This window comes from Eleutherodactylus coqui, chromosome 10, assembly GCF_035609145.1.
Source record: "Eleutherodactylus coqui strain aEleCoq1 chromosome 10, aEleCoq1.hap1, whole genome shotgun sequence".
Taxonomy (NCBI): domain Eukaryota; kingdom Metazoa; phylum Chordata; class Amphibia; order Anura; family Eleutherodactylidae; genus Eleutherodactylus; species Eleutherodactylus coqui.
The window spans coordinates 137,582,644-137,653,605 of record NC_089846.1 but is presented as its reverse complement, the minus strand read 5'-3'; the positions used below and the strand labels follow the sequence as shown (position 1 = coordinate 137,653,605).

At 48.0% G+C, this 70,962-nt stretch overlaps 3 protein-coding genes across 3 annotated transcripts; all 3 read left to right on the top strand.

Moving 5' to 3' along the window:
- The first annotated feature begins 35,166 nt into the window (after positions 1 to 35,166).
- On the top strand, positions 35,167 to 36,953 carry LOC136579846 (interferon lambda-3-like). Its single transcript, XM_066579901.1, has 6 exons — positions 35,167 to 35,268; positions 35,377 to 35,566; positions 35,922 to 35,999; positions 36,128 to 36,271; positions 36,382 to 36,462; positions 36,773 to 36,953. The coding sequence occupies exons 2-6, from the start codon at positions 35,426 to 35,428 to the stop codon at positions 36,860 to 36,862; spliced, it is 534 nt and encodes a 177-aa protein (XP_066435998.1). The 5' UTR covers positions 35,167 to 35,268; positions 35,377 to 35,425; the 3' UTR covers positions 36,863 to 36,953.
- A 1,559-nt stretch (positions 36,954 to 38,512) lies between these two features.
- Positions 38,513 to 42,570, top strand: LOC136581144 (interferon lambda-3-like). The gene is made up of 6 exons (XM_066582126.1): positions 38,513 to 38,775; positions 41,404 to 41,593; positions 41,875 to 41,952; positions 42,080 to 42,223; positions 42,311 to 42,391; positions 42,481 to 42,570. The coding sequence occupies exons 1-6, from the start codon at positions 38,513 to 38,515 to the stop codon at positions 42,568 to 42,570; spliced, it is 846 nt and encodes a 281-aa protein (XP_066438223.1).
- Positions 42,571 to 46,522: 3,952 nt separating this feature from the next.
- TIMM50 (translocase of inner mitochondrial membrane 50) lies at positions 46,523 to 67,063 on the top strand. The gene is made up of 11 exons (XM_066581907.1): positions 46,523 to 46,694; positions 52,959 to 53,103; positions 53,179 to 53,210; positions 60,023 to 60,044; positions 61,171 to 61,229; positions 61,322 to 61,441; positions 61,969 to 62,073; positions 62,497 to 62,595; positions 63,920 to 64,076; positions 65,090 to 65,196; positions 66,816 to 67,063. Exons 1-11 carry the CDS (start codon positions 46,542 to 46,544, stop codon positions 66,918 to 66,920), a joined length of 1,104 nt encoding a protein of 367 aa, XP_066438004.1. The 5' UTR covers positions 46,523 to 46,541; the 3' UTR covers positions 66,921 to 67,063.
- The last annotated feature ends 3,899 nt before the right edge of the window (positions 67,064 to 70,962 follow it).

Here is a 70,962-nt window from a genome sequence, read left to right as displayed (position 1 = left end):
CCCCCGCTGCAATAAACGCTGATTAATTTCAATGCGCGATCGCTTCGCTCATACTGATCCCCCATAACCGCTCTCAGTAGGGTCACTCATACATGTCTATGTATGATGTGCAGATTCTTCACGTGTGTAAAATACGCGGTACTGAGCAAATCCGTGCGGTAAATCCCCGTAGCTTGTATTGGTGCATATTACACCCCAAACAGGATATGAGGCGGTTTCTCTTTCACTCCCGTATTATATAGATGTGAGTGGTCCAATAGAGATCAGTGGGCCTTCAGCACGGCATATTAGGCACCACGCATACACCCATGTGAGCGAGCCCAATGGCTACAAGATATAACCTGATAATCCTGAACGTGAGATATTCGCCTGGGGCAGTACTCTGCCCTGCCTGTAGGGGCAACATTTTAGTACATGTATTGTCCATCTCCATACAAATCCTTTAGAGTCGGGTCACATGGGGCGTAAATGCTACGGACTGTCCAGGCAGAATCTTAATTCCAGGGTATAATGCAACAAAACCTTTGAAAGGCATTATATATATATATATTAGTGTATGAATATTTGTATATGTGTGACTAAGGGCTCCTTCACACGGCCATGTTTGCACAGACAATACGCAGAGAATAGATTGATTTCCATCGGTTCCTTCTTATTACACCTTTTTGGATACACATTGCGCCAAAAAGGTGGCATGCTCTATTTTTGTGCATAATTGCGCACCAAAGGCCCCATAGAAGTCTATGGGAGCTGCGCAAATTTGCAATATGCTGCGCAATCCCACCGAAAAAAGAACACATCTGGACCTAAACTAAATGACCAGGTTTAGTATTTTTGACTCATCTAATTGATTTGGTTCTCCTTATCTACATCTCAGACTTGTGTGATTTTGGTCAAATCTAAGCAGAACTATGGAAAGCTTTGAGGGGATTCACAAACTTTCAAGCCCCGCTGTGTGTGTAGTAGTAGCGGTATCTGTGTATGTACATGCTGTGTATTGTATAGCTCAGCCCCTGTATTACATATATATATATTTCTTCCTTTACTGTAAAACCATGATCAGAACTAGAATTGGCGCACACATCCTGCTGCCGCCTCCCATGTGACACACGTCACACCTGATGTCCCTGATATGCGTGAGCTACAAGTTAATTACTGGCTGTAGGATCGTTAGAGGCGCTGCATTACACGGTGAGGCGCATACTGTCACGCCTCATTACAGGACATGTAGACAGCTCGGAGGTCCGGCGGTCACAGCCTCCTCTGTAGTTGTCTACTTCTTCATCATTATTATAAAGGGTCACATCTAAAATGCCCAATTACTGTCAATTTAGCATTGCGGACAGATTTTATCAGATGTGCGCAATATATTCACACATACGTGATTTTGTCTTCATACACTTACTGCACTATTTAATGTTATCCTGGTAATGCGTTGTACCACGAGTGCCGACCCTGTGGCCCATGTTAGACGTTTCTTGGCCCGCTCCGTATTATCAGTGTAAGGGGATTGGCGAGGACAGGCGGCGGTACTACGAATGTGTCGGTGAATCCAGAGCATTACTGCAATATCCGCTCTTTTCCTCCCACTGACCACCAGACCGCCATCAGACTGCTTACGTTCTACCCATCAAAGACCCCCTTCAAGACATTTTTTTAATTAAGACTGTTAGGGTGCAGGATTATTCTGCATGAATGTTGCAGGTTTTGCCGCTGCAGCACTTTATACTATAATCATCAAATGCACATTTTGATACAAAATTGCTGGCCGAATTTTGCAATTTTCATCCCGTATCGATATCTGCTCGTTAGCAGCGTGGATTCTGGAGCTGAATATTTCACACAAATGCAAATTCCACATCATTCTAGTGGAATAATTGCTGACGGAGGTCCTGGGACTAGGGCTGTTGCTTGGACTCTGTGGCTGGCATTGTACATGAGGATCCTCTTCCTGTCACTGTGCAGCATCCCGTATGGTGACTCCGGACACAGGGCATACGCTCAGGAGCTGGGAGGGCAAGATGCTGGCTTGTCACGGCGGCACTTACCAGGCTCCCTCCTGGAGGGATGCACACAGCCAAGGCCAAGGCAGCGCTGGGCCTCTTGCAGACACCCCTAGGATAAGTATGCCCAATAGATGGTAGAACAGGGAAAGAGTTTGTCACAGGTGACGCCACTGTTCCGGTACACACCAGAATGAACTCCAGTGGAGAATAAAATGAGCCGCAGACTGAAGATATGAAGTATCTCAGGTGCCTGGGAACGGTCAGGGCCTGGAATAAACTTTACTTGGCAAACTTCAAGAATACAAGACACAATTTAGAGAATTTACAGTGCAGGAAATTAACAGACTAGAATAGTAGTACCTCCACCTGGTGATCCAGACTTCAGATCACTCGTGCGTGAATGACAGACTTAGGAGTACCTCCAACCGGTGATCCAAACTTCCGTCCAGCCGGGTGTGAAAGACAAAATTGGTGTTCCTCTACGCGGTGATCCAATAGATGCGGATGGCCGTGTAGGGAATTATCAGGTAGAGAGTACCTCTGCACTGGGCCTTGACAAGCACTCATGCACAATTGCTCTTGCTCTGCTTAGGTGGGGCTCACTCCTTCCTCCTCACATGCACATCCAAGCTGGGAAAACCTCTCCTCCTCTTCCATGCCTTACTATGTGAGGGCTAAAGGTACCCCTATGTAGCTGGACCTCTTGACTACAACTCCAGAAGACATGGACTCTCTTCCCGCTTTCAAACACTCATTTTATAACCTCTCTCATACCACGTGACAGGACATAAATTGATACATTTACAGACAGTCTCCACAGGCCTTGCAAACACTTAGCCTCTGACTTCCTGCAGCTGTGCAATACACATAGCAGAATGGCAAGACAGTTTTGCACAAAGCACCTACATAAAATATTACATGTATGACATTATGGAGGGGGCCAGGAAAGCATGTACTGGGCCACTACAACTGTTATAGTGGTCCTGTAGCTGCAGCATCCAAGGAGCAGCCCATGGCTGAGGAGATGGTGTGGTAGATAAAGACGGTATTAGCGTATCTTGACACCACCGGAACTGTGGGTGGTGACAAGATAAAGGCTGCTTGACAGCCTGGGCACGCCCCATGTTTCTCACTGGCTGGAGGCCTGCCTCCCCCTGCTCGGGCTCTCAGGTCCTGCCAGTGACTAAGAGTGGCTTCTTTGTTGTATCCAGCGGCTGTGAGAGCAGCTTCACAGTGCAGTAAGAGTGGCCCATGCAGCGCCGCTCCTCCCTCACTGTCCGCCGCCGCTCTGTGGTGCCACGTGTGCTGGCAGTGCAGGGAGGCAGGCATGGAAGCTGCTGTCGGCGCTGGATAAGAAGCCGCTGTTCGGCCGTGGAAACCGTGGTGGACTCTGGGGCTGCGTCTGCGGGGCGGCAGTATCCACGCTGGCTGTACAGTCGCACATCCTTGTCCGTTGTCACCCGTGCTGCTCATGATTGTGTGGGAGAGAAGTCACCGGACACAGCCGATGTCCGGCACATGTGAGCGCTGCTGATCTTCGGTCATGCGCCTGATGCAGTGATGGAGAAGCAACCGGCCAGACCCGCTGATCCATGCAAGTGCTGCTAACCCCGCTGTGGAGAGCCGCTACAGCTGGCAAGGGAGCCCATACAGTGTAGGGGAACATTCACTCACTGCCGTAGCCGCAGGGGGACAGTCAGTGACAGCCGGCGGCAGCTACTATATGCTTACTCCTAGGATCTTCCAGGACCTTCATCTTGCACTTATCAGAAGCTAGGGGAGTGACAGGGGTGTTCCTCCATGGAAGCCCTGTCAAACCCCTAACTTCCGGTGGCGTCAAGATACACTAATACCAATAAAGACTTTGTCACAGTGGCGCTACCATCTCCTCCCCTGGGGGTAGCACGGGACCCGTCCACGTCACTGCTGTGGAAGGTCACAGGGCAAGCCAATTGATAATTACCTTGAGTCTCTTTTGTCACTCGTGACGCCACCATGCCGTCCTCTGCAGTGAAGCTGGATGATGTAATAAAAGAGTCCAGACACAGAGTAACGTTTCATGGACAAACCTGCAACGGTCAGTAATGTCCATTTACTTCAACTTCAGAACAGTTCCAACAAACACTAGCGTACCGACACAGATTACCCTTCTAGAAGCTGGTGTGACAGGGAGGACTTCTCGGGGTGATCCGGACAATCCACGGGCTAGTTATCTGTGTGATCCCGCTCCCGGCGACTCTTTCTCTCTCTCCAACTCTCTACCAGTCTGCACTCCCTCTCCTCACTTGGTACTTAGCGGTAGCACCGGTTTATCCCAGGTTGAGTATTCCAGGGTCGCGCAACAGGGAATCGCTCGGCCTCTTCAATGCTTCCACACGCAGACTGATGAGACAGTGTCTGTCTGCCGGCTGACTCTCCTCCAAACACACAGAGTGCACCCACTCCCTTGCATCCACCATGCAAACACACGGTCACATGACATACAACATGATACATTTCTCAGACATAACCTAGACATTAACGCATTCAGTACTGCAAAAGTGCAATACACATCAAATGCATACACATAGAAGACACTGACCATACGATTGCACAAGACAATCACAGTCAACACTATGGAGGGGCCCCGCTAACTCTGGGCCATTACATAGCTTTCACTCTTTGGTTGCGCTCACATGTCGCTGATTTGCTGCAGATTTTGTCGCTGATTTGCTGCAGATTTCACTTTCACATTCAAATTTTAAAAAAGGTGAAATCTGCTGCAGATTTGCAACAAATCAGCGACGAGTTACCGCCATACTGGGGTGAGTTCACACACCGCGGTGCTGCTGCAGAATTTGTGCTGCGCATTGCACAGGGAAATGCCGCAGCAATCTACAGCACAATGTAAGTGAATGGGATTTAACCAGCCCAATTGGCTCGGGGCTCCGTCGCTTTGGCGTTTATCCTCCGTTCACATTTTCTGTTCATTTTTTTGGAGCAGGAAGATGGAATTAAAACAAATAAACGAATCCGTTTTTACCACCATCAATTTCAAACAGAAGACGGCGGGCGCGGAGCTTTCAGTTCGCTTTTGTTCTGTTGGGTTTCTGCTGCAGACGGCGCCATCTGCTCTATTAAACAAAACAAAAACCCAACGAAATGGAGCAAAACTCAAAGACTTCAGCTTGTTTTCCACTTTTTAAAAACCCCATTAAAATCAATGGTGAAAAACGGTTCCGTTTTTTTCCGTTTTAATCCCCTCTCCGCTCCAACAGTAGAACAGAGACAGAAAGCCTGAAAGGAGGGCAGCTTCAGGCTGATTTCACACGGGCGACTATGATATCCGGCCGTGAAGCACGCCCCGATATCGCACTCACCATCATGTGATTACCCCCACGGATGCGAGGCGTTTTTGTGTCAGAAGCGTCTCACATCGCTTAAAGGAAATAGCGACCCACCGGCTCGGCTGACAGCCACGACCTGCAGAGGATTGCGGAGTGTTTCCCATTGTTTTCAATGGGAGACGTCACATTGTGCGCACCTAGCACGCGGTGTGATGCTGTGCCGACCCAGTTGAAAACAATGGGCCAAGTGATGCGAGGACACGCCCAAAGATAGGACATGGCGCAATTTTTTTCCCACATTGCGATGCAATTCGATGCAGGAAAGACAATCGCTCTTATGTATGACCCATATTCAACAGAATGGGGATCATATTTGTGCGTCTCGCAACACGCTAATCTCTGGCGAGAATCTTGGCCATGTGAATGAGCCCCTACAGCGGGAAAAAAACTGTTTCAAAATAGAGTCATGCGGCAGATGATGAAATCCGCAGCGCGCTCCGTGTTTTGTTGTGACGCTGCGGGTCTTCATTGTGGAATTCATTTATTAATATGCAGGGAGTAAAATCCATCTGGGTGCGGATTTTGGGGCGGATTTTCCGCGGATCGCGTTCCGGATTTGCTCCGTGATGATTCTGCTTTCACAGGTGACAAAACTTACCAAAATCTGCATTTCTTAAATGACTTGCTTGGGGTTTGCCAAGATCTGCAGCACTTCAATGAGAACTGTGACCCAGAATCCTGTTTCTGTAAAGTCGGCCCTATAATGGGGTCCTCTGGCAGGTCCTGTAATTGGGGACCTGTTGCTCTCACTGTTAAGGGTTCCTGTAGCCGATGCTTTTAGATACCGGTGGTTCAACTGAACCGGACTTAGATCATCATAGAAACCAATGGTAAATCAAGTCCGGTTTAGTAGAATCCCAGGCTAAGCTGCCTGTCCACGGGCGTTGCGGTATCCCGCGGCAGAGATCCGCCGTGGGATACCGCCGCCCAGCAGCAGGAGCCGGCAGGCAGATCTCCGCCGCCAGCCTATCTGACAGATAGGCTGACCACGGAGGATCACGGTAAATTCGCAGCATGCTGCAAATTGCCGCCCGCGAGTGGAGAATCGCAGAGATTCTCCGTTCGTGGACAGGGAGCAAGCGCTCTCCATGGCAACGCTATGGAGAGCTTTCACCGCGTTCCCTACGGCCGGATTATCACCCCAGGGAACACAATGCACACCCGCCCGTGGACAGGCAGCCAAATACAGAAGCTAAAATGCGCCTGTGCTGCGGCTACGTGAAAGTTATTTTAGGGTGAGACTAAATGGGGACAGAAAATCATTGAAAAGTCCTGGAATTTCTGCAGTTTTGTGACGTACAGCAGTTTATTTCCCTTTCCCGTCGCTGTGCTGCGCTGTGCAGGGCCGGCCCGTCAGGACTTTGGCACTTGAGAGAATTTCCTAGAGACATTATTACACATTTTGGCTACTTCTGTCCTGTTCTCCTCTGCATAGATAATCCTTAAGGCCGCCTGCACACGGGTGGATTTGCATTGCGGGGTCTGCAGTGGGCGTCCGCCTCCGGACTCCGCAGCAAATATCGCCCCATATCATGCTATGGCAAATCGCAATTTCATCTCCCCAATGGAAATCGATTCTGTGCGGGCTAGTCAATGGAAGCCGTTCGTTCTGCAACACTTCCGCAATGAGCACTGCAGAAGTATCGCGGGATCTGTGTCATCGCCTAGCGCTGGCGGCTACTGCGCATGTGCCACGGAGTGCCGGCCAGCAAATCCACAGCACACAAAGAAGCAGCTGGACTGGTACGCAGGGGTCACCAGCTGGGCACTGGGTCAAACTCCGCTGCAGAAATCCCACATGCGGGATCCGGCCTGCCCGTGTGCAGGAGGCCTAAGCTTTTTGGGGAACAGTAGCTAATTTGGGGTGTAGCAGTACAGAGGACTGCACCATCTGTGAGCCTAGCTGGCACCCACATCATCCTCCCTGTGCCCACAGATATTGGAGGAGCCGCTCAAAGCTGGCAGATTGGCATTACTTGCAGGGGCATTGATTTTTGCAAGTATAAACCAGACTGTTAACCTGGCAGCGCAGTGAGCGGTTCCTGATGTGAAGCCGCCTCCAGCTTGATGGGAAACAACTTGGAACTGGGGGCGTTTATTGGGAAATCTTGTAAAGCACTTGTGACTTCTTAAAGTGACCACACAAGGTGGCTGACATATTGGGAGGCCATTCACTATACAGGTGCGGCTGAGCTGTAAAAAGGGCCAAACTTCATAAAGAAGTGATCACATTTTGCACAAATACTTGTGTATCAGACATAAGAGACGTGTCGACACGCCATCCAAGGTGCGCAGATCTATCATGTCACGTGTCCATCTGTCCTTGTATTCACTCAGTATGGGAAGGATGGATGGGAATTCTACAAGAATCTCCTATACTCATTGCATGGTGATTTTGCTACATGTTACCTGATATTGAGGGCCTCTGACTGTAACGTGCCTGATGTCTCCACCTTCCTTGCTCGGAGCGCATCCTCCTTGGGGCAGTTTTATACAGAACGATTATCCTTCAAAAAAATAATTGAAACCAGCGAAAGTGAACGATAATCATTCGGTCTAAACTGGAGCCAGCGACTGAATGATGAATGAGAATCGTTCACTTTTCATTCGTTGTTCATTTCTGCAGGCATAAAACCATTGTTGGCTCATTCATTTATCATTCGGTTTAAACAGCGCTCATTCAGTCCTTCTCATTCACTTATCATTCGGTTTAAACAGCGCTCATTCAGTCCTTCTCATTCACTTACACAGGGACTGACCGATTCTTGTTTGAACGAGTCGCGATGTGTCCGCCTGCACAGTGTGAATGAGTTAGCGGTGACGTCACTCGCTCGTCTATAAGGACCGTCAGTATTAGTCTGTGGATGGGAACCGTGATAAGCAGCTACTGGGATGTTCTCCGGACTATAGGGCGATACTCTGCAAAGGCAATGAGGAGCAGCTGGCTGTCAGCAGCTACAAAGGAATGCTCTGCGGAGGGTATGGGGGGCAGCGGCTGCCTGTCACTTGCTGTGCAGTAATGTAGAGGGGGCAGCTGGCTGTCATTAGAAATGTGATGGCTGGGTTGGGGAGGTCACAGGGGTCTTAACCTCTCCATACCGCTAGTCTGCAGCCAGATGCCAACAACCTATGTGACCCCCTATATACTCTCTAAGCTAAGTCACCAATGGGGGGCAGTTAATATCCAGTTCCTCAGAGCTGTCTGCACAATATCTGCACAATCCCATATGATACGTCTGAAAGAGCTGTTCAAATTCAGTTTCTTAAATCTATCTGTCTCTGGGAACTTTGGGTGACGGCCAGCATGGACGACATTCATGAATTTCCTATATGGATCCCATATGTGATCCAGAAGGGGACAAAATACAAGATGATGTGGATGTGGGCCAAGTAAGGGATGGCGGTTGTTGGGTAGGTTCCAACTATCAAGTATTCGCCATGAACTACGTACCAATCCTCCAATGCAGAATGGTGGAGGCTCACAGCGTATTGGGGTCAGACTCCCTTCGACCTTCTACATCGATGGCAATGACAAGTAAACTCATAGGGGCACCCCCATGGACGACACAATGGAAGGCACTCTCCGCTTTATTGTTCTCCACTTATATGAGGATCTCACATCTTTTCTTTCTGTTTGGATCGTGAAAAGAGATTTGTTTTTATTGTTTGTTTAAAGCCATGTGAACTTGTGAAATATGGCGCCATATCCGGGGGCTGCACTGAGAAGGACGTCAATGAGACTTGGCCAATGAGGTGGGCTTAAAAGTCACATGTGGAAACAGAGGGAGGTAATAGGGACAGCAGTCAAGGGCAACGCTATCTGGGAACTAAGCAGGTATATGAACACTAGAGGGCGACATTATGTGGGCTGTGCATGGCAGTATTGTCTTGGCACTATATGGTGGCATTATGTAGGCTGTGCATGGCAGTATTGTCTTGGCACTATATGGTGGCATTATGTAGGCTGTGCATGGCAGTATTGTCTTGGCACTATATGGTGGCATTATGTAGGCTGTGCATGGTAGTATTGTCTTGGCACTATATGGTGGCATTATGTAGGCTGTGCATGGCAGTATTATTTTCACACTGTATGGTGGTCTTATGGTTGCTGGAAAGGACAAACAAGAAAAACCGTCCCGGGCTCCATTTTCTATATAAGCAGCTCCTAATTCTGTTCATTAATATTCCTTAGTGTTGATACTTAGTTGGGGCTTATTCACACGGATGATTTTAACTTCTGAGTTCTGTCCGAGTTTGAAATTGACAGAATTCGGACCCGTTAATGCAATGTGTGTATTCATGTGTGCGATTTAGATTTTTTTACAGACTGATGGCCTATTTAGAAAAATTGCAGCATTTCCTATTCAAAATCACCCATTCAAGTCAATGAATGTATTAAAAAAACATGGAATGCACTTATGTACCCAGCGAGTGCATTCTGAGTTTTTTTTACACACCCATCAACTTTAGTGGGAATTTTAAATTACTTCAGTAGGGCCACCTTTTTTCCCACACGGTTGGCGCCCGCTCACGTTAAAAACGGAAAAGCTGACCAAAAACTGATGTAAAATGCATTGATATTTGCAGTGAAATCGGTCACTTATGGAAACCGCACTCACCTGTGAATAGAGCCTTAATATGATTGTTCGTCCCCCTAGAGAGGCCGTACAGCTCCGCATTCACATGGGGTATACAGCTCTCCAGCAAGCAGTTTTATACTTGCTGAAAGGAAACGTTCCACTCTCTGTCAGCTGATCGTTGTCCCTTTTGAACGTCCGTGCCCAATAAGTGGCCGTGTAAGAGGGCTTTAATGGGGGACAAATGATCATCTGCTCCTTACCGGGCAATGAGCATACAAACCACTATGGTCCATGTACACGGGGCGAGCTGTCGGGTAAAGGATGCCCGACACTTGTCCTAGTGATACTCGCTCCTGTGATGTTACATAGGAGTGAGTATCGTTGGCATCGCTCACAGCGCTGCTGGAATGGAGGTGGAGCGGCTGGGGAGAGTCCTTCGCCACCCGCCTCCATTCACAATTCTCATTCAGTCGCTCTTACACAGATCTGAATGATTCCGAATAATATTCATCCTGTGTCAAAGGGCCGTTATTAGCTGATTATTCTGCTGCTCTCCGCCCTGCAGAACTAATGGGCAGAATGGGAAATGAGTGGGATAGTACTATGACAGCGGCTGGAAGATGGCGGGAGGAGGTGAAGGAATGGGGATGGCGGTGGTCTCAAGGACCCCATCTGCTGCTCTCACATTCCTGAGATTAAGGCTGTTAGGAGAGATGGAGATTATCGCCTTGTAGAAGCGGAGAATCAATGGCACATCCAGAGACCAATATCTGTCTTACTTATCTATCTTTATACAGGGGAGGGGGTTGAATCTGATGCCGTGTTCCAAACCCCCTCAGCAAATGTGTGAACTGACCGGTATTACCAAGTCCTAGTGACCATACCGAAGAGTCTTATGTTGTCACGTTAGCACCGCTATATCCCTGTTGCCATGTTATACTGGGGCTGTTATGTGTTAGCCAGAGTTATTTGCAGGTACTTTGGAAACTAAACAGTTAAGAATGTACAAGGGTGTGCTGAAGGACCTTTGAGATAGGGTCACATGACCTTATCTAACTTTCCTCAAGCAGGAGCATCCGCTCAGCAGAGAAGGTCCTCCTGTCCCAATAAGAAGCAAGTGACGGCAGCACCGTGTACCTGTCAACAATGGCAGATTATAATGTGGGCAATTTGAGTGGCCACTCAGGGTCCAACACTCATGGGGGCGCATGGCTGCCCAAACTGCAATGGCTTTAGTTAGATTGCATGCAGATGACATGGAGACACGTGTTCTCTTCATTGATGTGCTCCTCACTCCAGGCAGCAGCACAAATACTGGCCAGCATCAGGATGTCATGTGCGGTGGTGCCCAGAATGCATTGGCACTGGTGGTCATCAAGCATGCGTGTGTATGGGGTTAAGAGGAATGGCTGTTGGCTGGGAAAATCCATCAAAGAGTATGTTTATAACAGGGTGGGAATGCTGCAGAATGTCCACAGCGGAAACGTCCGAGCATTCCCACATCCAAAACAGAGTCAAAATACTCGCCATTGGTGCGGATTTTGACTCAAAGTCAGCTCTGTACCCGCAGCTGATTTCAGAAGGTACAGCACTCACTTCCGAAGTCTTTGGCCGTCAGCGCCTCCTTCACCCGGTACCCGGCGCTCTGTATTGAGCGCAGCGCCTCTGGTAATCTGATGCGGCAGTGCCATCACCTGACCAGCAGCGCTGCGCTCACCAGAGGCCGCCGTGCCCGGTGAAGGAGTTGCTGTTGGGGTTGGTCAACTTTTTTCTTCAAAATCAAGTTCTTCAACATAGAATGTAACAAGCAGGTTTAGATTTTTCTCTCCCGGCTTCTCTGGCGCTGCAGCTCCGTCCTCCGTGTCCGGTCTTTGTTCACAGGCTGGTGCTGTAAACAGAGCTCCTTATAACGGGTGGGAGATTGCTGTACTTTAGTGTATATACCAAACGACGCGTTCAGCCTCGCAGCTGTTTCCAAAAGAAGTGAAGGAATACGGAAGCCTGGATAGGTCAGATTAAAGGGACTCTGTCGCCATTGTTTTGCACCCAGTTCTGAAGCAGCATGAGGTAGTGCCAGTCACACTGATTACAGCGATCCGTCTGCTGTGGGCATCTGTGCAAGACTTTGTAGAAAATTTCATTTTAGCAGGAGCAGCAAATAAAAGACTACTTGTAGTCCTGGATATTCATGAGCTGCAGGCTAGCTACACCCAGCTCACCCTCCAGCCATTGATTGGCAACTCTCTGTCTATTACTGTGCATAGAGAGCTGTGAATCATTGTCTGGAGGGTGGGGTGGGTGTAAGCTAGCCTGCAGCTCATGGATATCCAGGACTACTTCCTGTAGTCCTCTATGCATTTGTTGCTACTGATAAAATGCAAGTTTCTCCAAAGTTACTGGACAGATACACACAACCCTGTGCTAGGTGCAAAACAATGCTGACAGTGTCTCTTTAAATAAAAGTGTATTAACTAAAATGACCACTAGAGGTCATACTATTGTATTGATAATATAAAAATAATTTCTTATTAAGTATCCCAAAAGGTCGTATGTGTCCTTAGATGTACGTGTATGGGGACTGCAGTACTGCAATTTGAACACTTGATGGCAGCAGACCATGTAAACCATCTGGATGACAGCGCCGGCTGCTTGTTGTTTGCAGCTGCCAATCTAAGTCTTTGGGAGACTATAACCTCCAAGTCTTGTGCCATTATTGTAAGCGCCAAGTTCTGTGCCTTGCAGTGTCTGTAACCATCAAGCGTCTATGTCTCCGATGCAGTAAAGTATTCCTACACCTATTGTTGGTGTTCCTCTAGTGGGACCCCACAAATGGGTCAAAGGCCATACATAAAATGTGTGTACCATCCATGAGACATCATGGGCACCTCAGTTGTTGCCCTTTCCTATAATGAGGCTGGTAGCACTTTTCCTCGTTGACATCAAGCAGAGTGGCACTGGGGTCACACCCTTCAATACCTGAGATAATGCGCCCTCTGCTGGTCAGTCTGTTTATGGCTCCTGCATGAGGCTTCCTGCAAGATCAATACAGGAACACACGGCATCTGTCATTACCTGTTCTGTGGTCTCTTCTGATGGTGCCCCTAAAGCAGCACTGGCACTTGTGGGTTATCTGTCACCACTTTTTAATATATACCATTCAACACTATCTACCATGTTTCCCTGAAAACAAGACCCTGTCTTGATCTGGATATGGTTTTCTCCAGCAGGTTTCGGGGTATTTTGTAGCTTCCAAATTGTATAGTGTGCACACATTGTCGACCAGATCAGACACAAGCGATCAATCTCATATCCAAAATGGCTCTTTTTTGGCAGAGACACCCAGACGGCCCCTTTTATTGTAAAGGATAACACCTGCCCTTTAATGGGCGTGCAACAGGTTACATCAGTAACATATAGGATTCTCATTTGTCGGATCATATAGAATCCCCCCTCCTTCCTGCCCACCTTCTCTCAAGTCCAATGTATAAGCAAGTCTTTGTCTTACAAACGTGCTCGAACCTGAAACTGAAAGTAGATATCTCTTTGTTGAAGAAGATTCTGTGTGGGGGGATGGGGAAGGACTGGGAAAACACTCAGTATTGGACAAGTATACATATAACACTATGACCTTTAACTCTTAGAGGCTGTTTGTGCAACCTATGTACTCAGAGCAAATACCATGATTAGATTGTGTGTCTATTAAACTCCACAGAGCTAAAAGTCATTACAATAGCATAATACATTTGGTTTATACAAATCAATAGACATTTTATACTGACTAATCATCATGTCTATCACAATCCCCCCTTAAAATGTCTATCCTCTAACTCTCTATCTGATTTTCACAGTTCTCTGCGCATGAGCCTATAACCGGAGCGAGTTGAAGGTTCGTTTTAGGGTCTTCAAGGGGGTGTAGGACTTGTCCACTCCTTCTGGGGATGCATCCAGCAAACTCATGGTGGGAGCGGCTTTTCCAGCATCAGTTTCACAGGTCTCTCTGACACAGGGGGTAACACAGCAGACTAGAACAGAAAAGGTAACCATCAGTTCACATACAACAGCGACGCCCGTCTGTGCCAGGATCCTCTACCACCCGCTCATCCATGGCGAGTGCTGGTCCCAAAAGTTAGCTCTTTTTAGTTAGTGCGGTCAGCTTCTTTAATGGCAACTGCGTCTTTTCCCGCGGGTCACGTGTCATCTGGGATGTAGGTACAACAAGTCTCCCCTATCATCTTACAGACACTCCCCTTTTTAGCTAAAGTCATATCTAAGGCCATTCTATTTTGAAAAGTCATAGTCGAGGCAGGTCTTAATGGTCGACTAGTCCCTATAAGGCGTCTCTAGTATAATTTATAAACCACTGCTAATTATAATAAACATAATTAATCCAGTCAACGTTTATTTACCATAAGGATCAGGAAAATGGACTCGAATCTAGTTTTAACTTGGTCTCTAGTTTTTAAAACTTGTCAGGTACCCCCCTTGGCTATGAAGTCAATGTATACGTGTAGATCAAAACTACCACCAGGGGTCTCTCTTCTCGCTCTAGTATAATGTTACAATACTAGTAGTGTGCACAGGTACGCACGGTGTGGGACTCCCTAATCTTCACCCACACCAATGTCCCTCCTGGAGATAGCCCAGATGGTGGACACGTCCAGGCCGCCTGCACTGACCCTACACTACCTAGTGACAAGACTGGAAGGAACCGCCGTACCTATGCGGAAAACAAGGATAGACCAACATGACAGGATAACCACAAAACACAGACAGAGTTGGATCGAGATAAATTAACTATTGGGGGTAACCGCATTATCCTCAATGCTGTCTGACAGGTTGTGGAGGAGCATAAGGGCTTTACTAAGGCACACTCCCCTGTCCAATTACCCTCCAGGCGGGTCCTCTACCTCATGTCTCCACAAAGCCAGTAAACGTCTCTTAAGGACTGAACCTGATTCTGGATCCATTCCCCTCCTATCGTACCATAGGAGGAGCAATACCCGTTGGTGAGTTCCCCAAAAATCTCCCTCCACCCTGCCTATTTGCCTGGCAGGTGTAGTTTCCAGGGTAGTCAGTAATACTCTCTCTCCGGTGCAAAACACTTAAGTAGTTATAGAGTATTCCTTCTTCCACTTCTCACGGACAGTGTAATTAGCGGAGATGTTCGTGAAGAGACTAATAAACCACTCTTCAGCATCTACAGGGAGATTTAGGGGGACCATCCCCGAGTGTGGTCGGGCACTACCGCACACGCAACAGTTAGACTTGTTGCTCCTGTTAGCATCGTACCTCATCAACTCCAACGAGATTCTGGTCAGAGTAGCCAGTCGCTACTGTCAAGGTGTCCACAAAGGTAGGGTCGGCTATGATCATCATGTTCGTCAAGGTCTTTATCTTACGGCGGAGGGGGTTAATTATGGGCACGGGACTAATTATGGGCACGGGACTTCCATTCGGGTGCATCTACCATACCCCTTATTTTAAACTTCCCTAAGGGATCTGTCCTCCCGTACCGGTATGTCCCCAGACTATAAGTCTCCCCGTCCCCCCGGCTTGGATCTCCTAGGTTAGTGTAAAAACCGCATTAAAACCAAGCAACATACTAAATTCAGCCTTCCAATACCTGCTGTCCTTATTATTTTCAAGGAGGGTTATACGACTAATTAGGGATTTCCCGCTCTTATCTTTCTTATTTAAGGCACTTCGCGGTTTATAGGACCAGTCTATTCCTGTGTTCCATCCCACTAATCCCCAATAACGGCAGTCTTCTCCCCAGACGTTATCAGTGGCGCAAACATATTGTATTCCCCGGGTATATAAGTCATATAACCAGCTGGACTGAGCTAAATCTGGCCTGCGGTGGGATCTTGCGCCTAGACACGGGACCACAGTACAATAGTCGAAGGAATATGCGGCTACTTGAGCATTGAACGAGTTATACCAGAAGGTAACCATACCCTCATATTCTTCCGACTAAGGATTCCAGTTGCCACCCTCCTCTCTCACTAGCCCTAACCAGAGTAATGTCCTTGGCACAACTAAGACTGGTCTCCTGGATCTGAAGCTTTCTTACAGTATGAAGCATGGATCCATGTAAGTCTTTCGGCTAGTTTCACAGCTGTGGCAGTAGTCAGAAGCACCTGGTAGGGGCCATCAAATCGGGGCTCAGGAGGGTGCTTCCTGGGGAACTTCTTGACGCACACCCAATCCCCAGGCTGCAAGATATGTGTCCCAGTGTCTGCCTCTGAGTCTGGAAGAGAACACCTGTGCATAGGCTTTGGTTAGTTCTTTAACAACGGCAATCACATAATTAGTCAACACATCAGATTGTAATTGTAACTACTGAGGATAGTAACGACCTAGCCTTGGGGCTAGCCCAAACAATCTCGTAGGGAGATAATGTATGATCCCCCCTGGGTTCATATCTAACACTGTATAAGGCTATTGGATGACAGTCTTTCCAAAGTGGTGTCATTTTTAAGTATCTTACTTTTTAGCGTGCCACTAAGTCTCTCCACCTTTCCACTACTCTAAAGATGGTACAGTATGTAAAAGGCCTGGGATACACCCAGAGCAGACATGACATGTTACATTCACCTGCGAAGTTTGTACCTCTGTCTGACTCTGAATCACTTCTGGTACCCCATATTCACAGTTTACCTCGTTCATGAGCTTCTTTGCGGTTACCTACTTGTTTGCCTTGGTAACAGGGTCGGCCTCCAACCTGCAAAGACATCAACAACAACAAGCACGTATTCATACTTCCCAACAAGTGGGAGCTGAACGTAGTCAATTTGCAATCCCTGAAATGGGTAGAGTGGTTCCGGCAAGTGTGGTGTGGCAAATTTACTTCTGCCCTGTCTCACCCATGGCATAGATCATGCTAAACTGGACAAATGATGCAGCAGCTACAGAGAACCTAGAAGTCGCTGTATTGCCGTCTCCATTGAATGCAATGCACTGGACAGCTCCGGCCCGTTTCTAATGAAACGCGGCTAGGAGCAGATTTTCAGGCGATTTGCGGGCAACTTGCGCGCAACGGTCACGCGATTTGCGGATGCGCATCCGTCATGCGATCCGCAAATCACGCGAAAAAACGCCCGTCTGACTAAGGCCTTAAGGGGTATTTTGTATGCTGTGTATATTATGTCTGAGACGTTTAAAAATTGTGTATACAAGACCAAGAGACAAATTCTGTGAGGGTTAATGTGTCAGAAGGGCGGACTCGGCTGTTTAAGTCTGAGGGAGCACGCCAGAGAGAGAGACACTTACTCCTAGGTAACTAGTGTGAGGTTAGGAAGATTTATGATACGCATATTTACCCGTATGATTGAGCGTGTTATGTTCTCATATGTGAAAAGGTATATACGCGGGAATTATAGCCGTGCTTTGTGACGGCCGACGTCTCCAGGACATTGTTGAAGTTTTGGTCATTGAAAATAATCGTCAGTCTCTGTGTATAGCTAAATGTCCTGTCTAGATCATGTACAAGGAGTGCTCTTGGGGATTACTAGTAGATGGTGGGTTGATATAAAGGTAGATGAGATATATACCTTGAGCCGTTGTGGGTATTCTCCAGTAATCCCGTCTGTTTGGTATTATAGAAAGAATGTGCAGTGTTTATTATTGGGGGAGGGTTGCTGATAAGAGAGTGGACTGAAGTTACACCACTGAAAGCTTTTCTCAATTAACCCTTCCGTTCCCTTTGTCTTGTGTTTTGTAGAATTAATGTGCATTGTAATCTGAGTGGGAAAGAGAGGTTATATTGGAAGGATTTGAAGAAAGCAGATTTTACAAGAGAAACACTACTGTGTCCAGAAACTTCGAATAGGATAGAATAAGCAGGTAGAATAGAATGAGGGATCAGTACAGGATGTTTTGGAATATGCAAAACATGTAGAAACGTTTTACAAAGAAAAGGACCAGGAAAAGTTGCAGAAAGAAATGTCAGGTTATGGACAGATAAGCAGAAATAAGTATGGTAAGATAGATTGTAGAAAGTTTTCAGAAGATGAGCAGGAAGCCCAGCAGAAAGAAAGGTGTTTTTAGATTGCTAGGAGGAGGTATAACGTAGTTAAGAGATTCAAGAGGGGAAAGCATGTAGGGGGGTATGTGTATTGCTTATGAACAATGTAATGCCTTTGTGTTGACTACAGCCCCTCCCTGTAATGGCGGCCGCGCTTGCAATGTTTACAACCCCACATAGTGTGACTCTGCAGTAAATGTGGTGAGCCCTGCCCCCACCCTGAAGTTACTTCCCCCCATGTGCTCACTTTCAGGGTGTGTGATGTTACTTCCGGTCCCTCCCCATCCGGGACAGGACTTGGCCCCGCCCCTTCCTCCAGCAGCCATCTTGCCTCACCTGGGAGATTTGTAGCCCCGCCCCTTTCTGCCTCTGGCGGCCATTTTGCTGCACTTGGGAGGCCTATATTCCCCAATGCCACTGTATCCAGTGCTAACCTCATGATTGTCTGAAGCAAGGTCTTGTTTGACCGGACTTTGTTACACTCCAAGATGTGGCCACTTTGGATGTGTGATAAGTTCAGGGAAACAAACCTTTGTGAAGATGCAGCTTGGGACATAGTAGATGACTAAGCTGGTTTATAGTGTATGGAAGATTGTGTTACCATGCAGGGCGGCGCTGGGTCCCGCGGCCGGCGCGCGCCGCTCCGAGGTCGGCATCGGCGTCCCAGAGCGGTGCTGTCAGGGATCTCTCGGCGGCGTGGAGCAGCCAGCGGGCAGCAGCGTGGAGCAGCCAGCGTGCTGCGGCGTGGGCGTGTCCGCCCGTAGGGTGCCGCCCGCTCTCATCCACCTCCCTTATGCAACAGTGGGAGAGTCGGCTCCTCCCACTCTCCGCCCCGGGGCGGAGGCTTTTAGTTAAAAGGCTGGCAGTGACCTGAACTCACTGCCAGTTATTGGTTCTGCTAGCCTCTAGTCAGGTCTATTCTAGTCTGTCCTAGTTGCTTGTCAGTATCTTTTCGTTTGCCTGAGAGCTACACCTTCCAGTCCCTGGTCTCACTTATCAGTAGATTTCATCACTGACCTACCAGAATCCCAGAAGTGCACCACTATCTTAGTGGTGGTCGACCGGTTCTCAAAGATGGCACATTTTGTGGCGTTAAAAAAGCTACCCTCGGCAAAAGAATTCGCCACGATTTTTGTAAAGGAAATAATTCGCCTACATGGGGTTCCCCAAAATATTGTATCTGATCGCGGGGTTCAGTTTGTGTCGCAGTTTTGGCGTGCCTTCTGCAGAAACCTGGGAACGTCGCTTTCCTTCTCGTCAGCGTTCCACCCGCAGACTAATGGTCAGACTGAGCGGAAGAACCAAGACTTGATGCAATATTTACGGTTGTTTGCTAGCGAAAAGGCTTACCAGTGGGCAGAGTTCCTGCCGTTGGCAGAGTTTGCACTAAACAACCGCCTTTGTTCTTCTACTGGGGTGTCTCCATTTTTTAGTGTATACGGTCAGCATCCTCGCTTCCTTACAGCAATCCCTACTCCGTCGCTCTGTCCGGCAGCTGATGACGCCACAGATACGCTTCGGGGAGTATGGAAAGAGGTGCAGAGAAACTTGGAGGCAGCGGGGGCCCGTATGCAGTTGCGCAGTGGGAAGAGTTTGTCTGTGTCTGAACCTTACAGGGTGGGACAGAAGGTATACCTGTCTTCTAAAAATCTCAAATTGCGGGTCCCGTCCTTGAAGCTGGCGCCACGTTACGTGGGGCCGTTTGCCATCACACGTGTGGTGAACCCACTCGCCTACGAGCTGGGGTTGCCAGCCACATGGAGGGTTCACAGGGTATTCCATAAGTCGCTGCTGAAACCTTTTGTCCCTTCGGTGATACCCACCTCCGGTCCCCCTCCGCCCACCCTGGTCCGGGATGAAGTCGAATACGAGGTCCAGGAGATACTGGACTCTCGTCGGTGTCGAGGAATCCTACAATACTTGGTGGCCTGGAAGGGTTTTCCACCAGAAGATCATTCCTGGGTGGCCGCATGTGATGTTCATGCTCCCGTGTTGGTACGGCGGTTCCACCGTCGTTTTCCAGATAAGCCTGGTCGAGTTTCCGGGCGCCCGGAGGTCCCCCGTCAGAGGGGGGGTAATGTTACCATGCAGGGCGGCGCTGGGTCCCGCGGCCGGCGCGCGCCGCTCCGAGGTCGGCTTCGGCGTCCCGGAGCGGTGCTGTCAGGGATCTCTCGGCGGCGTGGAGCAGCCAGCGGGCAGCAGCGTGGAGCAGCCAGCGTGCTGCGGCGTGGGCGTGTCCGCCCGTAGGGTGCCGCCCGCTCTCATCCACCTCCCTTATGCAACAGTGGGAGAGTCGGCTCCTCCCACTCTCCGCCCCGGGGCGGAGGCTTTTAGTTAAAAGGCTGGCAGTGACCTGAACTCACTGCCAGTTATTGGTTCTGCTAGCCTCTAGTCAGGTCTATTCTAGTCTGTCCTAGTTGCTTGTCAGTATCTTTTCGTTTGCCTGAGAGCTACACCTCCAGCCTTGATTCACCTAGTAGTTTTGTTGGTCTGTTACACCTGCCTCTTCTGTCGGCACTCTGTCCCCTGTTAGTAGTTCCATCTAGGCAGTCGCCAGGTCCCTAGCCAGTGCAGGGACTGCCGCCCAGTTGTCCGCCTGGGGTTAGCCAGGGCCGAGGCAAGTAGGCAGGGACAGTGGGGTGCAGGAGATCAGGGCACCCCAACTGGCACTCGGGGGGCAGAGTGCCGTAACATAATAACTGGCCCTTTAAAACCGTTTGTCATGGAGGCGATCAGTTCCCTCACGAACCAGCTGCAGGCCCTGGTGCCTGTGATCCAGGATTTATCCGCCCGCATGGTGGCCCAGGAGCAGCGGGGGGTGTCGCAGGGGTCGGACGCCTCAACCAGCCCCGAACCCAAGTGCCCTCTTCCCGAGGTGTTTTCTGGGGAGAGGAACAAGTTTTTTGTCTTCCGACAGGCGTGTCGCCTGTTTTTTCGCATGCGTCCCCGTTCTTCCGGGTCGGAGGCTCAGAGGGTCGGGCTGATAATGTCCCTGCTGCGGGGTTCGGCCCAGACATGGGCTTTCTCCATCCCCGAGGGTTCCTCCTGCCTGCAGTCCGTGGACTCCTTTTTTCAGGAACTCGGGGGTATCTTCGACGAACCGGACCGAGCGGGGTTGGCGGTTTCACGGTTGTTGGCGCTGCGGCAGGGGTCGTCGTGTGTGGAGGATTATTGCTCCAACTTCAGACGCTATGTGGGGGATACGACATGGAACGATAGCGCGCTGAAGGACGTTTTTCTGCAGGGCCTCTCGGACGCAGTTAAAGACCTGTTAATTTCCCATCCCGTTCCCGGGTCCTTAAGGGAGGCTATGGAGCTAGCGGTGAGAGCAGATAGGAGGCTCAGGTCTAGGAAGCAGGACAGGCAGACCCGTAGAGTCAGGGAGGTCAGTGGCCCTGGTCCCTCCTCCTCCTTACCAGTCTCTGCGCCCGAGCCGATGGAGGTGGACCCGCTGGACCCCAAAGAGCGACGCCGGATCCGTTTGTTGCATCGCCTCTGCCTCTACTGCGGGAAAGCTGGACATCGGGTGATAACCTGCCCACTGAGGTCTCAACGCCCGCAGCCGGAACCGGCGGAAAACTCCGAGTCCTAGGCGATTGCAGGGAGGATCGCCTAGGACTTCAGGTACTTCCTAAACTTTTGGTACCGTGTCATGTGAGATTCTGGGATTTTTTCCGATCAGGGCGGGCGTTTATTGATTCCGGAGCAGCCGCTAACTTGATAAGTCTGAGTTTTGTCTGTTCTCTGATGGCGGAATTTGTGGCGTTGAAGACGCCAATTCATTTTACCAGCATTGATGCTACCCCTCTCTCTACAGGCTTGGTACGATGGAGGACCCCAAGGTTACAGTTCACGGTGGGGGTCCTCCACTCGGAAGAACTGTCTTTCTTGGTTATGGAAAAAATGTCGGTTGATGTGGGGCTTGGTATGCCCTGGTTGGCACTGCACAACCCCCAATTTGATTGGTCCACCCGGGAATTGACTCATTGGGGGTCATCGTGTCACAATCACCTGTCTACCATAGCTGTGTGCTCCGCAGATACGGTGCTCATTCCGGAGTATTTGTCAAACTTTCAGGATGTATTCTCCAAACAACTGTCTAAGGCTCTGCCCCCTCATAGGGAGTGGGACTGTGGTATCGACCTGATTCCCGACGGTCCCATCCCTAAGGGAGCCATTTTCAATCTGTCAGGTCGTGAGCATGAAGCCCTCAAGTCCTATGTCTCGGAAGCTCTGGCCAACCGACATATCCGGCCGTCCAGGTCCCCTGCCGGGGCAGGTCTCTTCTTTGTAGAGAAGAAGGACGGGACACTAAGGCCTTGTGTGGATTATCGGGCCTTGAATAAAATCACTGTGAAGAACCAGTGCTCCTTGCCCCTAATTCCTGACTTGTTGAATCAGGTGGTAGGGGCTCACTGGTTCTCCAAACTGGACTTAAAGGAGATGTCCCGCGCCGAAACGGGTTTTTTTTTTTTTAAACCCCCCCCCCGTTCGGTGCGAGACAACCCCGATGCAGGGGTTAAAAAAACCACCCGCACAGCGCTTACCTGAATCCCGGCGGTCCGGCGTCTTCATACTCACCTGCTGAAGATGGCCGCCGGGATCCTCTATCTTCATGGACCGCAGGGCTTCTGTGCGGTCCATTGCCGATTCCAGCCTCCTGATTGGCTGGAATCGGCACGTGACGGGGCGGAGCTACACGGAGCTACACGGAGCCCCATAGAGAAGAGGAGAAGACCCGGACTGCGCAAGCGCGGCTAATTTGGCCATCGGAGGGCGAAAATTAGTCGGCACCATGGAGACGAGGACGCTAGCAACGGAGCAGGTAAGTATAAAACTTTTTATAACTTCTGTATGGCTCATAATTAATGCACAATGTACATTACAAAGTGCATTATTATGGCCATACAGAAGTGTATAGACCCACTTGCTGCCTCGGGACATCTCCTTTAAGGGGGGCTTACAATTTAATTCGCATCAGAGAGGGAGATGAATGGAAGACAGCGTTCAACACCCCGTTAGGACATTTTGAATGTCTGGTCATGCCTTTTGGACTCTGTAATGCCCCCGCTGTGTTTCAGGGCTTTATGAACGCAGTCTTCCACGACTTCCTGGGGGTATTTCTGGTCATCTATCTGGACGACATCCTGGTGTACTCACCTGACTGGGACTCACATGTGCGGCACCTGAGGTTGGTCCTGACCCGTTTGCGCGAGTATCAACTTTTTGTCAAATTAGAGAAATGTACATTTGGCTCTAAACAAGTATCCTTCCTGGGTTATGTAATCTCACCCACAGAGATTCAGATGGAGTCTGATAAAGTAGCAGCAATCTCCCAATGGGTCAGACCCGACAACCTCAAGGCTCTCCAGCGGTTCTTAGGTTTTGCAAATTTCTACCGCAAATTCATTAGAAATTACTCAGTTATTGCTCAACCTCTGACCGACCTGACTAAGAAGGGGGCTGACTTGGGTAAATGGTCGCCTGCAGCCCTTGAGGCCTTTAGCCGTCTAAAAAAGGCATTCACGACTGCCCCGGTGCTAATACAGCCGGACGCACGACTACCCTTTTTTATTGAGGTAGACGCGTCGGAAGTGGGGACAGGAGCTGTATTGTCGCAGGAAGTCAGTGGGAGGTCTGGCTATAGCCCATGTGCGTTCTTTTCGCGAAAGTTCAATTCAGCAGAGCGCAACTACGACGTGGGTAACCGTGAATTGTTGGCTATCAAATGGGCTCTGGAAGAGTGGCGACACCATCTTGAGGGTGCTAGACACCCAATTACCGTATATACTGATCACAAGAATCTGGTATATCTCGCCAATGCGAAAAGACTCACTGCTCGTCAAGCCAGGTAGGCGTTGTTCTTCGCCAGGTTTAACTTCGTCGTGACATATATCCCCGGAGAGAAGAACGTGAAGGCGGACGCCCTGTCACGGAGTTTCGGGGTACCAGACAGTGGGACCATGACTCCCGAGAATATCTTAGCCCCCGGCGTGGTGGTGGCAGCGTTAGAGTCTAACTTCGTCCCTCAACTACAGGATGCTCAGCAGGAGGCTCCGTCAGGGGTGCCGGAGGGCAGATGGTTTGTGCCAGAGACCCTACGCCCTAGAGTCATGGATGAGTCCCACTCGTCGGCTCTCGCCGGGCATCCAGGGTTCCAGGGGACCCTGGAGCTTTGCTCCCGATACTTCTGGTGGCCAGGCATGTCTCAGGAGATCCGCAACTTTGTGAGGGGTTGCTCGGTCTGTGCTCGCAATAAGAGTCGGCGGCGTCCTCCGGAGGGTCCTCTGAGACCACTACCGGTTCCTTCCAGTCCCTGGTCTCACTTATCAGTAGATTTCATCACTGACCTACCAGAATCCCAGAAGTGCACCACTATCTTAGTGGTGGTCGACCGGTTCTCAAAGATGGCACATTTTGTGGCGTTAAAAAAGCTACCCTCGGCAAAAGAATTCGCCACGATTTTTGTAAAGGAAATAATTCGCCTACATGGGGTTCCCCAAAATATTGTATCTGATCGCGGGGTTCAGTTTGTGTCGCAGTTTTGGCGTGCCTTCTGCAGAAACCTGGGAACGTCGCTTTCCTTCTCGTCAGCGTTCCACCCGCAGACTAATGGTCAGACTGAGCGGAAGAACCAAGACTTGATGCAATATTTACGGTTGTTTGCTAGCGAAAAGGCTTACCAGTGGGCAGAGTTCCTGCCGTTGGCAGAGTTTGCACTAAACAACCGCCTTTGTTCTTCTACTGGGGTGTCTCCATTTTTTAGTGTATACGGTCAGCATCCTCGCTTCCTTACAGCAATCCCTACTCCGTCGCTCTGTCCGGCAGCTGATGACGCCACAGATACGCTTCGGGGAGTATGGAAAGAGGTGCAGAGAAACTTGGAGGCAGCGGGGGCCCGTATGCAGTTGCGCAGTGGGAAGAGTTTGTCTGTGTCTGAACCTTACAGGGTGGGACAGAAGGTATACCTGTCTTCTAAAAATCTCAAATTGCGGGTCCCGTCCTTGAAGCTGGCGCCACGTTACGTGGGGCCGTTTGCCATCACACGTGTGGTGAACCCACTCGCCTACGAGCTGGGGTTGCCAGCCACATGGAGGGTTCACAGGGTATTCCATAAGTCGCTGCTGAAACCTTTTGTCCCTTCGGTGATACCCACCTCCGGTCCCCCTCCGCCCACCCTGGTCCGGGATGAAGTCGAATACGAGGTCCAGGAGATACTGGACTCTCGTCGGTGTCGAGGAATCCTACAATACTTGGTGGCCTAGAAGGGTTTTCCACCAGAAGATCATTCCTGGGTGGCCGCATGTGATGTTCATGCTCCCGTGTTGGTACGGCGGTTCCACCGTCGTTTTCCAGATAAGCCTGGTCGAGTTTCCGGGCGCCCGGAGGTCCCCCGTCAGAGGGGGGGTAATGTTACCATGCAGGGCGGCGCTGGGTCCCGCGGCCGGCGCGCGCCGCTCCGAGGTCGGCTTCGGCGTCCCGGAGCGGTGCTGTCAGGGATCTCTCGGCGGCGTGGAGCAGCCAGCGGGCAGCAGCGTGGAGCAGCCAGCGTGCTGCGGCGTGGGCGTGTCCGCCCGTAGGGTGCCGCCCGCTCTCATCCACCTCCCTTATGCAACAGTGGGAGAGTCGGCTCCTCCCACTCTCCGCCCCGGGGCGGAGGCTTTTAGTTAAAAGGCTGGCAGTGACCTGAACTCACTGCCAGTTATTGGTTCTGCTAGCCTCTAGTCAGGTCTATTCTAGTCTGTCCTAGTTGCTTGTCAGTATCTTTTCGTTTGCCTGAGAGCTACACCTCCAGCCTTGATTCACCTAGTAGTTTTGTTGGTCTGTTACACCTGCCTCTTCTGTCGGCACTCTGTCCCCTGTTAGTAGTTCCATCTAGGCAGTCGCCAGGTCCCTAGCCAGTGCAGGGACTGCCGCCCAGTTGTCCGCCTGGGGTTAGCCAGGGCCGAGGCAAGTAGGCAGGGACAGTGGGGTGCAGGAGATCAGGGCACCCCAACTGGCACTCGGGGGGCAGAGTGCCGTAACAGATTGGAGTTGATGCATGGGGGACAGAGGCCAGGAATACATGACAGGGGACGCTCTCTCATGTTCCCAGGGGCTCTGTTTTCCACTGCCCACTTCTCCAATGGATGCTCAGACAGATGATGTTACAGAAGGCTCCTACAGATGGAATAATTTCCCTATAGTCACCCAGCAAACTTTTTTCACGCAATTTGATTAAGTAATTTTACTTTTTATGTGAAGAAAGAGGGACTAAATTGCCCAGAGTAGGATGTTAATTCATCCGTATTCTTTAGTTTTTCCTTAAGTCTTTTGTATATTCTAGTGTCAGTCTACACTGAAGCTATAATTATATTCCGACAGGAGAGTAAAAGTTAAACGCTGGACGTTCCCTGAAATACTATTACACTGAGTGACGTAAAATTTTACTTGTGTTGCGCCCCCTTGTGTTAAAAAATGTTAACTGCGACCTGAAAAAAAAAATCTAAAGGATATTTTCGCTCAGACTTCGCTGCATACAATGTCACCTTGACCTACAAAGTGCTTGTTTTTGTGCCTCTTGGTTTCCTTTTTCAACTTGTACTACTTTGAACGCAATTACTCTTTTTCCATTGAGTATTCCGGTTCAAAAGGGGGGAGGCATAGGTGATCTGGGTCATAGATGATCTAGGTGTTGTAGATCAGCTATTGGGTTTAAAAAAAATAAAATAAAAAATAACTACAAAATTCCGAGCCATGTGAAATAGAACATCAGCACAATTATTTAGTACTAATACACTAAGAAACTGCAGGTATGCAAACAGTTACCAGAACCTCTGTTGATAATGCATATGTTGAGCTTTTTGCAGATGGTACCAGGGTGAGGATTGATGACTCCACATCGGATATGCAGTGGTCACACAACAAGATGTCCTAGAAGCAGAAGCTCTGCCTCCGCATGTCTCAGTACAAGAAGCGGAATTGAAGGCCCTCACTGAGGCGAGTGGAGTGGCGAGAGGTAAGACCGGCAACCCTTTACACTGACTCCTGGTATGCATTTGGCATAGCTCATGATTACGGCCCAATATGGAAGGCCAGACAGTTTTTACCTTAAGCAGGACAACCAATTGAGAATGGTGCAGCGGTACAGAGTCGCATGGAGGCCCTATTTCTACCTGACAAAGTTGAGAGTTCGCACCGATTCCTACACTGGAGAGGCGAGAGACGACACCCTCGCTGACAGCATAGCAAAGGCAGCGGCCCTCAAGCCGTGGAAGAAAGAAGAAAAGATACTGATGGCATGAGTCAGTGGTAAAAACTTTGCACATTGACAAAAGCCCTCACCTGCAATTCATCCTAAAATGTGTAAAAATAAAAAAAATTGTATACTCACCTGCCGGCAGCCGGAGCTCCGAGCGGCCGTCCTGCAGTGGGTGTGAAGGGGGTGTGAGTCAGACCTGCCCCCTGATTGGCTCAGCGCTGAGCCAATCAGAGGCATGCCTCACTCACACCCATTCATGAATGGATGTGAGTCAGACCTGCCCCTGATTGGCTCAGCGCTGAGAGGCAGCAGTCACTCACCCATTCATGAATTCATGAATGGGTGTGTGAGTGAAACCGGCCTCTGATTGGTCAGGCTGTGACCAATCAGAGGCAGATCATTCAGCAGGCGGGGATTTTAAAGCCCCGCCGGCTGAATAGTGCCGAGAAGCAGTCCAGGAGAACTGACAGCGGCCGCGGCTGGACTCCGGCTGCAGCGGAAAGGTGAGTATACAATTTTTTTTTTTAATTCTAACACATTTTAGGATGAATTGCAGGGAAGGGTTTATATATTTAACCCCTTCCCGACAATTCACCCAGCGCACGCCGGCAGCCCATTGCTTTCAATGGAGAGGCTGTATTGCCGCTCCATTGAATTCAATGGGCAAACATCGTTCTTCTCTGTCACAGCTGTGGCAGAGAAGAATGATTTGTCTTCTATATGTTCTCAATGGGGTCGGCGCTGCTGCCGCCGGCCCCATTGAGCGCATATACAGAAGAGAACAGGAATCGCAGATCGCAGATAGGTGCGATCTGCGATTTTTTTTTTTTTTTTTTTGTTCTATAATTTATCGGACGAGCGCATAAAAAGCGCTCATGTGTCCGATACCATTGCAAAGCAATGGTTTTAAAAAATCGCCGGACGCATGCGCATGCGCAAATCGCGGCTAAAAACGCCCGTCTGACTGAGCCCTAAGCAGGTTAAAACGGTGTTTTTTTCCGAGTAAGAAAGAACTATATTACCTGCCTTTCATTGATTTATCATTCTGGATCAGAAACAGGCAGATGAGCAGTCAGAATTCAGCTCACATCTATAGGTTTTCATAAAGCAATCTTACCGTGTTCTGTAGATTTTCGGGCCCCTGAGTTCTGCGTGCTATCTGCCGATCTCTGTATTTTTCCAGAATGAAAGAAATCAAAATCTCTAACTCGGTCCACCCAGGAGACGCCACTGATCTGGATATGGTTTTCTCCAGCAGGTTTCGGGGTATTTTGTAGCTTCCAAATTGTATAGTGTGCACACATTGTCGACCAGATCAGACACAAGCGATCAATCTCATATCCAAAATGGCTCTCTGGGCAGAGACACCCAGACGGCCCCTTTTATTGTAAAGGATAACACCTGCCCTTTAATGGGCGTGCAACAGGTTACATCAGTAACATATAGGATTCTCATTTGTCGGATCATATAGAATCCCCCCTCCTTCCTGCCCACCTTCTCTCAAGTCCAATGTATAAGCAAGTCTTTGTCTTACAAACGTGCTCGAACCTGAAACTGAAAGTAGATATCTCTTTGTTGAAGAAAATTCTGTGTGGGGGGATGGGGAAGGACTGGGAAAACACTCAGTATTGGACAAGTATACATATAACACTATGACCTTTAACTCTTAGAGGCTGTTTGTGCAACTTATGTACTAAGAGCAAATACCATGATTAGATTGTGTGTCCATTAAACTCCACAGAGCTAAAAGTCATTACAATAGCATAATACATTTGGTTTATACAAATCAATAGACATTTTATACTGACTAATCATCATGTCTATCACAGTCTTATATTAATTTTTGCACCAAAAGAGGTGCTAGTTCTTATTTATGGGGGGAAGGTCTTGTTATACTTACCTAGCAGGTTCGGTCCAGGTCCCTTCTGCTGCTCTCCTCAGCTCCGACGCACTGCCCACAATCCTCGGCCACTCGTACAACATCACTTGAACCACATGAACCAATGCAATGGCTCTGATTGGTTGATCCAGTATTGCATTGATTGGCTGCACAGCGGTGGAAGAATCAATAAACAGTCATCGCTTGTAAAGACGGGATTTATGAATTGGCTGAGCCACGGCCAATCACAGCCATCGCATTGGTTTATCCAGTGCTGCATTGATTGGCTGAGCAGCGATTTAAGAACCAGTCAATGCAAACGCTTCCTGGAGGCGGGATTTATGAATCCCATAACCAGGAAGTGATGTTGTATGAGCGGCTGAGGACTGCAGGAACCGCGCCGAACCTCTAGAGAGCAGCGGGTGGGACCTGGACCGAGCTGGCTAGGTCATGTATTTTTTCTGTAACATAACTAGGGCTAATTTTTGGGGTAGGGCTTATATTTCAAGCCTCCCCAAAATTAGGCTAGGGCTTATTTTTGGGGTGGATTTTATTTTCTTGTTTATACTACCTGAATAATTTTATAAATATTTATGTTTTGGAGAAATTAAAAGTGTTTTAGAAATAGAGTTTAGTTTTCTACACATACGTATTGGTGAAACATTTGTGAAATTAAAGGGGTTTTCCAGGGAGGATATTACTGATTACCTGTCTTCAGGATAGGTCATCAGTAGTTGATTGGCTGGGGTCCATCACTCGGGACCCTGACCGATCAGCGGAACGGGCTCATGCTGTCAGCGCTGCAAATACACAGAGGTCGGAGCTGAAGCAGCATAAGGGCGCCTACCCACTTGCGATTTTTTTTCCTGTGATGTTTTGCATTTTTTCTCAAGAGCAATTAGTATAGAATGTGTTCTTGTCCATCTGGGGTTTTTTTTCCGTTTCGTGGGTTTTTTTTCACATAGGAACTGTCAGTTGCATATGTGTCCTTATTTTTCTCTTAATGCACCCATGATTGTCAATGGAGGGCTGCAAAAAACGCCGCGAAAAACGCGCAATCACACGCAAAAATCGGCAACGCAAGTGGGTAGGCGCCCTAAGTCTCTGCACGGCTAGTGGCCGGTGCTTGTAACTGCAGGCACAGCTCTCATTAAAATCAATGCTTCCACTACAACCTTTAAAATCTTAGTATTTGTATAGCGCCAACTTATTCCTCAGCGCTTTCAGGTAATTATTATTTATTACCCCCCACCAAGCTGGGTTCTCATTTTACTGACCTCAGAAGGATGAGTCAACCTTGAGCCGGCTACCTGACTTCAGCTCGTAGGTGAGAGCTTACACTATGCGCCACCTCTGTGTATTTGTGGTGCTCAGCTGATCGGTCGGGGTCCCAAGCGACGGACCCCAGCCGATCGACTAATGAGGATAGGTCATCAGTAGTATTCTCCATGGAAAACCCCTTTAATTAATTAAAATGGTGACAGATAACCCACAAGTCCCCACATACCTCCCAGTTCTTAAGGGAACCCAACAATGTTTATAAGGGCTCCCACTCACTTGGGTTTTTTTTAACGCAAATGTCAATGGGACTTTCTAATGTTAAAAACACATGACAAGTTGGCACTTTGCTATTTTTGTACGATGCGTTTTTAACATTAGAAAGTCCCATTGATAATCGCATATAAAAAAACCGCAGTGTGTGTAATAAATATATACTGCACCCCGTGAAGACGGCACGCACACCAGACTATTTTCAGATGAGTGCGCACGCCTTCCCTTCCATCCCTTGCAGTGCATGCACAGCCTTCTGAAGACTCCCGCTTGCTCCGATTCCAGTTCTGCGCTGTGACTTTTTAGTAGAAGCTCCTTACATCGTTAATATGCCTTTGAGTTGTTGGATCTGGTTCCAAGGCGATCGCCCATTCCCGTTCTGTTATCACATCTGAGAAAAGTGGCATTATACGCTGTAAGTATAAAAACCTTTGAATCCACTACTTACCAAGAAAGGCTAAGCCCTCTGCATATATCAGAGTAGAGAATGTGGAAGCAGGAGAAGGATTCCGCACAGGAACATGTCTGTCAGCAAGGGGCAGGATCCGCTATAAAGGGCGGCTTCTGTTCTGAAGGACTCGGCGCTCATATAACGTTATCACCCCTTCATCTGCATCGGCGGTGTGTAATCTACCTTCCCATGTCTGACTGCTTAGTGAGATCCACAGCGATCGACTCAGAGTAGATGAGGGAACCCCTTAAAAAAGGAGCTACACACAAGGCACAGAGCGGCTTCTGCTGGGAATTAGAGCTCCCCGCATCTGCAGTGATATTGCTACATATTTACAGGCGCTGGTAACATTAATAATCCTGCCTATACGGTAACGGTGCCTGACAGCGACTCTCTATACTGCCTGACCAGCCTCTAATAACCCCTTACACCCAGCTTACCGCCGCACAGAGCAGCTACTTCTAGTCCAGTGCGGAGGTATGGAATAGCATGTCTTGCATCCGCACCGTGTTGGCGATCTGCAGGCGAGTAACCTCATTTGCCGCACATGCTACTGGTTCAGCAGCGGCAGGCATGCTGACATATGTCCCTTAAGTAAATGAGTTCAGTGCATAGGAGTTAAAACTAGAAGGTATAAGTCCAATAGAAGAAAAAACATCCTCTGTGCTCTGTAAGTACGGAGATCGGGGTCAGCAGGTACAATCCACAATACAAAGACTATGGCCCTGAGATATGAAGATAGGTGGTCCTTGCCAGTGCTAATATAAGCTGTGCTAGTAGAGCAAGAAGGGCCCGAGATAGTAAACCAATGGCTTTGCTTCTGGTTAGGTAATGCAGCAGTGGTCCAGGTAGTGAACAATCGGTCCTCTTCTCTCCCAGTTGTGGATTTGGTCCCACATCTGGTCCTCCGTTGTCTTCAGCTTATTTGTTTTAGAGCACAGCGTGTTTCTGGTTGTCAGGATGAAGCTGCTGATGGTCTCTCAATCTCCGTTTGTGTCTTTCAGGGGGCTTCATCTTTTGGCGACTTCAGATGGGACTGGTTGCCTGGATTTCTTGTAGGATCTGGTAGAGGAACTCCTGAAGTTGATCCGCTGCCGAGACAACATGGAAGAGTTATGGGCGTCGAGGCCTCAGTTTCTATCTTGTACAGGAGGGGAATTTCCTCATGAGGAACATTTTTTACAGGCTACGCTGGATTTTCTGATGACCCTGCGGGCTGAGGGACGTTCGTGGGGCGGTACAGAAAACCTTTCAGGTGTCGCTTTCTTGTTGTGGCTTCGTGGCTTGCAGGACGTGGCGGAACATTTTTGTGGTAAAAGGATGGAAAGAGGAGAGGACTGGAGGTGTCAGTCTCGCCCCCTGTCCTTTTCATTATTGAATAGGTTGTTGTATATTTTGGAGGTGATTTGTCGGGGAATGTTGCCTATTTACGGCACCTTCTCTCTGGTGTTTTTTGCAGCCTTAAGGGTTAGTGAAATGTTTCCGTGAGTAGATTAAGCCGGGCGGTTTAATGGTCGGGGATGTTTTGGTGCTAAATAGAATGTTGAAGGTTTGTTTACGGAAGTCCAGGATGGATATTTTTGGGGTTTGGTGACCAGTGCACCTGTTGGGGGAATCTAATGCCCTGAGGACAGGTGACAGTACTTTATTGGTGCACAGGTCGGGTTTGCTGCTGACATGTTCTCAGGTTAGTGCAGTGTTTTGGTCTTGTTTATGGGATTGGATTTGAGCGCTCCTGAATCGGGTTGGCAGCCATGGCTGATGCTCGTGAGCTGGATGGGGAGGTGGAAGTTGGAGTGTTTCTGGTTGTGTATTGAACCTGATTTACTAACTGTGTAAACAGCTGGTGTTTTAGTAATTGTACCGTGTCTGTACCTTTTCTTTAATGACATTTTTCTATTCAGTTGCAGATCCACCGATCATCTAGATACTCGGGCACTCATGTGTATATACTGCACCAAACAAAGAGCTAGAGAGCAACCGGATGACCTGTTCTCAGGTGTCCCGAATGTGGAGATTCACTGGTGTGACGTAAGAGGCCTGCGATGGCCTGCGATGGTTAATACTGTTTCCAGAGGTGATCCAGATTGGTCGGTTTTCCCCGGGTCACGTAATCTTGATGATACATGCTGAAGGAAACGACTAATGCAAGGTTAAAATGGTGGAGTTAAAGGGGTTGTCCCGCGGCAGCAAGTGGGTCTATACACTTCTGTATGGCCATAATAATGCACTTTGTAATATACATCGTGCATTAAATATTGGCCATACAGAAGTTATACACTTACCCCCTACGGTGCTGGCGTCCCCATCTCCATGGCGACGACTAAAGCTGCCTTCTCCTGGATTAGACGCGCTTGCTCTTTCTGTCCGGCTCCGGCGGGCTCGCGCCGCACAGGGCTTCTATGCGCAGAAGTTCCGGGTTGGCCACAGATCAGACGGCTTCCATTGACTTCAATGGAAGCCATCACCATGGTTCTTGCAGCAAAACGCAGCAAGCTGCGATTTGTTTTCCGGACTGGATGGTCCAGAAAACCAACCCGCATGCTTTAAGTAAGCTGCAGGCGCCCATGAATTGCCTCTGGGCGGCTTGAACTCCGGATCATCCGTGCAGGTACACCACGCAGATCTCAGAGTTCAGACCCGCCCGTGGACATGAGCTCTTACTCAACCTTATCTTGTTAATGGTGGACAATGTTGGGTATTGGGCTCATGGAAAGTAATTATAAAGATCCACCCGTCTACAGGAGGCTCTTCACTTTCCAAACCCAATTATAGACTGTATATTATTGGAATATCCTCCATAGACGTCCAAGTCAATATTCTTTTTCCTATGACTAAAGGTCACTAATAAGCCCTGATAAAATGATCTGATGTTTTCTCTTTCTGCATCCGTGATTTCAGTCATTGTGTCCATCGGCCATATTGGGGTGTTAGTGGATTGTATAAAGGTTCTTGGTAAGAGAAGACCGACCACTATGTACTTACCGTTAGATCACATACAGACGGCTTGTGTCTCATCATCCTTCTGTAGCATTTAATGGCATCGGTGGACATGTTCTTCTCCTGTGGAGGGTTACAGAAGCTTTATCTGATGTGGATTAAACAGTTTTTATGCATTCAAAATTAATACCTTCATTCCCCAATCCTTCAAGTAGAGTCTGACTATCAATGTCTACTGTTACCGGTTGTGTCAAAAGTTAAGTGTTTAATCTCATCATTTATTAGAAACAATGGATGTACATATTAAATTGGTTATTCTACTGTTCCACCATCTTAATAGCCACAATATGTAACTATGGTATTTACATAGAGTCTATAATGGAAAGGATGAGAATATCTGACATATTTTGTGTGTTTCCTGACTTTTGGCTCAGCCTGCAGATCTGTACATCAGAATCCTCCCAGTATACAATCTTCCTCCTTACATGCTCATTCTGCAGCTCCTTGATCACCGTCATGTCATCAGAAGATACTGATTTATATCTGGACATCCGGCAGGGTCTCCGGAGTGGATTTGTGGTCACTGCCAGAAGTAGAATACTGAAGACCACCAGTCTGATGTCCATGGCCGGAGTATCGCTGCCGATCTGGAGACTTTCTTCTCTTCCTGTGAACCTGTGTATAAGACATTATTACATATAAGACGATTATTGTACATAAATCCATCCTGTGAATGTCTGCAGCTCTGATATTCTGTATATACACCCAGCAGAAGATGCTCACCTGCACAATTGTCTTGTGTCTCTCTGCTGCTGATTTCAATTCTGTCAAGTCTTTCCATATTTCTTTTTTGTGATGTAGAAGAATCTTTCTGCGTTCGGAGTTGAATTGACAGCAGCTGTAGGAACTCCTCACAACTTTCAGTTTCCTGATTAGTGTATACAGGTGAGACGTCAGGTAAGTGGGAGGAGCCTCCTTCTAGTTACCTGACATTACCGTCTCACCTGTACAGTAAGGAAACTGAAAGTTGTAAGGACTTCCCCCAGCTGTTACTTGCCTGCTGTCACTTGAATTCCGAACCTAGATTCCTCCACATCACGAAAATGATGGAATTTCTCTCCTGGAGACTAAGATATAAAAGGAGAAACATGGGAAGACTTAAGATGGAGTTGAGATCAGCAGCAGAGAGACACAAGACAATTGTGCAGGTGAGCATCTTCTGCTGGGTGTATATACAGAATATCAGAGCTGCAGACATTCACAGGATGGATTTATGTACAATAATCATCTTATATGTAATAATGTCTTATACACAGGTTCACAGGAAGAGAAGAAAGTCTCCAGATCGGCAGCGATACTCCGGCCATGGACATCAGACTGGTGGTCTTCAGTATTCTACTTCTGGCAGTGACCGCAAATCCACTCAGGAGACCCTGCCGGATGTCCAGATATAAATCAGTATCTTCTGATGACATGACGGTGATCAAGGAGCTGCAGAATGAGCATGTAAGGAGGAAGACTGTAATACTGGGAGGATTCTGATTTACAGATCTGCAGGCTGAGCCAAAAGTCAGGAAACACACAAAATGTATATAAGACAAATCTCATTCTTTCCTTTATATATTATATAGTGGCTATTAAGATAGTAGAATGGTAGATTAAGCAACATAATATGTACATCCATTGATTCTAATACATGATGAGATGAAACACTTGATGTGGTTCCTGACTTTGAATTAACCGGTATAATAGACATTGATAGTCAGACTCTACTTGAGCATATGCCGAATGAAATGATTTTTTTTTAATACATTCAAACTATTCAATATACATCAGATAAAGTTTCTCTAACCCTCCACAGGAGAAGAACATGTCCACCGATGCCATTAAATGCTACAAAAGGATGATGAGACACAAGCCGTCTGTATGTGATCTAACGGTAAGTACATAGCCGTCTCACTTCTCTTGCTAATAACCTTTTATACAAAATAATCCACTAACCTACCCCCCACAAATCCAAGAAGTCAACAAAGGGACCCTCTAATCTCCTCATTGTTCCTCTAACAGCCCAGCGATCGTCTCATCTTGACCTTGAAAAGAGTCTCAGTAACAGTTGATGTTCTGGAAAACATGTCCACATCTGGGGCTGCTGATCCTGGATCCCAGTCACTCAGGATCTTCCTTCAGTTAAGAGAAGATCTCATCATCTGTGTAAGTAACTTTGTTCATGATGTCTAATTTTTGCATGCTCCACTCTTAAGAAATAAATGTCTCATACGTATCAACTATCATCATCTTCTTCTTCTTCTTCTTTCTAACAGAAAGTGTCACCAGGATTCAATGAGATTCCCTCTAAGCAGCTGAAGCCATGGCTGCACCATCTCCGGCAGTTTATGGACGAGGTAAGTGTCCTACAAGTGAAATATAGATTTTTCTAGAATTTTCTTTAAATAACATAAACATAGAGATATTATTGGGGGCACCGGCACCAACCAGACTACAGTCAAAGGGCCAAACTGAGTAGGATGAAGGGTGAGCCTTCACAGTCAACCAGAGGTGTCAAGAGGATCAAAATCCAAGTAATGCCCCCACTAATTTATCTCTTCACTTTTAAGGATACTTATATAAAGGCCCGTGCCAATGGCAGGTATACAACTAGATAGAAGCCACCAGAACATAACTTACAAACCATTTTTACATCTTATTTTGTAGGCATCTCCACAATGTCTCCAGGATGCCGTGTTACTCAGCCTCATCTCATTAGTGGTGGAAGATGTTGGGTGTTGGGCTCATGGGAAGTAAAAAGAAGATCTACAAGTCTAGAGGAGGCTCTGCGCTTTCCAAGCTCTAGTGAACACTGTACTTTTTTGGAACATCCTCTATAGACTTCCAAGTCGATAACCTTTTTCTTATGACTAATAGTTTCTAATAAGCTTTGATAAGAGAAACAGAAGAAAGTCTCCTTCTATAGATCTGCAAATCAACCTACACAGAAGGTGAAGAAGCTGCTTTAGAGCTTTAAGGTGCTCATTAGTGTTTTCTGGATCTTTTGGGGAAAAAAACCCAACAAGAATGGAGCTTTTTATCGTATATAATTGCCCTAAGGAAATGTTTGTGTTCTTTGATATTTATTCATATTTTATGTATTTATATAAATTATTTTATTATATATTTGTAAATTATTTATATTCTATTTATTATTTTAGTTTTATTTATTTTTCTCTTTGGATTTATTGAATTTCTTCTAAAATAAAATTGTTCATGTTCAAACTCATCTGATTTCTCTTCAGTTTTCCTGATTTCTGTATTTGTATACATGCGCCGTGCTGCCTGCTGATCATCCGATTACACTTTTTTTGATTGGTTTTAGAAGATGGTCAAAGTAGAGGAAAGCTCTGCCCTAATCAATCTGCTGTATGAGCGTTAGGACCGATCTGAGCTCGGTCACCCGGACGTTGGTAGATGGGCCAATATGATTTGATCAAATTATCTACCAAGAACCTTGCATTATTTGATGTGGTTAGAGGATTGATTATAGGCATGTATACCTCTGATAGGAAATGTATTTTGCGTGCTGTTGCCACTTTTTGGTTTCCGCTTCCATTGTATGTTGCAGCCGTGGTTTAACGTGCACCCATGGATTTCTATTGGGAAGTGCTGACCTCTTTCCTCCTTTTCTGATGCGGAGGTAGTCAGTGATACACATGTTCCTCTTGCTGTCTATCTTTTGGTAAGAAGTCTTCACCAACACAAACTTCAGTCTTTACAATCTTTAAAATATCATCTTTTCCAATTATTTGATAATCTTACAGGTAGAGTAAAACTTCCCTCTGAAACAATTCTTCATTGACCCACGTTGCTATCTACCATAGTCTATAAAGTCTTCACAGATGCAATCCTCAGAGACCACAAAAAACGAGAAGGACAAGTTTGGGGCAAAACTAGGAAATCAAACAAAAGCACTATAGAACCTTTGTATAGTAGGACACTAATTGTCAGGCATCCTCTAGTGAGCAGGAGCAGCTTATATAGGCCGTAGCCTATCTGGATTGGCTGGGGACTGAAATGCCGTGCAGACGCTGGTCCTTTAGGATACAAACCGAACATGTACCTGCACCCTTTAAGCCAAAGTAACAAGCAGAGTGCCGGAAGAGTAAAAGTAGCGTCTGCCATGAGTGATACAAGAAATGGCGCCAGTCATCTCTGATGATATTATATGGGAGACACTCTGTCCAGGTGACGTCCAAAGAGAAGATGCAAGGAGAATCCAGAGGCACCAAAGAGAAGATACAAGGAGAATCCGGAGGCAACAAAGAGAAGATGCAAGGAGAATCTGGAGGCAACAAAGAGAAGATGCAAGGAGAATCCGGAGGCACCAAAGAGAAGATGCAAGGAGAATCCGGAGGCACCAAAGAGAAGGTGTAAGGAGAATCCGGAGGCACCAAAGAGAAGATGCAAGGAGAATCCGGAGGCACCAAAGAGAAGATGCAAGGAGAATCCGGAGGCACCAAAGAGAAGATGCAAGGAGAATCCGGAGGCACCAAAGAGAAGATGCAAGGAGAATCCGGAGGCACCAAAGAGAAGATGCAAGGAGAATCCGGAGGCAACAAAGAGAAGATGCAAGGAGAATCCGGAGGCAACAAAGAAGATGCAAGGAGAATCCGGAGGCAACAAAGAGAAGATGCAAGGAGAATCCAGAGGCACCAAAGTCTCGGGCAAGTATCAAAGGAAAATAAATGAGAAAAAGATTTTCCTGCGCTCAGAGGTCTCGCCCGTAAGGTGTAACTGAAGTTGTGGCCAATAATACCAATATTAAAACACTTACCTGAAAGGGGGGGTCTAGGAAAAATCTAAGACTCCCCCCCTGTCAGATTTTGACTGCTTTTGATGTGGAAATGGTGCAGATTTTTCGACAGATTTTTCCTCTGCAGAATATTCACAGCATTTCCGCCACATGTCAGCGTATCCAAAGACGACGGCATTAAGATGGAATCCTAGATGGCTCTAGAGGCTGTCATTTCTTGAAAGGGACTTACATGACTTGGCCATCCTGAGAAATTACAGTTGAATGGGCTATGCAATTCTGGAAATTTTAGGTATTACGAAAATTTTCAAAAAGCGGCATTCAATCACAATTGGTTCAATGACAGTCATTCATCGAGTGCTGGCTGTAATTGGCTAAGCGTCAGCCAATCACAGCCATTGTTTCCAGGAGGCGGGGATTTTTGAATCCCCGGCCAGAAGAGAAGAAGATGAACAGTGTCGGGACCTGGGGAGAAGATGTGGCCGGGCTCACAGCGCGGGAGAGGTGATGTATGTGTATTTATTTTCTTTTCTGCAGTTAAAGGGGTTGTCCCGCGAAGCAAAGTGGGTCTATACACTTCTGTATGGCCATATTAATGCACTTTGTAATGTACATTGTGCATTAATTATGAGCCATACAGAAGTTATTCACTTACCTGCTCCGTTGCTAGCGTCCCCGTCTCCATGGTGCCGTCTAATTTTCAGCGTCTAATCGCCCGATTAGACGCGCTTGCGCAGTCCGGTCTTCTCCCTTCTGAATGGGGCCACTCGTGCCAGAGAGCTGCTCCTCGTAGCTCCGCCCCGTCACGTGTGCCGATTCCAGCCAATCAGGAGGCTGGAATCGGCAATGGACCGCACAGAAGACCTGCGGTCCACCGAGGGTGAAGATCCCGGCGGCCATCTTCGCAAGGTAAGTAAGAAGTCACCGGAGCGTGGGGATTTGGGTAAGTACTATCCGTTTTGTTTTTTTTTAAACCCCTGCATCGGGTTTGTCTCGCGCCGAACGGGGGGGCTATTGAAAAAAAAAAAAACCCGTTTCGGCGCGGGACATCCCCTTTAAGGCTTAGATTATAGCTTTGACAGTAGCATTTGCTACTCTCAAAGTTGCATCGCATCGCAGGAAAACCGTATTTTCATGCGATGCAACAGAGAGGAAGGCTCCATAGGGAAATAGCTACAAAACCTAATGTGTCGCGGGCATATCACCGGACCCACGAGGTTTTTGTGTGGGGTTGTTGCATGCTACAAAACATTGTATGTGTGAAGGAACCCGTAGGAAAGCATGAGCTTGTCATACATGGGATTTGTAGCATTGTATCAACGCTACAAAATCACGCGACTTTATCACTCGTGTGAAGGAGGCCTTACAATCAGCTTTGGCTGGGTGTTTGCTCATGTCTGGCCCCTTGGACCACTCAGCCTTTTTGATTTTTATATGCATGTAAAATCGCTTGTCAGCAACACAAATGATCATAATCTAACCAGAGGGTGTGCTGCTGACAATAAGGCTGGGCTCACAGGGGCCGAGCGGACTTTGCATGCGGGAGGCCCACAGCAAATTCCATCTGTGAGCCTGGCCGGTGACCCCGTGTTTGACAATTAATTGTATTGCGCATGACCGAAGAGACTCACAGGCGGTCATGTGCAGTACACTTATTTTTTTTCTTTATTTGTATTTCTAGTGCCATCATTTAGTAATGACGTGGGTGCCCGCAACACATACGCAATGTCATCAATGGAGGCCGCCCATGCGGGTTCCAGGGGAAAGTAGAGCATGCTGCGATTTTTCGCCCGCTCGCGGAATAGGCAATTCGTATCCGCGAGTGTGAATGAAAAAGCGAAAATGCATGCCTTTCCATGCCCGCATTTTACCACAGATCAGCCACATGGACGGCGATCATGGAATCCGCAATACACATCCACCCGTGTGAGCGCGGCCTTATGGAGACAAATGATCATAATCGTTTTATTTCTGAGTGTAAAGTCCTTAACCACAAGTCAATCAACTTGTTATATCGTTGATCTGCGTTCAGTGCAGGCACTTTTATCTGACCCTATAGAAGAACTTTGGAGCATTCAATCACTTTTCAGGTTGCATTTATTCGGCTCGTCACCCGTACCCATCAGTTGGGTTGTTAGGGGGCAGTCTAGTGAAGAGAAAATCCCGAGGACGGCCCAGAACATTCAGTGTAGATCTTATCAGCCAGTACTGTGTGTGCTCCGCGTCCGTAACGTCTTGTCCCCGGCCTTGGTCATTCATTCATTTAGTGGAATCTCTGACCATCAGCAGTTACCAGTTCAGTTCTGAACGTAGAGACAAGACTTCTCCACATGCTGGAAATAAAGGAATTTCTCTTCTGGAGTGCAAAATATAAAAGGAGAAACATGGGAAGACGTGAGACAAAGCTGAGAGCGGCAGCAGAAGAAAGACCCAAGACAACCGTGCAGGTGAGCCTCTTCGACTTGTCTACAAAACACCAGAGCAGTAGACATTCACATGTACAATAATCATCTTATATGTAATAATGTCTTATACACAGGTTCACAGGAAGAGAAGAAAGTCTCCAGATCGGCAGCGATACTCCGGCCATGGACATCAGACTGGTGGTCTTCAGTATTCTACTTCTGGCACTGACCACAAATCCACTCAGGAGACCCTGCCGGATGTCCAGATATAAATCAGTATCTTCTGATGACATGACGGTGATCAAGGAACTGCAGAATGAGCATGTAAGGAGGAAGATTGTATACTGAGAGGATTCTGATTTACAGATCTGCAGGCTGAGCCAAAAGTCAGGAAACACACAACATGTAGAAGACAATTAATCACAGCATTATATGGTGGCTATTAAGATGGTGGGATGGTAGGGTAACTATCATAATATGTATATCTATTGGTTCTAATACATGATGAGATGAAGCCTCCGTGTGTGTTTCCTGATATTTCACTCAACCAGTATAGTATCCATTGATAGCCACACTGTAGTAGATAAAGCTCTAACCCTCCACAGGAGAAGAACATGTCCACCGATGCCATTAAATGCTACAGAAGGATGATGAGACACAAGCCGTCTGTATGTGACCTAATGGTAAGTACATAGTGGTGTCTCTTCTCTTGCTGAAATCTTTAAGCAAAACAATCCACTAACTTTCTTCCACAAACTGAAGAAGTCACCCATGTGACTTTCTTAACTTCTTCATTGTTCCCTCTAACAGCCCGGCGATCGTCTCATCTTGACCTTAAAAAGAGTGTCAGTAACAGTTGATGTTCTGGAAAACATGTCCACATCTGGGGCTGCTGATCCTGGATCCCAGTCACTCAGGATCTTCCTTCAGTTGAGAGAAGATCTCATGTCTTGTGTAAGTAACTTTGCTCCTTATGTCCAATTTGTGCATGTTCCATTGCTAGTTGATATGTATGAGACATATTTATCAATCTCTTAACAGAAAGTGTCACCAGGATTCAGTAAGATTCCCTCTGAGCAGCTGAAGCCATGGCTGCACCATCTCCGGCAGTTTATGGACGAGGTAAGTGTCCTACATGAGAAATGTGGCTGCTCTCTTCACTGTTTTGGATAAGTACATTGCCGACTCTTCTCATCATGGTTATTTTGTAGGCATCTCCACGATGTCTTCAGGATGCCGTGTTACTCAGCCTCATACCATTAATGGTGGAAGATGTTGGGTGTTGGGCTCATGGGAAGTAACTACAAGGAAGCTTCAAATAAGTCTGGAGGATGCACTTCATTTTCCAAGATCAGCTGAAGAATTTCGCCTTCTTGGACATCGCTACTACATCATTTAAGTCTTAAGCTTTGATAAGGAAGATACAAGAAAAATTACTGTTCATGGATCTTAAGACTCAGTCTATAACAGAAAAAGGAGAAAGCTCCTCTAGAATTGCTCAAGAAAGACATTAGAGCTTCAGCTGGCTCAAAGGGGGGCAACTAAGGTAATAAATGAACTGAGTGGACTGCAACTCCCAGGTACACGGCTGGGGCTATGTAGCTTAGAGAAAAGATGGCCAAAAGGTGACTTTATAAATATATTGGGGGATAAAACATAGATCTCTCCCATGATCTATTAACACTCAGGACAGTAACAAGGGGGCATCCCCTCTGTATAGAGAAAAGGTTTCTACACCGACATGGCAGGGGGTTCTTTACTGTAAGAGCAGTGAGACTGTGGAACTCTCTGCCTGAGGACGAGGTGATGGCAAACCCACTAGAAAAGTTCAAGAGGAGCCTGCATGGCATTCATGAGTGTATTATTACATTTTATGGGCTTATTCACACGGCCGTTGGCATTTTTACATGCGTTCACTGGCGCTGTAAAAACGCGTGAACGGGCACACAAAGCTAACGTTTGTGCATCTGGTCAGACGGCCTGACGCATATATGCAGAGCCCGCAATGCCGTTAGGTGGGGGGAGACAGTTTAACTCTACTAAACTGTTCTCCCTCTCGCCGTCTCTCTGCAAGGGCAGGAGGCAGGATGGGGTCGGAGCTAGTGTGCTAAGCTCCCGCCTCCTCTCCATCCCTTCAAACAGCCAGCAATGAGAGTGGGTGGATGGGGGCGGAGCTTAGCTCCCTCCCATTGCAAACAGCCGGCAAGGGGCGGAGAGAAACAGGGAAGCAGGTGGGAGTTTAGCAGTCATATTGCTAAACTTCCTCCCACCTCCCTTCTCTGATAGCTGTCATAGGCTCCCATAGGAGTCTATGCAGCTGCTGGCGGCGTTAAAGCACCCGGCTGAAATGCACTATCTTGGCCGGCCACGTGATTTTACACCACGGAAATACGCCCATGTGTACTGATGCACCAATGCATCAGAAGGGCAGCGGATATCGGCCGGGCGTGACAACCTGGCCGATACACGCCCGTGTGAATCCAGCCTACGGTTGGTGATCCAGAGATTATTCTGATCACTAGATTAGAATCGGGAATGATTTTTTTTTCCTGAGATGAGGAAACATTGGCCTCCACCTCATTGGGGTTTTTGTGCCTTTTTTGGATCCACAATGCAGGATAACAGGCTGATCTAGATGGACGCGTCTTCCCCACCGCTACACACTGCTACTAATTTCATCACAAACATCAATGATTTCTGAAATCTTTTAGACGTCAAGCAAATTTATTTATTTTTTATGCATCTGAATTCTCCTAAAAAATTGTTACATTTGGAAAATATTTATTTATTTCTCATGTATTTATTTACTTATAGCTGATATTATGTTTATATATATGAAGCCTCCTGCCGGATACATTAGATTTGTTACAAGATGTAAAAAAAATTGTATTCAATAAATTTGAACTTTATTAAAGAGGTTTTCTAGGCAGGTTTTATTGATGACCTATCCTCCGCATAGTTGATTGGCTGGGGTATGCTGCTCAGGACTCGGACTGATCACCTGTTTGGATGTCGGCCGTCACTGGCAAAAACCAGAGGATACAGAACACAAGCAGATAGTGCTGACCCCTGTGTAGTGGCTGATGCTGGTAACTGCTGGCGAAGCTCCTATTAAAATCAATGGCAGCTGCACCTACAATAACCAGTGTCGGTCACCACATGGTGGGTGCCCTAACAGCGGATTGGTTGAAGTCCCAAGTGGCAGACCCCAGTAGATCGCCTATGGCTAACCCATCCTGAGGATAGATCATCAATAAAAATTGCCTGGAAAATCCTCTTACATCTTCTTAGAATTACTTTTTCAACATCCGGCTTGTATCTGTGAGCTCATCTGCACCCCAGCTTACCCAACTCATAGTCATATCCGCCAGCCTCTACCCGCTCCTTCGCCATCCAGCTGGCCCTGGGACAACTGACAGTGCCACAAGACTAACCTGCAGGGCTGTCGTAGGCCAACGAATGTGAAGCTGCTATACCAACCCATTGTCTGCCTGCTGTGGCCCATTAAAGTACTGGACATTTTTCGGGTTTTTGTTTTCTCATCCCTGCCTGTTAACATCCATAACTTTTTTATTTTTCCGTCGACATTACCATGGCAACAATAGGCACCGTGATGGTGAGTCGGAGAGGGTATGGGTCTTTGCAGCAGTTGTCAGCTGTTTCAAACAGCCGGCACCTGCCAGGTATGCTAGTAGACTTGGCTCCTGAGATGGCTTCATCCCCGGCTCGCACCTCTGTGCCGTACATGGAAAGGTCCCTTTACACGGGACTGTTGGGCGTGTAACCACTCAACAGCCGTCTCACAGACTACCGCCGACTATCGCTCCTGTGCCTACGCAGTGATTCAAGTGAACGCAGGCGGAGCGGGTTGGGATCGTTCCGGCCCACTGGCCTCCATTCCCCGGATAGAGGAGTCGCTCCAGCATTGAGCGGCCGCTGTTTACACGGCCGACAGTCACCTGCTTTTTAGCTCTGCAAAAACCAAGCGACTGCCATAGGTTAGCGATTCCTCCTCAGTGCCCGATCAGCGGACGTTTGTACGCGGGACGATTAACCCTGTAAATCGCAGTTTACAGCAAGAATTCAGGCCCTTCAAATGTCTAATGTATTGCAGAAGTCAAAAGGACTTTCTAATGTTAAAGTCACACTGCAACACGAGTCGCGTTTCATCCATTGCGATGCGATAAAAAGAAGCCTCCGTAGGGAAATCGCACATCGCAGAAGGACGGAGCACGCCGCGATTTTTGTTCTCTCAACATCACAATAGTGAAAACATCCCAGATGGGAAGGAAAACACCAAAAATCATTGGTTTCATTATCTGCTTTTTTACTGACTATTGCATCAGGTGAAAATCGCACAATTTTCTTGCCCGTGAGAAACCGCGCTTACGGTGGAACGTATCACATCTGCAGCCGAGCGGAGACGTCATTAATAAACCTAGAGACTGATATCTGGATAGCGGAGCCGCGCAGAAATAACAAGACCGGTGGATTCCAAATAGCAGGGAGCGTTATATGCTATAATCAGTTTACAGGCCAGAACATACGTGAGGCGGTCCGCAGCGCGGCGGCGGAGGATTTACTACTGATGCTCCTCTGGGATATGTATAAATAAACCAACAAATGGGATTCGCATGATACAATGTTGCGCCATACTTTAGGGCGCCCGGGATTAAGCTGCTGCCCACCAATGCCGCCTGCCGTAAATAATGCCGTAAATTGTTCAAAGAGAGGTTCAAACGAGCGATAATCGTTCGGTCTAAACGCGACCAATGGCTGAATGACAAGCGAGAATCCTTCCCTTTTTCGGTCGCCCTGCAGGTATAAAATGCATAGCTGGTTCGTTTGCTTAACCTTCGGTTTACACCGCGCTGGATTATCAGGATTTATTCTTGTCCCATGCTGGATTATCAGGATTTTCCGACTAAATTAGTTTTATTGTATTTCCGCATCACTTTTGGCTGCCTTCACATTCATTCCGCTTGATTATAGTGATGCAGATGCGTAATAATTAGCTGGTCTCATTAGGCACCAGCAGCACCACCCACCACGTGGAGTCACTCCTGACAGCTCTCTGCCACACACAACATGGCCGCCGAACCCGGACACTAAGGACGCTCTTGTCCTTCAACTTCCTGCTAACTAAACCATTCCCTTCTCCTATTGGTTACTCTCTGTCGGTGTTTGATTGGCTGATTTCTCCCGCGGTCTTGATTGGCTCTTGCTACGCCCGGCTTCCCTGGGATTGGCTGAGCTGCGCAGTGCGAGAAAGATGGCGGCCTCGGTGGTGCCTGCGTGCGGGAGGTCGGTGCGGTTACTGCTGTCTAGCCGGGCGTTGGTAGGCTGCCGGCAGCTGAGCAGCGGGCCGGGGGAGAGTCTGACCGGGGGGGTGCTGCAGGACAAGCTGAGAAGCCAGCAGAAGGAGGTGAGGAGCCGGCTGTCAGTGAGCTGTCACCGTGTGACCTCCCCGTGTACCGTGCCCTGCTGGATGCCCCCTGCCCACCCGGTCATGTGTACCCTGGATAGCTGATAAGTGGCTGTCGTTGGGGTCCACCGGCCCCCTCCCCCCGGGATCATGCGAGTGGTGTGATCCAGGCCCCTTAGTAAATGGCGCGGCGGTGCGTGTACATCATGTGACCTCATCCCTGTCTATAGAGAGAGCGGCGCCATACCCTGTTATCCCTGTAGAATGGCGCGGGGGTCATCGGTGTGCGCTGGAGATTCGGGGGGCACTGAGGGCGCAGTCACGCAGCGTAGTTGACGCCACACAAGCAGATTTACGCTGTCAGGTTGTCCTCGTGTCGTTCTCCACACCGGACGGATCGAGTCATGTGACCGCAGTAATATATAGGTAGCCAGATAATCGCTTCACTCCCCGACCGCTCCTCTGGTAGCGCCATCACATGCTAGATGGTACGGGGCTGCTAGCGCCAACCCTAGGCCACCAGTGCTGAGGGCAGCGGGCACCTACTGTCCAGCACATGGAATGGTAGAGTTGGAACGACCTCCGGGGTCATCGGGTCCTCCAGGGTCATCGGGTCCGACCCCCTGCTCAGAGCAGGATCACTAAATCATCCCAGAGAGATATTTGTTCGGCCTTTGTTTGAAGACTTCCATTGAAGGAGAACTCCCCACCTCCCATGGTAACCTGTTCCACTCATTGATCCCCCTCACTGTCTAATATCTGATCTGTGTCTCCTCCCTTTCAGTTTCATCCCATTGCTTCTAGTCTTTCCTTGTACAGATGAGAATAGGGCTGATCCCTCTGCACTGTGACAGCCCTTCAGATATTTGTAGACCGCTATTAAGGCTCCTCTCAGCCTTCTCTTCTGCTAAACATTCCCAGATCCTTTAACCGTTCCCCATAGGACATGATGTGCAGACCGATCACCATCTTGGTATCTCTTCTCTGAACTTGCTGCAGTTTGTCTGTCTTGTATAAAGTGGGGTGCCCAGAACTGGACCCAGTATTCATGATGAGGTCTGACTAAGGAAGAGTAGAGGGGATAATGACCTCATGTGATCTAGACTCTATGCTTCTCTTAATACATCCCAGAATTGTGTTTGCCTTTTTGGCTGCTGCATCACATTGTTGACTCATGTTCAGTCTATGATCTATTAGTATACCCAAGTCTTTTTCACATGTGCTGCTGCTTAGCCCAATTCCTCCCATTCTGTATGTGCTTTTTCATTTTTCTTGCACAGAGATAGGGTTTTGCACTTCTTATTAAATACCATTCTGTTAGTCGCTCCCACTGTGCAAGCTTGTCTAGATCTTTTTGAATCCTCTCTCCCTCTTCTCTAGTGTAAAGGCCCATTTACACGCAAAACAATCTTTCAAACAATTGAAAGTGATAGTTTTAGTGATCATTTTGCATAAAGTGTTAATGGACACTAATGTCCATTAACACTTTATTAGCTTCATTTGCATGTAAAAGGGCCTCTGGAAGCTGTTTGCAGAGCAAAGCATGTGGTCTGAGCTCTGCACATAGCTTCTTTGTTTTCGCACAGGCAGTTGAAAGAATACAATGTAATCTCCAACTCCCGTGCAGAACACAGCACGCGGTCCCTGTTCTCTTCTCACCAGTTGAACAATGGATATTAAGCTCTTAAAATCATCGTCCAGCCGAAAAGTAAACGATGATCATTTATATGCCATCATTTGAATGAATTGTGAGTGATAATTATTGCGTGTAAAGGGCCTTTAGCCATCCTTCATAACTTTGTATCGTCAGCAAAACTGATCAGTTTCCCATTAATTCCCTCCTCCAGATCATTTATAACAATGTTGACCAACCCTGGGCCCAGGACAGAGCCTTGTGGTCCCCACTTGATACATTCTCCCACTTGGATGTGCAGCCATTTATGACCACTCTTTGAGTACGATCACTCAGCCAGTTGTGAATCCACCTAACAGTCGCCTTATCAATCCCAGATTTGGTCATTTTTTCAATAAGTCTGGTATGAGATACTTTGTCAGATACTTTACTAAAGTCAAGATATACTATATCCACCGCATTTCCCTGATCAACCCAGTCGGTGATTCCGTCATAGAAGGAAATTAGATTAGTCTGGCATGACTTGTTTGTTACAAACCCATGCTGGCTCTGGTTAATTACTCCATTCTCACCCAAGTACTTGCATTTTATGCTGTTTAATAATTTCAGAGATCTTTCCCGGTATAGACGTCAGGCTCACAGGCCAGTAGTTTCCTGGATCCACCTTCTTCCCTTTTTTGAAGCTAGGGACAATATTTGCCCTTTTCCTATCTTCTGGGACTTCTCCTGTTCTCCAGGAATTTTCATAGATTATGGCGAGTGGTTCAGCAATTACCTCTGCTGCTTCCTTCAGTATCCTAGGATGTAATTCATCTGGACCTAAAGACTTGAATTCATGTAAGTTAGCTAAGTGTTCCCTCACCATCTCTCTGCTTATGGATAGCCTCCATTCCTTATTCCCCCAATAGCACAGGGAAGATCAGTTGATGTTACATCTACTTTCTGAGAGAAAACTGATACAAAATAGGAATTTACAAGTTCTGCCTTCTCAGCATCATTCTTAACCAATTCACCATTTTCATTGTGGAAACATCCTATCCTGATCATGCTACCTGGAAGAGAGGAAAGGGCAAAGGAGCCACCGGAGAGCGAGACGGGCAGCTGTATTTCCAGTATAACATGGGATATTTGGCGCGGTGTGGGGGCATCTCATCATGCATGGTGTTTGTAGTCCGTTTTTCTGGGGCCGCATTGCTGCTGTTTGTAACACGTTTATCAGATGTCACACGCTGATGATCAACTAGTCGCATCATTAAATATGTCTAGAGATGTGGCGGCACGTTTATCCAAGGCTTCTGACGCGTATTTGGAGCCGCGTGCTGTCCGTGTTATTACAGCCCCACTATCCCCCACGGGGCTCTGCAGATTGACGTCTTCATGTGAAGCTAGATTCTTATCGCATGTCCTCATCCTTCCCGTATCACAGATGAAGCCGGACGCGGTAAAGCATGATTATGCGTTCTCGCCATATAAATCGGACAGCCCATGTACAGCTGTCTGATGCGAGGTGCGCCTGAGCCTCTCTTAGGGCTTATTCAGACGATCGTATGCGCAAATACGCTCGCCACAATGTATCTGCGCATGGAAGAGGTTGGATGAGATACATTTGCGCACGTCACTGTCCTTTTTGCGCACTGAGGGCCAGTTTACACGCACGACACACCCCTTCCATGGATTAAAAGGCTAATAGCCTAATGAGGTCCAAATGTGTTCTTTTCCCCGCGGTTCTGCGCAGTGTGTCGCCCTTCCCCTTGCTTATTCGCGCACCTCCCACCGACTCCTATGGGGGCCTTTACTGTGCAAAATGTAGAAACCTACAGCAGGTCTGACTTTTTCCGTGCGCCCAAAACACGCCCATAAAAACGGATCCATTGATATTAATGGGTTCTTTACGGTGTTTTGTGGCGGATGTTTAACCCCTTCATGACCCGGCCTATTTTGGGTTTAAGGACGCAATAATTTTTGGCGGATTTTCTTCTCCGTTTATCAAAAGCCATAACTTTTTTTATTTTTCCGTCGGAGCGGCCGTATAAGGGCTTGTTTTTTTGCGTGGCGAACTGTAGTTTTTATCGGTGCCCCTTTTGGGTACAGAGACTAGATTGTAAAACTTTTATTATATTTTTTAATGATAACAGGGAGAGAAAACGCATCAATTCTGCCATAGATTTTTTTTTTTTTTTTTACAGCGTTAATCATGCAGCATAAATGAGACATTCCATTTTTTCTGCGGACCGGTACGGTTACAACGATACCAAAATTCTTACATTTTTTTTTTTAGGTTTTCCCACTTTTCTGCAATAAAAACCCTTTTTTTTTTTTTTTTTTTTTTTGGAAGTCTTTTTTCTTTTCTAAATCTCTGCATTCAAAGTCCTGTAACTTTTTTATTTTTCGATGTACGGCGCTCTATAAGGGCTTATTTTTTGCGAGACGAGCTGTAGTTTTTACTGGTACCATTTTGGGGGTACATACGGCTTTTTTGATCACTTTTATTGCGTTTTTAGTGAGGCAAAATGCAAAAAATTAGCATTTTGCCTCCGTTTTTTAGCGCTTTTTTTGCGTTTTTTTCCCTTGCACAGTCAAAAGTATGTGCAACTTATTGTACGCGTCGTTACGGACGCGACAATACCAAATATGTGGGGTTTTATTTATTTTTTTTACCTTTTTTTATGCTAATCTGAGAAAAAGCATAAAAAATGTTTTTTTAACTTTTTTTTTTATTCATTTTTTTAATCTTTGGGTTTTTTTTTACACTGTTTGTGTCCCCCTGGGGGACTTTGACCACAGCGCTGATGATCGCTGTCATAAGGCATGGCAGAGCTACTGCTTTGCCATGCCTCATCGCTTATACACTGATCTTAGGCACTGGTAACACAGGACGCCAGTGTCCGGCGTCCTGTTACCATGGCGACAGGCCGGGCTTTCGCGATGACATCGCGAGGGCCGGCCGCAGACACAGAGGGAGTCCGCTCCCTCTGTGAACTCTTTCCCTGCCGCGATCTACTTAGATCGCGGCAGGGAAGGGGTTAACAGCGGGGGACGCATCTCTGATGCCCCCCCCCCGCTGTTGCAGCGGGACACCGGCTGTGACTGACAGCCGACTCCCGCTGCGGGATAGCGCGCTAACCCCAGGACGTACGTTTACGCCCTGTTGCGGGAAGTATCAGGCTGCCAGGACGTAAACTTACGCCCTGCAGCGGGAAGGGGTTAATGTGTGCTGAAACGCACACAAACACGGTCGTGTGAAGAAGCTCTTAGTCTGTTTTCCATGGTAGTCCTAGATAGGTGGCGCTGCAGTAAAGGGCTCGCACCTCTCGTTACATTTGGCGCGTCTTGGGCCACCCATTGGCAGCTGCTGAATTCTACCGCAGGACAAGCCTGCCCGGGTTTCCACTATAGTTTACTGGCGTTAATTATAGTAAATCCGCTGCGCTGGGGGCGGCGCCTACGCTTTACCAAGTGGTGGTGAGGGCGGCCGAAGAGGCAGAAAGTTCACAATTGAATTTACACCAAATTTTTTTTGGATTTTTTTTTTTTTTTTTTTTTTATGCCACATTTTGGCGTAAATAGTTCCCCCCCCCTCTTCCTCCTCTCCTGCCCTCCGTGGGGAGTCTCTTATGCCACCCAGTTACTGAGGAAGATTGTAACAGATTGCAGCATCTCTTAAATCTGCCTCCATTTAAGCCCTTTTTTAGACACTTTAAAAATGTGAAGGGAGAAGCGGAGAACCGCAGGAAGTCCCCAAACCTTAGAGCAGAGCCCTACGGGGGCAAACATTGGGAACTCTCCTCCAGCAGAAAGCCGCTGCCCAGCCGGGATGCACCCGGGTGTCTCTAAGGCAGACTTCAAAATGAAAGCTGTTACCTGATTGGTCGCACCGTGCAGCCAGCTGCCTTTTTTCCAGGCTGCAGTCATGTGACCTCACGCATCTTTCCGCTAGGCTCCATGGCGTCACGGCCGGATTCTTAGTGTATGATGGGAAACGGGTTTAGAATTCCCTAAATTCTCTCTATAGAGGAAACACCGGCAGAGTTTATATGAATGTTTCCTGGCATAGATGGCAAGTTTTTAACCCCCTGTATGCCAGTGGATGTTAGTCTGAATCACTACAAGTTATGTCCGCCTTATAAACGCTACTCTTAAAGAATATATGCAGTGTGACCTCCGGGGGGCGCTGTTTACCTGATCCCTGGAAGTCCTAGCAGACGGACCCCCTGTAGGTGATAAATGTTTTGGTGGGATAGCGGCTCCAGTGTATGCCCCCTTCTTTGCCCCACTCCATTTCCTCTACACATGCTACATCCTCGCTCTTCTTCCCCATATTGCGTTTTCCCTCCCTGTTATTCCGATTGCCAGATTGGAGTCGGGAAGGACATTTTTTTTCCCCTTAAATTGGGAAAATTGTCTTCTACCTCACTGGGTTATTTTGCCTTCCTCTGGATCCACATTGGGGGTAATGGGCTGAAGTGGATGGACTTACTGTGTTACTATGTGTCCCCTCTTCTCCCGTGTACTAATAGGCACAGACTCCTCCACCCCGTCCTCGTTAACGCATGCTGATGCCCCTCCCCCAGTTTCTCAGTGATTGTGTGCCCCCCTTATCATCCTGTATCTCCTGCTTTCCCAATCTGCAGGCCTCTCAGGACCCCCAGAGTAATCCGGAATCAGAAGAACAGCAGAAAAAGCAGAAAGAAAACAAAGCGAGAACTAAAAGAATCCTCCTGCGAGCGACGGGAGTTCTGGGCGTCTTGGGGAGCGGCTTGGTGGTCTATACATTCGGTGAGGACCCCGTGTTGTATGACGGGCGCTGGGGGGGGTGATGGTCTCCTTCTGACATCTCTGTTCTCTCTGCAGGTAGCAGCATGTTGGACGAGGAGGGAAATAAGGTAAGTCTGAACCTGCTTTCTGTAAGATGAAGGGCTTCACGTAAGAGGTGGTCTGATCCACCAGAGAGCCGCCATTACACACAGCCATACCTTTACAGCAGAGTTAAAGGGTCATCCCCATGAGAACAGCCTAGTTGACCACCAGGGATGGAGGGGATAGCTTGGGGTCTACAGCCGGGGGACCACCTCTATGCGCTGTAATGGTGGCCATCAGCGGTGGCCTCACAGCATCCATCGATGAGATTACAATAACTTCAAGGGAATCTGTCAGCCACAATTTAGCAATTTAACACAATTTTCCATTCCTGTAGTTGAGCAAATACATTGTTCCTCTAATGCCCAAAGCCTTTTCCTCGTACCCAAGTAATCTGTAGCTGCTGTTGGATGAGCCGCTGCACGCTCTGCAGCCACCAGAAGTCCAGTCTAGTCATGTGGCCTTGTGGGGTCTTCACAGCCGATCCTGGGCTCGTCCCCGATCCTGGGCTCGTCCCCGATCCTGGGCTCGTCCCCGATCCTGGGCTCGTCCCCGATCCTGGGCTCGTCCCCGATCCCTGCTGTGCATCCTCAGTCATGTAACGCAGGACAACTTGCTCATCGGGCTGCGCTGGGGGGGGGGGAGTTTAGCTGCGTCCAACGCTGGGAAAAGACAGGTGGCTCTATTAAAGAGTTAAGTCATTCCAAGGATTTCTGCTGATCGATGGATTTTCCGCGCTGCAGCGTATTTTTCTTTGCCGATCCGCAGCAGCCGGTGTGAAGGGCTGAAAATCAGCTGTTAAAGTTTGGGACTCGATCGCAGCAATTCTTCATTTATGCCGTTTGTTTGTTTGTTTGGGTTTTTTTGTTTTTACGCTGCTTACGGACAAACATAAAAAACACATGCAGTCGTGTGAATGAAAGCGGCCTGCACTGCGTAACGCTGACAACACAGGATTCGGGAGGAGACTAGCGGGTGTCAGGCTTGGCAAACGCATCAATCACCAGGCAGGAGACGGGGCTGCAGTGCAAGGAGAGCCCCCTGGGGATTTAAGGCCTTAACGACAGTTCTGTGCGTTTGGGGTTTGTATGGAGGGAGGTCGGGGGATCAATCCTGCAACAGCTCTGATCTGCAGCGCTGCTGATTGGAGCTGTTAACCCTTTAAATGCCACAATCTATGTTCAGGTGTCCTTTATGGGCCCCCGTGATGAGATTGTGGGGTGCAATACGGTTGCTATATCAGCCAGGGGGCTTCAGAAAGCCTCCAGGGCAGCCATTGCAAAGTGCCTGTCAAGTCATGCTGTGGGGTGGCTTGATAGATTGCCTGTCAGATCACGGTATAATGTAATGCTACGGCACTACATCATACAGCAGGAGCGATCAAAGCATCGCAGGTTCTTGTCCGCTATGGAGGCTAAAAAATAATCAGTTTTAAAGTTTATTTATTAACCCCTGCACTCCACAAGACGTAAATGTACGTCCTGGCTGCGGGGTACTTAACGCAACGGGGCGTACAGTTATGTCCTGAGGTTAGCAAGAGATCCTACCCTGTCCGTCGGCAGGAGCCGGCTGTCAACGATAGCCAGCCCCCCCGCCCCCCCCCCCCCCCCCCCGCAACAGCGGGGGCGCATCGGAAAAGCAACCCGCGCTGGTAACCCCTTCACTGCTGCAATCTATGTAGATCGCGGCATGCAGAGGGTTCACAGAGGGAGCGCGCTCTGTGATGTCATTGGGTTCTCACGATATAATTGCGGAGAGCCCGACGGGTTGCCATGGCAATAGTACGCCAGATACAGGCATCCTGCATTGCCAGTACCTATGATCTCTAATACAAGCGATAAGGCGTTGCAGGACAGAAGTCCTTATCAGAGCTGCTATTGTACAAGTCCCCTACAGGGACAGAAAAAGTGTAAAAATTAAGAGAAAAAAAAATTTTATATATAAAAATTATTATAGTTTTTAAATTAAAATCCCACATATTTGGTATCGCCGTATCTGTATAGACACGTAGATTCAATCGCCCCACTTTTTATCCTGCAGTGAAAAGCCTAAAAAACGGAGGCCAAATGGTCATTTTTTTGCATTTTTTGGGGGGGGCAAAATGAAATAAAAGTGATCAAAAAAGCCGTATGCACCTAAAAATGGTACCAATAAAAACTACAGATTGTCTCGCGAGAAACAAGCCCTCACAGAGCTCCGTCTATGGGAAAATAAAGTTATAGGATTTTGAATGCAGCGATTTAGAAAAAAATAATTTCCAAAAAAAGGGTTCTTATTGCGAAAAAATGGAAAACCTTAAAAAAAAAATTATAAGAATTTTGGCCCCGTTGTAATCGTACCGGCCCGCAGAAAAAATGTATTGTGTCATTTATGCTGCGTGATTAACGTTGTAAAGAAAAAAAATCTAAGGCAGAAATGATGCGTTTTCTCTCCCTGCGATCATAAAAAAATTAAGTTTTCCAATATAGTCAATGTACCCAAAAACGGCACCAATAAAAACTACAGCTAACCGAGCAAAACCCATCCCTTATACGGGCGCGTCGGCAGAAAGATAAAAAAGTTATAGGTTTTGAAAAATTGAGATGAAAGTCCGCTGAAAATCGTTGTCCTTAAGGGGTTTAAAAAATGTTTTGCGATATTTATGATGAAAATCTAAATAAAAAAAAAAACCAAAACCCCACATATTTAGTATTGCTGCGTCCATGTGGGCCGATCTATCCAAGTAAGACTTAGCTGCAGGTCTGCATGTTGTTGAACTGTATGAAGAACTATTGCAGTACTTATAACGCACCACAAGGGGGCAGTGTTGCTCTGTTCACGCCTCATTCTCTTCTGTAGAGCTTCAATAGGGGGAGCATGGCTGAAGCATGTGGTCCCAGCAGTATGTGGGACATATATTGTCAGGGGTGGGGGACGTATACTAACCATTCTCATCAGTACAAATGGCCTGTATGAACAGGATCCTACGTCTCAGCACCAGCCCTTTAGGGTACAAGAATGATGTACCACTAGGGGGCAGTCTGGTTCTTCTACAGTCGGGCTTCTATTACAGGAAAGTACTTGAGCGCCTCACAATTATCCCAACAATCACCTCGGCGATGACCACTCAGAGTGCGCCAGAGATCCCTTCCGGCCGCTCGCCACCATTCAGGGTAAACGGGCAGACGGTCAACCTTCTGGGAGCGAAATCCTCCTTGTGTTGGGGGTCTTATGTGCGTTCCGATCCTCTTGTGCGAGTTTCACAGATCAGAACTGTTTTGCATTGATTTCGATGGTGAACCTCCTATCACTCGCATGCGACGTATGTAGGTCCCATGAGACCAATGGGCGATGCGTTCCGAGGAGCGCGAAAAAATAGAACACACCACGATTTTTTCCTGCACAGCATCTCGGTGAGGAGAAAACGTCCCTCGTGTGTAATCAAAGAGTTCGTATTCGCTGGAGGTTTGTGAGTTTCGCAACGCACAAATCTCACGCTAAATTCTCGGCCACGTGAAAAATAAAAAAAAAAATCTGATAAAGCCCTCCTCCCCCGATCTCTGAAGCTCCGTTCACACACGGCACATCACAACCAGGCATCTCATCCACATGTTAGAGGCCGGCCTTCACGGGAGGTCGGGTCATACTGGCGATTTTCACCACGGATTTAACCCTTTCATACGAGCGGTGAATCCTTGCGGATCTGACGAAGCGCGGCGATGTTTCTGCAGACTTCTCACGGCACAGAATCCTTCCTGCCTGTAAATGTCCTAAATAACCCCAAAATGAATTCTACCTCCAAGTCGGAAACCAGACCCTAAAAATTCCCACCACAGAAAGCCTTCCTTCCCCCTTCCTGTCTGACAGCCCTCCGTGTGGCCAGCATCGGGGTCTTGTGTACCCGGCCCTCCTGACTGTCACCCACTACACCCCACTGCGTACTTTACCTGGCCAGATTAATGGTCACGCCATTGTGGAAGAAACCGGCCAATAGGATCTCCCATAAGTCGTACAAAGCCATTCCGAATGAACGAGAAACCCTGTATATAAAACTGGGATACCCCTTTAAGGGTTTCCCCAGCGATCGGGGGGATTGTATATGTGTTCGACTCTTTGTGCACGGAGATTTTTTTCTAAAGCCCTATTTATATGTCCTGCATAATCGGAGGACCCCCAACGATCCCGAGATTGGGGGGGTCTGGCTGGTTCCCAGGAGGATGGAGTGGAGGCGGCTCGGGTGCCCCTGCCTCATTCACCCCAATGACAGCGCCAGAGATAACAGAACTGTCAGCCTTCGGCGCTGTCATTGAGGTGGATGGGAGCAGCTTCATGACCTCCATTCACTCAGGGACTGACCGAACCCCCGTTCTTCGGATTGGCGGGGGTCCCAGCAGTCAGACTTCACACTGATCGCAGTTATTCCCTGTCCTGCGGATACGGGGTTATTTTATAACTTGACAAACCCCTTCAGTGCCGGTGTGAATTTAGCCTTATGACCCAATTAGACGGGACGACAGTCGTCTAAATGACCACATGAGCGCTGATGTCACCGCTGCGGTCATTGACGCTTGTGCAGAGCGTTCAGACAGATCACCGCCGGATCGCGGGCTTTTCGCTCAGCGCTTCACGTTGTATGGGAGACGCTGAGCCGGGAGCGTTTACACACGCAAAATATATATATATATCTCTCTCAACTTGTCGTCAAGTGTTTGTATTCTATAAAGTGGTGATCATCGAAGTAGAGTGGCTGATACCAGAGAACAAATGACATTCAGCCGCACAGTAGTTGGCAATAAGATGGGAGCTGGAGGCCTTTTAGTAAAGTGATCTAATCTAATCTTGGGCTTGTGTGGGGTTGTTCCCAGGCTGTCTGGGCTGTAATCTGCTCTCCTGGGAATATCACACACGGTATATAATGGAGCCCACTTTACAGCCAGGTGATAAGTGTGTCCCTCCCCAATGTGCCGACTTGTGCCGCCGGCCGCAGCTTCCTCTCACTCCTCTTTGAAGCATGGGAAGGATGTCAGACGGAGGGTATAAAGCCCCTTTTACTGTTAAGAGGGGTATGTGAAGAGGAAGTTGGCAGCATCTTTCCCACGCTTTGAAGATTGCGCCACACAAGGATATTAAAGGGCAAGAACTGATGGCAGCGGCTGGAGACCCCCCCCCCCCCCCCCCCAATAGGGCATGTCCCAAAAACCGCAAACGCTCACCTTAAGTCATGTATTGGGGGATGCAGGAACTGTAGCTACTCCAGAAGCTGTCATGGCGGCCGGTTATCACCCAGCTTTACCGGATGTAGCTGATTAAAAAACCTGGCATAATGGAGTTTTGCTCCACTTGACATGAAGTGGGGGACTGGAGAATGTCTGGGAGGGGTCTCTAGTTTGGGCTCGGTGGGGTTTGGTCCTGGTCGGAGCAGTAGTCCTTAGTCTGACATATTGCAGGTATGTCTACGTTTGCTACTGTCCCTTTAATTTCCTGCTTCCTGTTCACACCTCGGCTTCCCCTCCTGGCCTTTGATATGCGCCGGCTGTCCCGGCCACCCTGCCCCTCCACTGGGCACGCTCCTGGGTGTCTCCCGGCTTTGATATTTATTGTGTGTTTAGCAGCACACTTCTGCATTGTTCCGGCTCTCACAACTTCTACATAATTGTTCCTCTTGTCTCACGTGTGCGATGGTTGTATACTGGGGTGGGGGGCACGAGCCGTATACGGGGGGGGGGGGCACGAGCCGTATGTGCACCACCCTGCAAATATCCCACTCTATGTCGGTAGCCTACACTGATGGTCACTTCATTATAGCCCCCATCTGGCAGCGCGTTGGACTCCTCTTGGCCATCAGAACGGAACAATTCATCCTGGTGGAGGTTCCACTAGGTGCTGGAATCGTTCTACAGGAATATCGGCCCCTGCGGACAGGAGGCTTCTTATAGTTGCTGCAGATTACATGGCGGTGCTGACATGGTCTTACAGGCTTACAGGAAGGGGTCATCGATTCATGCTGCTTGTGCCAAATTCTGACCTCCCAGCAGCACGGAGCAACAGAAATCTGGATCCATCTGACCAGGAGATGCTTTTCCACTTATCAGTGATACAGTTTTTGCTCTTTTCGCCACTGGAGTCTCACCTTTCTGTTCTCCTTGGACCGCAGTGGCGCTGGCTGTCTGGTGTTGTAGCTCCTCCGTGTTCCTGTACAACAGTTTAGTACGTTCGGATGTGTTAAATGGAGGACCATCGTTGTGTTCAGCTGCAACGTACCTGACTGCACCGCCTATATATCAGAACGATTCCTGACATCCTCCGCTGACCCCTTTCAGTGATGAGTTGTTGCCACCCACAGGATCCCCTTTCACTGCATGTTCTTCTTCGATCGCGCCATTCTCTGTATAGTCTCCATATCATTGCATGAGAACCCCACAAGGTTGGCGGGGTATAAATCCTGACCCCCACCGGGGTGACCGGCCTTGTTGGAAATCACTTGATCTTTTTCCCATCTAATGGGGATTAACACTGAAACTGATCCACGGAAATCTTGTCATGTGATTTTATGCCGCACCCCGGGGGTCACGGGGATAACCTGTATACAAGGGCGGTCCAGTTGGTAAAGGGCCGGGGGCTCTAATAGAGGTCATTTAGTGTAGATTTAGTGATGGATCAGTGAGCCGGGAGGACATGATCAGCCCCCCGTCAGGATTACCGGGCCGCCCACAAGTAACACTAATATCTGTAGGTCTGTGTACATGTAAAGTGGCTTAATAGCCCCCAGCGGCCCCACCACGGACCTGCGGACCGGCGCTGCTCTGTATAGTGTGTGGAGATGTTCCTGCTCATTCTTTCATCTCTTTATCTTTCCTAGATCCCCGATGAGTTTGATAATGGTGAGTTCAAGGACCTTCTACTATCTTCACGCTGGGGTCACTACATTAGAGGGCTTGTCTCATGGCTGACATTGGCCTCACTAATTCTGGTCTGACTGAGTATGAAGGGCTGACGGGGCTTCCTCTGGAGAAAGTGATCTACGCTGCCCCCTACTCATCAACGAAGTTATAGAGGTCGGATATTAAAGGGAACCAGGCAACACCTCGGACCCTCAAACTACTTTATGGGGCTCAAAGTGAGGGAAGCGGGCGCCGTGTTTGATGCTCGCTCTGTTCCTGCGCGGTGTCCCCCCAAGTTCTGCGCGTACGCAGCGTGACTCTTCAGCCCGCTTTGTGCGTGTGCTCTCCCATTTGTCTCTATGGCAGAGCGTGTGCACAGCCTTGTGAAGAGTCATGCTTTGTGTGCGCAGGTACAAGGTATCTGAGTATCCAACACAGCTCCCCGAATTCCACATTCCCTCCCCTAACATAGTTTTATGGGGCTCAAAGGTGATGACCGGTTCCCACGTAAAGGCTTGAGTCAGAATTTTGTACTGATGACCTTTCCTTGGGATAGGCCATCAATACAAAGATCAGTGGGGTTTTGACTCCCGCCACCCCTACTGACTTGGCATATTGAATGAAAGGGCTGCGTAATTCCACATCTTCTTCAGTGTCTACCAGGTACAGTGCTGTCCTCTAAGTGGCATCTGTGCCTGGTATTACAGATCTGTCTTGTTCACTTGGATAGGAATGAGCTGTAATACCAGGCACAGCCACTACAAAATGTATGGAGCTGTATCTGGTAAGCAATGAAGAGATCATGGCCCCTTGAAATGGCCGATTGGTGCCGGGAGTGAGACTTCCACAATCCGATAATATTGATGACCTATAGTGAGGCTAGGCGATTGGTATCAAAAGTCCAAGAAAGCCCGTAGGATGCCATTAATGTGTGTCGGGAGTCAACGCCTTGAGAATGGCTTCTTTCGATGACCCTCTCCATGGATGTAATAGATGGGGTCCCCTATTGTGGACAGGAGGAGTTACCACATGAATATTAACTATCTGTGTGTCTGTGCCAGAAGAAAGCGGCTATGCTTTTCTGATTCCATACAACCCCTTTAACCGCTCACTATTCCTTTTGCAGATCCTCCAGTTCTGCAGCAGGTTAAACGGACTTACCAATACTTCAAGGACTACCGGCAGGTGAGTGGCCACTGGCTGGAACTCTCCCTCCCCCTCCTGCCTTTACCTGTGTCCCTTTTGCCCAGCTTGTCCCTCTTCCTTCCATTTCATAGATGATCATAGAACCTACAAGTCCCAAACTGCTGCCGGATCCACTGAAGGAGCCGTATTACCAGCCGCCTTACACGCTAGTCCTGGAGCTGAAGAACGTCCTGCTCCATCCTGAGTGGTCGGTACGTCTTCAGCCCTGAACCCCCTTCTACACCGCGCTGCAGCTGTAGTTCTTGCACCTTCCTATTAAGACCCAGCGATGGCGTGGGTGCAGGATCTGTGCCCGCATCATCTGCAGCAGCTGTCAGCTATAACACAACTCTGCCACGCTGCAGCAATGACTGGGATCTGAGCAAGTGTTACACTCGTCTGTTTAACCCCTTAACGACAAAAGGCGTAGGGTTACGTCCTGATTGTTCGGGGTGTTCCGGCAACAGCTCTGGTAAGCCGCGCTGCTCATCAGAGCTGTTAACCCTTTAAATGCCGCTGTCAATTCTGACCATGGTGGGGGTTCCCCTTTTACGGGCTTATAGGGGTTGTTTAGATTACTTTTTCTCTTTCCCCTCTTGAGCTGTGCCTGGTATCACAGTTTAGTCCAATTCAAATGAAATGGTGCAGTACCAGACACGGCCTGTAGGCAGGGGGTGCTTTAATATTATGAGAGTCCTTGTTGTCTGCTTCCTGCCCTGATGTTCTGCTCTGCTTCCAGTTAGAAACAGGTTGGCGGTTCAAGAAGCGGGCCGGCATCGACAACTTGTTCCAGCAACTGGCACCTCTCTATGAAATAGTTATATTTACCGCTGAAACTGGCATGGTAGGTATGAGCTGCGCTGTGCTTCCCCTCGCCATCCTGCTGCAAGGAAACTGTAGTAGTCAATACCAGCTGGTCATTTAAATGGGCAGATTGGGGTCCAACAGAACAGGAGACGCTCTTACATAGCAACTCTCCATTCTGGCTCCTAGAGGGAAGGTCACGAACCGGAGGGACTCCGCCATGATGTCCGTAGCCACTAATGGGGCTGATGTAAAGGGGTGGTCTTCCACATAAGAGCCCCGTGGCTTCCGTTCTACCTCATCAAGTCATGCATGTAAATAAAACTGTGGCCCCTCCTTTCTGGCAATCCGTTGGGGTCCCAGCACCCAGACCTCCCTTCTCCGAACACTAGATCCTCTGACCTCCTCAGGAAAAACAGAAGTGGCTTTTAACGCAACCCCTTTAATGTGCTTTGTCTTCCAGACTGCATTCCCCCTCATCGACAGCTTAGACCCTCACGGTTTTGTATCCTATCGGCTTTTCCGAGATGCCACGCGGTACTCCGAAGGACACCATGTAAAGGTACAGCTAATCCATGAGGTCTTCCAGAGTTGTCAAGAAGTTGTGCCTCTCTCCTCTACCTCGCCGACCGGACCTGTTGGCTAGGATTGTGTGGACTTTGGCGAAAATGGGAGTGCCCCTTTGAAGTCCAACAGACTCCCAACATCCCAGAGCTTGAATGTCCATCATGTGCCGCAATACTTCTGCTTTACTCATCTTGATTATTAATCCTATGAGACTTGATTCTCCATCCTGTTGGTCTCCTGTTGGTGTATTGTGTGCCCAGGACTGGCTGCAGGGTAGATGTGATCCTCATATAGACTCCAAGGAGGAATTATAGATTTAGGTGTGAACGGAGACGCTACCTTACAAAGTTACTCGAGTCTTCGTATAGAAGGGGCTTTCCTGGAATTTATAGTGATGGTCTCCACAAGATGGACCCTCAATGTTATCGGTGGGGACCCCTCAGGATCAGTAGAGTGCTTTGGCCCCTTCACTGTAAATTCCTGCAACCCCTTAAGGACCAGACACTTCATAGGGATTCTACCCATTTTTCCTGCCCCCCTCCCCCCCCGTGACATAGGGCTATTTTTTTAATATGTTTTATTAATGTTTTTTTTCTCCCTCTTTCCTTTTTGGTTTTTAAATTTTATTGGGGGTAAAAAGCTAAAGAATTTTTTTTTTTTAAATTTTATTTGTTTAGTTTTGTTATAAAAATAGTATATTTACGCTAAAATAAAGTATGGGAATGGGTTATTTTTGATATATAATATGTATAGTTTTGGATTACAGGGCGCACGCAGCATCGGCTTTGGGTCATATTCTTTTTTTTTTTTTTTGTATATTTTTATTCAGTAATTTTTTTTTACCTGTTTTTGTACCTTTTTTTTATTTCCCACTTTTCCCTGTATCTGCGGCTCCTGTGGATGCACCAGCTGCAGAGGAAAGCATTCCCCTGTAGTGACAGTAGTCACTGGCAGAGCTGATCAGGGTCTACTAGGATCCTGCAGCTCTGCTCTAACACGGGGCTCTCGGCGGTTATGTCATCGCCAGGTCATGTAGTGGAGGGAACCCTTCTACTTCTTAGTACATAGCGCTCATTGAACACTATGTACCCGGGAAAGGAGAAGACGGGGTTTAAAAAACACTTCTCACTTTCCTTTTGGGTTCTCAACTGTGTCTGACAGCTGAGTCTGATCTGCTTGATTGCAGGAGCAGAGGCTTTAATGCCACACCGTACGTCTATCTGCTGGGCCTTAATGGGCTAAGCTGTGACATACTGTACAAGAGGAGCGTTTCATTGATATTTGTGTGCTGACCTATTCTGCATTGTCTTTCTGCACAGGACATTTCGTGTCTGAACAGGGACCCCTCACGGGTAGTGATCATAGATTGTAACCGAGAAGCATTTAGCCTCCAGCCTTACAACGGCCTCGCTATAAAGTCATGGGACGGAAACTCCGAGGACCGGGCGCTCTACGACCTCACCGCCTTCCTGAAGAGTGAGTGTGCCCTACCAGCTTACCTCCCTAGAAGTGATGACTGCGATGTACACCACACACTGGAGGCAGCCGTTATATGTGATTAACCAAATGTATATAGTGCTAACCTATTCCGCAGCGCTGTACACACCTGTCATATCTCTAACACTGGGGACCGTTTCATAGAAAGCCAATGGGCTCCTCTCTATGTTCTGGTGCCGATCGGGGAGCGCATACAAACTCCATGTAGATGTGCGCCTGGCCGAGATCGAATCTAAGACCCCACTGCTATAAAACTGTGCTGCTTACCACTGAGCCACCAGGTGCATTTATTACAGAATAGGGACTTTAAAGAGACTTGTGACATGGGTAATATCAGGATTCATGTATAGTTGTAGCCCGGGGCCCATTTTCATAGTGCGGGTTGCGTTTTAAAAAGTTGGAAGGCAAGAGTTCTTATGGCTGGGGGTGAAGAGCTCCGTGCAGCCGGGATCTGTTATGGCAGAAAGGGGTTGTCGGACTCTCCCAAAAATTTGCACATGGGTAAAAATTCCAATGTTTAACCCCTCTGTTCATTGTTAGCTTGTGGCGTTAGCATTCGGGGCCACATACTTGGCGATGGCAGCCACTAGCTGGCTGCACACGTCAGCTGGAGTTCGTGGTTGACTGGTGGCACAGGAAGAGTGACAGATCTTAAAGGGAGTCTGTCAGGTCCTTTAGGGCTATTAAATAACCATTGGGCACTGCAATCTCAGCATGCATTGGTACCGCTGTCAATCAAAAGTGTGGCATTGGGCAGGATTTACTGAAATCCCCTTTAATGCCCAGTAGGTATGGTGAGGTATGTCCCATTCTTGGTGCCATATTAATGCAGGCTTCCCAAGCTGGACCGGTTGGTTAGGCTCCCAACGCTGTAGTTCTGGAGCAGTGTGCCATTCGTACTGGTGGTCTCTGGTAATGACAGCTGCCCTCCCTGCATGGGTGACGGGATGACTGCAAGCCCTATAGTTTCTGAATGTCCTCTTTCTCTACAGCCATCGCGACTAGTGGAGTGAGTGATGTCCGCACAGTCCTGGAGAACTACTCCCTTGAGGAAGACCCCTTAGAAGCATTTAAACGTCGGCAGGCCCAGCTGGAGCAGGTACAGTGCTGTCATGTTATATGTGGGGGGATGGGCAGCCATCTTTCTGCCGCAGACAGTATAAATATATTGAAGTGGTTGTAGGGACTGACTGCTACACAACAACCAGTAAGAGCGCCTTCACACAGGTATAAATGCTGCAATAACTGCCCAAAGCTTACAGAACAAGCCAACGGGGCGAGATTTGTTGTTTTTAAGGGCAGTTATTTGCTGCGGAATCAACAGTGGGCGTCCGCACCGCGGATCCGCAGCAAATGGCGTTTGTAGAAATTGTAGCATGCTCCGTTTTTCCACGGATTCTGCGCTGATGGCTTCCATTGAAGTCCATGGATGGCGTCCAATCCGCGGCCCGTCCGCAATAAACATAAAAAGACATTGAAAAAAAGTCTGTACTGCGCCTGTGAATCCCTGATGAGGCTCATCGTCGGCACGCTGAAAAACAACCATGAGCGACGGGAGAGCAAAAACTGCAGGATGTCAGCGCAGCTACACAACCATTAGCGCTCAAAAGACGGCTGAGCGTTTTTTTTTGTTTGTGTTTTTTTGTCATTGTCTAAATCAGCCTTTAAGTAGCTAATTAGCTGTTCAGTTATGCAAAGATGATCGCTCAGAATGGTCACTCGCTGTCTAAGCAATTTATCTTTCCGTGTGAAGGAGCCACAACTTACCCCGTCCCACTCCCTGTGCCCATCAGATACTACCCGGCTCCTCTCCGCGCTCCGTGGCCACACGCTGGGGAAGTTCTTGTTCACACGATAGGAGCCAACAAGTGTTGTTCTGCTTCATTTGGGCTAGTATAGTTCTATAGGAAAACCCCTTCCAATCCCGTGGGCCCCTGCAGAGAAGCATACTGCCCTGTATACATGGTTTTTCAGAACCGTAGCCAGTATCAGAGTTTGGAGCCTCCCCTGAAGGTATACGTCTGTGGACACTCTGCAAGTATGCCTTCGATGGAAGGGTCTGACAAGATGTCAACAGACCCTTAGGCCAAATTTGCACGGGCAGATTTGATTTGCAGAATCCACATGGGTCACCGGCACAGAAGATCCGCAATTCAAAGTGCCCCTAGGGAAGCATTGGCACCCGCAACTGAATTTAAGCATGTAGATTGGATTTGCTGACCGTTGAGTGTGGAAAACAAAATTACAGCACGTTCCATTTCAGTGCGGCTTTCGCGCGAATGGACTCGATAAAAGTCAAAGGGTGCGGCCGATCTGCGGTGCATCTGTAAATACAACTGCGGACTTGAAGGCTAAAATTAATCGGGGGTGTAGGGTTGAATGATCTGCAGTACATCCGTGCAGAAAAACCATTACATCCGCGATCTCCAGCAAAGGCTTTCCGCAGGTCTCCCGCTGCGGAAATCCACATGCAGAATCCGATCCGCCTGTGGTCTGGAGGCCTTAGGTGGCCTGCCCTGTAATATGCTGTCCCAGGTAACACATTTGTGACTGCCATATGGTTATGGCCGGGCCATCCTGTGCCTGACGTGGGGCTATGAGGTTTCTGTGATCTTTGCCTGTCCCAGCGTCTTAGTCTTGGCCTTCAGTGGCCGATTACTATATACTTGCATAGACCATACATACATTATAGGTTTCTCCCTTTTCCTTCCCCTCCAGGAGGAGCAGCAGAGACTAGCAGAACTCTCCCAGCTCAATAAGAGACAATCCATGTCATTAGGTTCCATCACCGGACGGTTTTGGCCTCGCTCTAAACAGCAGTGACCTCAGCAGTACGTAGGGGCTACTTAAGATGAAGACTGAAGCGTACGAGCCGCCCGCCATCCCTGTATATAGAACGGACATAGTCTTTCCATTGGACGTCTGGTTGCATCGTGTGAATATGAATAAACTATTTTGTAGACTTATTTTGTTACGTTCGTTATTCCAGTTATTGCTGAATTTCTCCACCCAACCCCCCATCTGTATGTTGTGCGCTGAAACCACCTTCATGTCTGCTGCTCGGACCAGCCAGACATTCACAAGGCTGCATGTAGTGCTCTAGTCGTACAGCACCAGAGCTATTGGGCACTGCTGTCGAGAATGCCATACGGTGGCATCGTGTATGTATGTGTGTGTCTGGCATGGTGGCTGCAGACCTCCCACAGTCAGACCGCAACCGGAGGAACTGAAGAACACAATTGTCCCTCCCTTACCAGATATTTGGATGTATAACGGCTCCGTACTGGGGATAGAAAACTTCAAGAAAACACGTCTCCTTCCTTTATCAAAATGGTAACCTTAATCGTCCTTGTTGCGCATTCTGTAAAGAGGAGAGCTAACTGATTGTTAAAGGAGGAGTTTGTAGCGCTCTTTTGCAGGATTTTTGGGGATGCTTGAAATATAAGCCCTACCCTGAAAATAAGCCCTGGCTGCATTTAAAAAAAAAAAAAATACATGACTTAACAGGTGCTGCTGTTTGTAGTCTTCAGCCAGCGCTTCCTGGTAAGGGGGTTAAAAAAGCCTGCCTTCAGGAAACACTGGAGTGATTGGTTCTCAAGCGCCGTGGCTCAGCCAATCACTCCAGTGCTTCCTGCGATTGGCTCTTGAGCGCCACAGCTCAGCCAATCCTTGTGGCTGGAACAGCTCTGTCTCTGGACAGAACCAAACAGTGCCAGATGGACCGCTTTTGACTATGATGGGTTCCGTCCACTTTCTGCCCAACTTTTGGATGGAAGAAACAGCTGCCTGAGCCGGATCTGTGCCGCAACGTCCAGCTGGAGGCTTCAGCAAAGATGTTCTCAAATCTCCCAGATTTTTGGGTTTGGGTTGAAACAGTCCAAAGCAAAGCCCCCAGTGGACCCCAGCGGCGCCCGATGGGACCTGTTGGTTTATAATGCAAGTTTGCCCGATTCCACCAAGGAATTTGATGGAGAATTGTAGCGCCGAGTGACGCACTATCGTCTTGTCGAAAACTGCAATCTGATAAAGAGGCTCCTAGTAAGGTTCCTGAGGCGGATGTGAACAGTCTTGGCTCGCCATCATTTTATGTTTCTGCCCAATTTATAGAAAACCAGTTAATTTAAAAAAAATATTTTTCTATTTTGTGAGGGTTAAGTGCCCTGGTGGGCGGTGCCTGCGTGAACCCTATCATATGTAAATGTATTGATCGCTCCGGGTTATAAACCATCTGGGCCATTTGCATAACGACATCAGAGCAGCTGTAATTGTATCTGCTGTCCGGCGATCGCCGTCTGCTGGATTGTTCTCTCTAAAGATCATAAAGAAAAAGTTTTGGATAGTAAACAAGAGGAGCCAAAAATCCGGTTGTGGAGATCCTGAAGGGTCCGGAGTGTCGGGGATTGGGTGGAATTCATAAAATACAACTACAAAGTGATGTATAGAGGGACTGAGCGAGCGGGACGCAGAGCCGTGGACTCCGGATTCATCATTAGTTACGACGTGGCCCGGGGGAAGAGCCATAAATTATGGAAGCCGAGCAGAAGGTTTGTTTCACATGTAACTTTTTTTTTCTTAAACTGCAGTTTTTGCAGATTTTCATGCAGAAGTGGCTTTAGAAGGCCCACGGCCGCCGTCAGTAGTGTTATCGCTATTTATAATATCAAAGCAATAAAAAGCAAAAACCTTTTTGGCATCGCTGTCCGTAAAAGTTCAATCTATCAAAGTTACTCATTATTTGTCCTACGTGGCGATCGTTGTTAGAGGTACACAACGCCAGAACGGGTATATTGGGTCACCCCATCTCCAAGAAAAAAAGGGTATTAAGTTGTATGAACTCCAAAATGGTACCAATAGAAACTACAGGATGTCCTGCAAAAAAGGAGCCCAACGGAAAATGTAAAAAAATGATGGCGGTCAGAAGATGGCGGCTGAAATATATATGTATAGTTTATTAAAGTGGTACTGACCCCCAGAATAAAGTTGTCATGTAAACTGTATAAAGACCACCCAAAGATGTTGGAATTATATTTTGGTTTTTTCCATTTCACTTAAAGTGTTTCGGTACATCAGTTAGCATAATTAAAAAATACGACTCGTCCCGCAGAAAACGAGCCCTCGTTTAATTTCTGCAGAAAGCCCAGAGCGGCGGACGCACACAGTGTGAAGGTGCCCGAGGTTCAGGCCTCCGTCTTTTTTGCGAAAAAAACGCTGCATCCAGATGTTGCCTGTAGGTGATAGAAGATATAAATGGGTTGCGCATTTCTGTCCAACTAGGAAAACGGACCTGGACGAACACCGAGTGAAATGAAGACGTCACACGGACCGGAAATACTGCGGACATTTCACGGTATTTACAGGGGATTTAAAAATCACACGGTACAGAAAGGTTCCCAACAAATCCGCAGCGTGTTTGGGAATAAGTCCGCGCTCTCGCGCATCGGCCGTTTTTATAGCATTTAGTGCAGCGTTTCAAACACCACCCTAAACGCTCTACAACACCTCTATCTATCTGTAATGGGGATTCTCCGACAAGCGTCTGAGCGCTGTGATTTCTGAATGCCGTCCGCTCCATTTTCGCGCGTTTCAGAGCTTTTTATCGCACGTCACCCGTTGTACTGATGAGGCGCATTAAAACCCCCCGTCGAACGTGTTTTGAAAATGCCATTCAGAAATGCGTTAAAAGGACGTGCTTGAATAAACGGCAGGTGTGGGAACGGCCGAAATCAGCAAATAGTAGCCTAAAACCGGACCGTAAAGTCAGCTTCATAGATTACAGATTAAAAAACTGCAGCATTTAATCCCAAAATGTGAAGATTTCCATAAAGCGAATAAAGAAGAGTTCTGCATACAAACCCCCCAACAATAAGTGTTAACGTGGGCGTCGTACGTTCATTATTGAGTGCTTTCCCCCCTTTTCCCGTGACTTCTGGATCCAGCTGCTCCTCCAAGGTACTTAATTAGTTAAAAGAAAGAACAAAACCTTCCTGTGAGCGCGGAGCGCACGGCGGCGGGCCTGAACCTCTGTGGTCAGGATAATGTGGGAGTCGGTGGGAACAGCTGTCCCTCTATTGATGTGGAGCGAAGGGTCAGGGTGCCGACAGCTGGACCCAACTCCCTCTGTCTCAGGCGTGATGTACAGAAGAGGCCGTGCCCCAAGAGGCAGCCAGTATGGGGGCACTTATCAGAGGCTGCAGGGAAGATCCAGAGGTGCATGAAGGTCACACTTAAGGGTCACCTACTGCACCTAGAATTGTCTGCATACAATGAATGCTAACACCCTGCAAAACTACACCCCCTCGTGTTTTTTTTTTCTTTTTTCCATTATAACCCAGAATTAAAGTTTTGGGGGGTTTTCTTCGCTTTTTTTTGACGGGGGGGAGGTGGGGTGGACCATTTTATTTCCACAACATACCTAGCACTAAAAACATTTTTTTCTTTGACACAAACAATACTTATGCACATTAAAGTTATTTTCTTGGCTTAAGTTTTCACCCCCTGAAAGTCATTCTACCAGGCAAATTGCTCCAACTCCTTAAAGGGGTTGTCCCGCGCCGAAACGTTTTTTTTTTTTTTTTCAACCCCCCCCCCCCCGTTCGGCGCGAGACAACCCCGATGCAGGGAAGTAAAGAAAGTTTACCGGAGCGCTTACCTTAATCCCCGCGCTCCGGTGACTTCAATACTTACCGCTGAAGATGGCCGCCGGGATCCTCTGTCTTCGTGGACCGCAGCTCTTCTGTGCGGTCCACTGCCGATTCCAGCCTCCTGATTGGCTGGAATCGGCACGTGACGGGGCGGAGCTACACGGAGCCGCTCTCTGGCACGAGCGGCTCCATAGAAGACTGCTGAAGACCCGGACTGCGCAAGC

Excerpts from the sequence above, each read along its gene's own strand:
- LOC136581144 (XM_066582126.1), top strand. The coding sequence starts at position 38,513 with ATGCAAGGAGAATCCGGAGGCACCAAAGAGAAGATGCAAGGAGAATCC. Across the intron at positions 41,594-41,874 it reads AGGAACTGCAGAATGAGCAT|GAGAAGAACATGTCCACCGA; the intron begins GTAAGGAGGAAG and ends AACCCTCCACAG. Across the intron at positions 41,953-42,079 it reads CGTCTGTATGTGACCTAATG|CCCGGCGATCGTCTCATCTT; the intron begins GTAAGTACATAG and ends TCCCTCTAACAG.
- TIMM50 (XM_066581907.1), top strand. The coding sequence starts at position 46,542 with ATGGCGGCCTCGGTGGTGCCTGCGTGCGGGAGGTCGGTGCGGTTACTG. Across the intron at positions 60,045-61,170 it reads CCCCGATGAGTTTGATAATG|ATCCTCCAGTTCTGCAGCAG; the intron begins GTGAGTTCAAGG and ends TTCCTTTTGCAG. Across the intron at positions 61,230-61,321 it reads ACTTCAAGGACTACCGGCAG|ATGATCATAGAACCTACAAG; the intron begins GTGAGTGGCCAC and ends TCCATTTCATAG.
- LOC136579846 (XM_066579901.1), top strand. The coding sequence starts at position 35,426 with ATGGACATCAGACTGGTGGTCTTCAGTATTCTACTTCTGGCAGTGACC. Across the intron at positions 35,567-35,921 it reads AGGAGCTGCAGAATGAGCAT|GAGAAGAACATGTCCACCGA; the intron begins GTAAGGAGGAAG and ends AACCCTCCACAG. Across the intron at positions 36,463-36,772 it reads TCCGGCAGTTTATGGACGAG|GCATCTCCACAATGTCTCCA; the intron begins GTAAGTGTCCTA and ends CTTATTTTGTAG.